Below are 72089 nucleotides of genomic sequence, written 5' to 3'. Positions count from 1 at the left end.
TCAATCCATGCGCATACTCTTTCATCGCTGACAAGGAGTGGTACAACTCCGTAGCTGATCTCTCGGGCTTTGATTTCTATAGAAGAAACGGAGGAATGGTTCCAACCATACTCAACTGGGCAATAGAGAATCACTCCTGCGAAAACATTACCATGAGAAACTCCACTACTTATGCATGTGGCAACAACACGGACTGTTACAAGTCCCCCAACGGTCTCGGGTATCTCTGCGAATGTTTGAAAGGCGACCCAGGCAACCCTTATCTCCAACATGGATGCCAAGGTACATAATAATATCGATAATTTAATTTCATTCTTCTTCATCAAATTTTCCTCTATCAAAATTCTACCTAAAAAACCGAGTCTTCACAAAATTTTGATTCTAGTCCAATAATTTCTAATAAATGGTTCGCAGATATAAATGAGTGCTTGAATTCAACCATGAATGACTGTTTATCATCGGCGATTTGCACAAACATGCCTGGAGGTTATAACTGCTCTTGCCCACTTGGCACAGAGAGTGACGGAAGAAGAAATAGGCGTGGTTGCATCCCTCTTCCACCTTCAAAGACAAAATATTGGGTAATTCTACTCTCCATAGGTAATATAATTTAAATCCACGACAACATATAATTTCTATTTATTCATTCATCAGCATCAGGATTTCTCCGCAAACTCCGTAGTCAGTTCCATTATTTGTCAAAACCCAAGCGATATGGCTTGACAAGAGAATTTGTGAGGGGTATTTTTAGAATACAAGTGTCGGCCGCATTTTTGGAATTCAAAAGCGTCACATTTTTTGAATGAATTTAAGAGATGTTTGGGAGTACTTAAGTGTTTATTTGGGTTGGAATCTTTTCATCAAGCATTTATTGGTGTTTGGGAAATAAGTTCAAAATAAGTGCTTAATTTAAAAATAAGGGTCTATGTTTTGAGCCCAAATTTCTAGTTTTTTTAGGTGTTTATACAATAACCATTTACTCAATTTTTTTCTTTCAAAATTGTTCCTAGTTGAATTTTAAAATACCACTTATAAAATTATCCAGTTGAATCTTATAAAAATGTTTTTGTAAAGGTGCCTTTATAAAGGTGTTTTCAAAAATTTGACCTGGGGGTTCTAAAAAGTTGGAGTGATGTCTAAAAAGTTGCAGAGGGAAAATCATTAATTCTCATAAAATATAACATTATATGCTATATATAGCCCATATGAACACAGTTTGTATAACAAACAAGGGTAAAATACAAAAACCTCCCCTAAAGTTTCTAACAATCATAAAAGCTCCCCTATAGTTTCTTTTTAATAAATACCTCCCTTTGACTTTTGAGTAATTTGGTAATAGCCCCCTTTCATCACCTTCCCAAACACGAAACATTAGACTAATGCACCATTTTTTCCAAATACCCATTATACCATTTAAAATTATTTTATATATAAAGTTATTGAAATTACTCTGTTTTAATTTGACAAAACCTCCTCTAATGATTATCTTCTAAAGTTTTTGTTGAGTGAAAATAGGGTTATTTAAGTAATTTTGTATGTAAAATAGTTTATAAAAGGGTAGAATGGGTATTTGAAAAAATTTGTGCATTTCCATCTAGGAAGGTGATGGAAGGGAGGATTATGTCAAATTTTTTTAAAATTTTTCAAAAAGAATTATTAAAAGTTGTATATAAATAATTATTAATTATTTAAAAAATAAAAAATATAAAACATTTATCTATTCTTACATGCTTCTATTATTTAACTTTCACTTAGGCTGAGTTTGAAAGGAATACAAATGCAAATATGCAGAGTGAAAACTTTATATTTTACATTATTTTGTATGTTTTTAAGCTTTAATAAATCCCATAGGTCCCATGGTCCCCCGCTGGTACTTTTATAAATAATAGACAACAAAGTCATGCAAACATTTCCTTATTTTTAACGTCACTCCAAACAAGGAATAAAAGAGAGGCTACAAATATGAATAAACGAGTAAAGGAGGGGCAAAGGTACATCCCTCGGTGAAGTATAGAAACTTAACCATAATGGTTGTAGCTGGGGTTATGCTGCTGTTTCATCAGCTCCTACTCCTGTTCTTGCTGTTATAGAGAAGGTTTTCAACTACTCTGCAACCCCAATCCCGTTGCCACGAGTCCTATGAACCCCTTGGTCCACAACAAGTGTGGACCCTCCAATCCCGTCTAGCCATGTCAGTTTAAGAAGCTTGAAGACCAAGGGTCTGTTTGGCATGTCTTTCCGTGCAGTCTTTCGGTTGTTTATAAGTCAGGAAGACTGATTTTTGGTCTATTTCCATTTGGCATGCGGAAGATCTAACCGCCAAAAGATGAGATGCCGAAAAGAAGCGAGAAGCCCATTTTGAACTGATTTCGGGAAGCTCCAAATGAAGCTTCTCGCATCTTTCGCATTTTAATTTTGCACGAAAAGACACACAGAAAGATGCAGGTCTGCCAAACGTGCTTCGGGCTGCTTAGATCTTCATGCAAAAACTCAATGCATCTTTTGCATGTGAGAGCTAATAGAAGATCTTCCCAAAATAACGCGCCAAATGGGCCTCAAATTAGCTGAGATTGCCTCTTAATGTTGGTTCCCTTAGATCGACAACCAGCTATCTTCTTCTTTTTCTTTCACAAATAGGGCTTTTGTTCTTTGAACACAGATTGTACATAGAAAACCTAGAAAACCTTTCCAAACAATGAGAAAAAAACCAAACACACATCTATAATCAGTGAACAAGTGATATGCTTATGTGCTTTATATGAATTAACCAAACGCTAACCTTTATATATCTATGATACAAAGAGGAAAGAGGAGAGCTGAGGGATCCTCTCACCACAGAGCTTACAAGACCTTTAATTTTTCAAAATTTAAAAGGGTAAAGACTTAAACATGCCCTGAGTTTTCATAAATTATTTAAATATATCCTGAATTTTCATAGATTATTTTACTTCAAGCACAAATTCATCAAGAATGTCTTCAATGTCAAAAGCTACGTCACGCACTTGTTCCATCCAGGCCTTCACTCCTTTGTCACTCTCTTGCCTTGAATCAGCTTCCTTTAGAAAGGCACGTATAATGTCTAATTCATTCCTGAGTTCTCTAATATCTTCTTTCACTCCTTTGGGTTGTTTCACTTGTTCTCTGAGGAGAGAATCGACCTTATTGAGACAAAATCTGACAAGAGCCTCCACCATAATCTCTGCTCTCAGATCTAAAGCTTTGATAGCAGTATTGTATAATGTGAAGAAGCTTCAGCTTATGAAGCTCCTACCATTTATTAGTAGTTGAGAGGGAGCATATTCATCACCAATTTCAAGCTTTCACTTTCAGCTTCCATAACCAATAACAATTTTGAATAATTTTACAGTAAGATCCCACTATGTCTGAGGGATGGGTCGATAATGGGTTGGTTTATTGATTGGCCTTCTCTACTAACAGTAGCGTGGAAGGTCGAGGAATCCAAAGCGTGCCCCACTTTGTACTAACATTTGTCATTCTATGGTTTCCTGGTTCCATCCCTTATTCACTATAAAATAATTTTTCATCAGCATTCCTCTAGTAGGAATGGGAATAAGATTCCAATTCTGTCTAATCAAGTAGTTGTAATCGGAATCGTCCATTCAAATTCCTATTCCTACAAACCAAACAGGACCTAACATGCTCAAGCTGAATCTAAGTGGCTGGTTGTCAATGATTGATCCATGGTGTAACAGGGGAATAAAAGGCGGATAAATTTAGATTAAAATAAGCTAGCGGATGGATAAGCTAGTAGAGAGGGGGAGGTGGATTAAAATAGGGGACCGGTGTTTGAGGGTATCAATAAAAATGAAGTTAAGTGATGGTTGTGGATTGTAGGTTGTAAACAAAAGAGAAGCAAAAGGAGGGAAAAGGAAAAAGGAGAAGAAGAGAAGGGGAGAGAAATAGCGGGAGAAAGAGAGATAGAGAGAGAAAAGAAGAAATCATCAAGAATCCAATACCTCGCCACAGTGCCACACTAGAATACCTTCAGTTTCATTTGTTAATCTCCTATTATTAATTGTGCAGTGGTACAATTCATAAACTCTACATGTTTCCTTCACCTAGCCAGTCTTATAAACTCTATGTACGAGAAATGAGAGACAATGCGAGAAATAATATGTGGGTTTGTTTGGTTTTTTTTTGTTGAAAATTTAAAGTATGATGAAGAGTAAAAATGCCCTTTTTATAGCCACAAGTATATTTGTTTAAGTCTATTTAATAAACACAGGGTTATGTTTAAGTTAATTTAGGAAAACTTAGGGTATGTTTAAATCTTTTACCCAAATTAAAACCATCTCAGGTTTTAATTATCCCTTAATAAAATCCATCATTACTCAAATAAAGCCCTCTCAAGCATTAATTGTTTCTAATAAAATTCATTATTACTTTTCATGTCATAGTTGTTTCTAATAAAATCCATTATTACTCTCTCTCTCTATATATTTACATATATATTCGTCCCCCCCAATAGTCAATGCTTGTAACATTTTCCCTTCACTATTATCCTAATTTTCTATTAAATTTCTTTGACTCTCTTATCCTTTATTTTCAGTTTGGAAGGAGTACAAATACAAATTTGTAGAGTGTAAAACCTTATATTTTTTTTTATTTTGTATGTATTTACACTCTAAAAATTTACATTTATACTCCTTCCAAACTGAGCCTTAGGCTTTCTCTAATAAAGTAGGGATTTGAAATTGATTGATTGAATTAAGTTAAAGGCCAAAACAAAACCAAACCTAAAATAGACCTTAGCCAAGATTCAACGCGATGTCAAAGTACAAAACCCAAATAGGGGTGCAACTTGGGTTGGGAATTTGATAAATTTTCAATGGTCCCTGAATACCACATTCTTGAAATCAGAGCCTAATCCCGATTGGAGTAAAAAGTGATCACCCCTGTCCTAAAATCAGAACCTAACCAAATTTTTACGAAATCCCAGGCATTGCTTGCATTTAATTAGTTGATAGTTTAGTAAAATCAAACACGAACCCCTAAAACAAATATACCTCGCTGAACCTATTTAGCTGATGTGATTTTTAAAGTGAAACCTAATTTGGAAAAGAGAATATAAAAAAAAATGTGTCCAATTTCTACAAGTCTATTCAAATTATCTGCATCAGAAAAGAAATGTATCTGTCGTTATAGATAAATTGAAAAATAAAATAAAAACCAATTTTAGATGGAGCCCATTCACAGAAAAAGGGAGAAGGATCAAACACCACATTAATACCACTAATATCCTAAGAAAAATAGAGAAAACAAGAATAATATAAGATTAGGTGGTGGTGTTTCAAAAAGATTGGATTTGGTTGGGCTTTACTTGAGCAAGAGAGGAACTTATACTAGTAAGGGAGGTAAGAAAGAGAGAGGAAAACATTGTGCTGTAATGGGTCGGGAGTGGATGGTGAGACTAGGGCTGACAATCTTGGCCCTAACCCATTTGACCCACCCACCTTGGAACCCACCCAATCTATTGGTGGGTCAATATGGGTCGAGTAACCCATTAGGGCCAGTACAAAAAGGTTAGGGTGGGTTGGGTCGAGAGTACCCATTAGGGTCAAGATGGGTTGGGTCAAAGTCAACTATACTCGCCAAATCTCAAAAACAAGAAGTTGTAGTGATTCAAACTCATGCCTCCTACAGTAGCAACATCTCATTAAACTTCCAAACCATTATGCCACATTTCATTTTGAGATTGAAGATAAAATAAAATAGATTTTATTAACTTTCGAGTTCACATGCAATTTTATACAAAAGCAATTTCACAAAAGCAATTTTATGAAAAAGACTTATGAAAGCATTTTTATAAAAGTACTTTTACGAAAATAGTTTTACACGAAAGCACTTTTATAGAAGTACTTTTTTGAAAAACTTTTATGAAAGCATAAAAGTATTTTTATGAAAGCATTTTTGCAAAAAATATTTTACAGAAAGTACTTTTACCAAAGTACTTTGACAAAAATAATTTATAAAAGTACTTTTACAAATATAAAAGTACTTTTATAAAAAGTACAGGAAGCCACCATTTTTTAATGGTGGAGATTACAGGAAGCCACCATTTTTTAATCTGTAGCTGCATTTTACCTATAAAAATGAAAACCCACCATTTTTTGCATTGTTTGGGCATCTATTCTATTGTATAGGAAGTAGTCGGGAAGGAAAAGAAATTCTATCTTGAGGTTTCGTACTTCACTTGAATGATTGAATCATTCTATTGATGTTGGTTTATGTTTGTGGCCTTGTGGGTTATTGGGACTTCTATACCCCTCTGTATTGCTCGTATATTTTTTCTTTCTTTTTAAATGCATCTAGGCGCAGTAATATTTGAGCTATTCTCTCATCCACTTGAAATTTCCAATTTCAAGGTTGATGCATATAACTTTAACACTACAAAAGATGGTCCATTTTATATTTTATTTAGCGTTGCAGTTTGCTTGATTCCTTGGAAATGGCTTTTCAAGTAATAAAACTATATGAACACATTTTGTAGAACAAAAAATACTCAAGATGAGAGTGATTCAGGGTCATAAGTGCAAATAACATGCACAACCAAACCCACAAAGAAAAGAATAGTCTACTGGTGACTCAAAAGTTGTTGCCATGAAGGTTTCATGTTGAGAATAGGTTTAGCTAGGCAAGCAATTGAGGGTAAAAACAACAGACTCAAAGGCATCATACAAGCAGTTTTGCAGAATAGATGCTCTAGCCATCATTGCCAAACCTATCTCAACAATGTTTCAATTCATTCAGCAAAGCCATTTTGTTGGTTAGTATGAAGATAGAATTTACAATGAGTAATATACTAGCTGAATGAAAGGGCCCAAGTAAAGGTTGACGCTTTGTACTACCATTAGTTTAACAAATTTTCAACTTGACTTTTTAAATTGAATAAATAGATTAAGCATTTAAGATTTGCTTTTCATTGGGAAAAATCCAAATGAACTTGGGCTCGATTTGGAAAGAGTACAAATGCAAATATGTAGAGCGCAAAATCTTATATTTTGTATTATTTTGTATAGATTTGTACTATATATATTTGTACAATGCAAATACATAAAAAATAATAAAAATATAAGGTTTTGCACTCTATACATTTGCATTTATACTCCTAGGCTCAGTTTGGAAGGAGTACAAATACAAATATGTGCAAACCTTGTATTTTGAATTATTTTGTATATATTTGTACTGTACATATTTGTATTTGTACTCCTTCCAAACTGAACCTTAGTAAAAAAAATCCACAAAAAGAATGTAATATCTCTAACCTTCAATGTTGACATAAAGAAGAGGGTCCCTAAACATTGAAGTACAATATCCCAAGTGGACAAGTAAAAGAGAATGGAAAGCTATGACTCATGCCAAGAGGGCTTGAACTACAAATAGAGAAATTATTTGAAACTAGTAGCTATTTCTTAGAAAGCACAAAAGATGTCATATGATGGCTAGGATGGCCTAACCATTTCTGCCAAATAGTAATGCCAACACATTTTCTAACCATAGTGGAAGCAAGATTCAATGGCTTACAGTTGATATAAACCTCATTTACGAGGACCTAATTCTCTCTATCACATTGTAACTATAGGGTGTGAAGTAAATGACCATCTCAATAAGTGAATGCGAATGACATAGGCACCCTTCCAAAGTAACTTAGGACCTAATTCTCATAAAATATAACATTATATGCTAATAAATAAATTCATAGGCCCCACTGTGAGAGGTGCAGGACTCATGCATTTTATTATTGGCATGGAAAATTATCACCAATAGCTCATTGAACAACCATCACATTCAGTTAATCCTTCCTCCTTCCAAACACTCTGCTAAATAAAGTCATTTTGAGTTTATTTCATCTCATTCAACAAAAAGGTAGGAAACAAATTTAGTCAGTAAAACCAAAAATGCCCTAGGTAGATAACACTATACTTTTCTGTTATTATTTTAAATGTGAGGAGTGTTAGGATGTAGAGAATATAATTAATTGTTTTCACATGCCTTTCTTATGAAACAAGAAGAAAGTATAAACTACCCACATGCAATAGAAATATAAACAACAAATATTCTGTGATTGATCTAGTGAATAATATCCCTATTTAAATAGTTGATGTGTAATGAGGGTGTTGCACTTGTTAAAATGCTTTTTGTTGGAGGTAGATGCCTTCCTTTTGGAATCTTATGACTTTTGCACCATTTACAAAGGATTCTTAAGTTGTTTTCTCCCAATTCTCTTGATTACCTCTTTTTCTTAGCAGAACTACTCTAATCTATGATGTTGTATCAGCACTTTTCTTACTAGTTCTTTTTAATGATCTAATTGTAATATAAGCATTTATGAATGAAATTTGCTTTTTAGGCTTTATGTAGCAAGGGTCTTCAAGAAAAAGTTGCCTCTTGATATTGCCTTTATAAATTATAGAACCACTTAAGCATTAATAAACAAGATCTTAGCTCACCACTCTATATCTGCACACATACATGACGCGTGCCTGATCAAAGACTTAAACAAAATTAACACATGGGATTTGCTGCATTAAAATCTTCTATTTGTTGGTTTCCTCTTAGTTATTATGTTATTCTTAACCAATTATCTTCCATGGATCATGCAGGTGTATGTTTAGGTATGGTGTTACTTCTATCCAGTTATTGGTTGTACCATGTTTTGAAGAAAAAACAAATAAAGAAACGAAAAGAAAATTTTTATAAAAGAAATGGTGGTTTGCTATTGAAACAACAAATTTCATCAAAAGAAGGCAATGTTGAGAAAATAAAAGTTTTTACAGCGGATGAATTAGCAAAGGCAACTGATCAATATAATGAAAATCGAATTCTTGGTCAAGGGGGACAAGGTACAGTTTATAAAGGTATGCTATCAGATGGAGGAATTGTGGCAATCAAGAAATCCAAGATGGAGGATGAAAGTCAACTTGAACAATTCATCAATGAGGTTGTCATACTTTCTCAAATCAACCATAGGAATGTGGTTAAATTGTTGGGTTGTTGTTTAGAGACAGAAATTCCTCTATTAGTTTATGAATTCATCATTGGTGGAACTCTTTTCTACAATATTCATTATCAAAATGAGGATTTCTTATTAACATGGGACAATCGCTTAAGAATTGCCACAGAAGTTTCAGGAGCAATTGCTTACTTACATTCAGCAGTTTCAATACCAATTTACCACAGAGACATAAAATCTTCAAACATCCTCTTAGATGACAAAGGTAAGGCTAAGGTGTCTGATTTTCGGACTTCAAGATCAATTGCAATTGATAAGACTCACTTAACCACTATGGTACAAGGGACCTTTGGATATTTGGATCCTGAATATTTTCAATCAAGTCAACTCACGGACAAAAGTGATGTTTATAGCTTTGGGGTTGTTCTTGTGAAGCTCCTAACAGGGGAGAAGCCAATTTCTTTTACTAGACCATTAGAAGGGAGAAACATTGTGACTTATTTTATTTCTGCAATAATGGAGAACCATCTTTTTGAAATTCTCGATGCTCAAGTCTTAAAAGATGGTAGAGAGTATGAACTCCAAAAGGTTGCCAACATTGCAGAAAGATGCTTGAGCTTAAATGGAAAGGAAAGGCCAACAATGAAAGAAGTTGCATTGGAGCTCGAGGGATTGAGGAGGTCCGAAGGATATTCTCATGTTGAACGAAAAATTCATGAGGTGGAATGCATCATAGATAAACCAATAGGCCTTTGGGATACAGGTTCAACTTCAACAGGATGCAAGAGTATGGAGAACAGTTTCAAAACACAAGTTGATGAGCAACCACTACTGCATAATCCATCCCTGTAGTCATCTTTAATAAGATATAGATATTAAAGATATTCAACTTCAGTTGTTGTATTCTAAAGAGTATTGCATTTGTGTTGTATGTCCTCTCTCTACTTATCTATACCCATATGTCCTTATTGTTTCACCATAGATGTGTTTTATACCACTTAGTTGTATGATCCATATTTTACTCTTGATATATTTGAGATATGAATAGTTTCTTAAAAGAATAATCTTTTAGCAATTAATTCGCACATCCAAGCTAATGGATTTCTAGTTGGTTAAAGTTGACTATTAGCATTCTTTTCCTAATATATTATTCACTAGGTATGTGTAATTTGCAAATAAACTTTAGGGGGGCATAGAAGGAATAAGATGAATTAGGGGGTTATATGTGAAAAGAAAACGGAGGAAGTAGATCTCTCTCTGATCATTTTACACCACTCCAAATACAGAGACTTTGGATCCAAACCATGGAACTGCAACCTATTTGTGGTATGGCCAGGCAGACCACATGTAAACCCCTGATTCCTCGTTCATATGTACAATCTATATATATAAATTGGTCCTTCCATGTCAAGAGCCCTCTCATTGCTTCAAACCCCCCTTTCTAGTTTTATGTTTTTTTGAATTTTTTATTTTTTTAGTTCCACATAATTATCCATTAAACCAATAAGGAAATCAAATATGCTTAACTATTTCTAATAACCATAAAGAAAGAGGGATTTGTTTTTCTAATGTTTAGCTAACTGGCACCACTTCCCCCTAAATTGTCTCTAATTCCTATTTATCTCCTAAATTATCTCTAACTCCTATTTATCTCATAAATTATCTCTAATTTAGTAGAGAGGTTCTCTCCTAAACTATCTCTAATTTCGATTTATCCTCTCCCCCACTGTTTATCTATATCTATCTAAAGAAAGTTTCACTTAAAAAAATTCAGAACTATTTAAATAATATTCATATTATTGATAATTCTATATTTTTACAAAATTCACCATGAAATTATGTAGTAACAATATAAATAATAATTTTATGAACTATTCAATTTAAATATTATTCAAATAATAACAATTTAACATTAAAAAATAAAACATTATTTAAATATTTCAATACCTAAAAATCTCAAATAAAAAATATTAAAAATAGCTAAATAATATAACAAAATATTTAATATTACATAATAACATTAAAATAAATAAAATTCAAATAACAAAATTTTTTAAACATTTTAAATATTATTTAATTATTTAAATAACAAAATATTTAACTTGACAAAATTAACTAATTTAGATATTTAACATGACAAAATTTTAGTTATTGTTATTATTATAATTAATAACCAAATACAAATGGGGGAACAAAATATTATAATGTTAGAAAATGAAATTAATCATTAATTTATATTGAAAAATAAAAGATAAATTAGTGTATTTTGGTTAGTAAACTGCCAAATAAAAAATATATTTAATAACAATTTAAAAAATTCGATAAATCCCCATAGTTACACAAAATAAATTTTTCAAAAATTTTCATAAAACTACATTTTCGTAAACTAACATATTTGAAATTAAAAGATATAAAGTATTTGAAAGTTTAATTAAAATGCATAAAATAATTATTGAAATTTATTAGAGTATTTTGGAAATTTTAGGAAAATTTATTACATATGGCAGATTTTGGAAAGCCTTTAAAAAATTATGTAATTTTTATTACAAATTATTGAAAATTATTAAAGATAAATGACTATGTGACGTGGAAAACTATAATATGAACAATAAATTACACAAATTATTATGATAAATTAGTTTAATATTAGAAAAAGGAAATTATTGGTTAGTTTATATTAGAAGTTATATGATAAATTAGTATAATTCTATAAGTAAACCATATAAAAAGAAAATACATTATTTAATAAAAAATTAAATAAATTTCAAAATTACACAAGTACAATAAATTTTCCAAAACTTTCATAAAGTTAGATTTTTTAATATTAAAGACAATTTAGTGTAAATTTAGAAATTTACCATGTGGTTAATACTCAATATATCATTTTGATCATTTCTATCATCAAATTGAATATTGGGTTGACGGGGACAATATTTTCAAAACTGGATCAAACCAGATGGTTAGACTTGAAAATTTGAGAATTGGACACCGTTTCACCTCAAAACCACTTTTTCTTCAAAAACCGTTTATTTGTTTAGCGAACCGCTAACCTGGGCGGTCGAACCGTTAACCCGAACAACAATTTTTAGCCTTTTTTTGTTTTTCTAATTTTTTATTTTTTTTGTCAAAGTGGGTCATCCATTTAAACTGAACAGATAGACCGTTTGACCCCAAAACGGTTCCCTATCCGGTCCAATATTAAAAACCTTGGATAGGGAGTGGGTGCCTTTCCTTAAGCTTGGCTTGGTGTGTGGCATGGCCAGGCCCAAGGTCCGACCCATGGAGTAGCCCGACCCTTGGCACGGCATGGCCCGTGCTGGCTTGAGTCATGGGCCGTGCCGAACTGACCCCCGAAACTATCCTAGAGGAGTGAAGCATGGCCCAGGACGCCTCGTGGATCAGCACAGTATGACTCGCACTTTGTGCAAGCCACATAAGGGTCGTGTTGTGCCGACCTAGCATGACCCAATTTACACCTCTACTTGAACCTGCCCAATACTAGGAACGAGGTCGGGAAGTTCAAGGATTCTCCATCCATGATGAGGAATCGGGTGCATTGCCCTTGAACTCGCCCGACATTGAAGAGTGGTTACCTGGGGATGGGGTGGGGATGGGGTAGAATGTCTTGACTATGGGGCAGGGAAAGGGATGGAGTGCCCTGCCTTGAACCCTCCCCGTTGTCATTCCTATATAATTGTTAATTATTAGTGGAATTAATAAAAATGTTAATTTTTGTAATTATTTTTATTTATTTAAAATTAATCAAAATTTTGTTCAAAAATAATAAAAAGAATAAAAATACGTAATGCATATATATTTATATTTATAAAAAAATCTATGATGTAGAAAAGACATGCTCCAAAGAGTTTTGACCAATCAAAACCCATCTATGAATTTTGATAAATAACACCTAATTGCATGTTTTGGTCTGTTCAGTTACCTTCAATCTTTAGTCTTATGGTTTTTATAAGCACCCCCTACTTTTTACTCTATAGTCAGCTAAACAACTCACTTCTTTATTTGGGTAATTAAAAGACTCGTTTGAGATGATGCAATTCACATGCTGGTGGGGTACATTGCATTTGTAAAAACAGAATATTGAAGATAAAGATGGGAAAGAAATGATGGTATTTGTGCAAGCAAATGTTATTTAAGTATTAGTGCAAATGTTATTTGCGTTTAAAAACTTAGTGTTCTTACGAGCATTTTTAACTGCGAATGGAGTCCACATTTTGTGCACCGGTGGGTTCATTCGTCTATGAACACACCAATCTTAATCAACCACATCACTTAGCCCGGTGGGTATAATTAATAACCAAATACAAATGGGGGAACAAAATATTATAATGTTAGAAAATAAAATTATTCATTAATTTAGATTGAAAAATAAAAGATAAATTAGTGTAATTTTGTTAGTAAATTGCCAAATAAAAAATATATTTAATAACAATTTAAAAAATTTGATAAATCCCTATAGTTACACAAATGTAATAAATTTTTCAAAAATTTTCATAAAACTACATTTTCGTAAACTAACATATTTGAAATTAAAAGATATAAAGTATTTGAAAGTTTAATTAAAATGCATTAAATAATTATTGAAATTTATTAGAGTATTTTGGAAATTTTAGGAAAATTTATTACATATGACAGATTTTGGAAAACCATTAAAAAATTATGTAATTTTCATTACAAATTATTGAAAATTATTAAAGATAAATGACTATGTGACGTGGAAAACTATAATATGAACAAATAATTACACAAATTTTTATGATAAATTAGTATAATATTGGAAAAAGGAAATTATTGGTTAGATTATATTAGAAATTATAAGATAAAATAGTATAATTCTATAAGTAAACCATATAAAAAGAAAATGCATTATTTAATAAAAAATTAAATAAATTTCAAAATTACACAAGTACAATAAATTTTGCAAAATTTTCGTAAAGTTAGATTTTTTAATATTAAAGACAATTTAGTGTACACTTAGAAATTTACCATGTGGTTAATACTCAATATATCATTTTGATCATTTCTATCATCAAATTGAATATTGGGTTGACGGGGACAATGTTTTCAAAACTGGATCAAACCAGATGGTTAGACTTGAAAAATTGGGAATTGGACACCGTTTCACCTCAAAACCGCTTTTTCTTCAAAAACCGTTTATTTGTATAGCGAACCGCTAACCTGGGCGGTCGAATCGTCAACCCGGGCAACAATTTTTAGCCTTTTTTTTGTTTTTCTAATTTTTTATTTTTTTGTCAAAGCGGGTCATCCATTTAAACTGAACAGATAGACCGTTCGACTCCAGAACGGTTCCCTATCCGGTCCAATTTTAAAAACCTTGGATAGGGAGTGGGTGCCTTTCCTTAAGCTTGGCTTGGTGTGCGGCATGGCCTGGCCCAAGGTCCGGCCCATGGAGTAGCCCGACCCTTGGCACGGCATGGCCCATGCTGGCTTGAGTCATGGGCCATGCCGAACTGACCCCCCAAATTATCCTAGAGGAGTGAGGCATGGCCCTGGACGTATCGTGGGTTAGCACAGTATGACTCACACTTTGTGCAAGCAACATACAGGTCGTGTTGTGCCAACTCAGCATGACCCAATTTACACCTCTACATAAACCTGCCCAATACTAGGAACGAGGCCGATAAGTTCAAGGATTCTCCATCCTTGATGAGGAGTGGGGTGCATTGCCCTTGAACTCGCCCGACATTGAAGAGTGGTTACCTGGGGATGGGGTAGAATGTCTTGACTATGGGGCAAGGAAAGGGATGGAGTGCCCTGCCTTGAACCCACCCCATTTTCATTCCTATATAATTGTTAATTATTAGTGGAATTAATAAAAATGTTTGTTTTTGTAATTATTTTTATTTATTTAAAATTAACCAAAATTTTATTTAAAAATAATAAAAAGAACAAAAATACATAATGCATATATATATTTATATTTATAGGAAAATCTATGATGTAGGAAAGACATGCTCCAAAAAGTTTTGACCTATCAAAACCCATCTATGAATTTTGATAAATAACACCTAATTGCATGTTTTGGTCAGTTCAGTTACCTTCACTTTTTAGTCTTATGGTTTTTATAAGCACCCCCTACTTTTTACACTATAGTCAGCTAAACAACTCACTTCTTTATTTGAGTAATTAAAAGACTTGTTTGAGATGATGCAATTCACATGCTGGTGGGGTACATTGCATTTGTAAAAACAGAATATTGATGATAAAGATGGGAAAGAAATGATGGTATTTGTGCAAGCAAATGTTATTTAAGTATTAGTGCAAATGTTATTTGCGTTTAAAAACTTAGTGTTCTTACGAGCATTTTTAACTGCAAAAGGAGTCCACATTTTGTGCACCGATGGGTTCATTCGTCTGTAAACACACCAATCTTAATCAACCACATCACTTAGCCTGCTGTTTCATTACATTAACGTGTGAATCTATTGTTAGCATGGGCTAGCCGGTTCAACTGGCCACAAAAAGAGAAAACAAGACTCAAAACAATCAGCCCTTGTTCTTCCTCATTTTCCCTCCATTTTGCAGAGTTTTGCTGTTTTTCCTCCACCAAACCCTACCCATACACCGGCGATCATACTACAGCAAACGGTGACCCATACTAGTGGCCATCGGTGGTGAGAGCTCTGGTGGTACATTTTTTGGCCTCCTCTTCCTCTTCTTCTTCTTCTCCTCCTCCTCTTCTTCTGCACTGCGGTTGTTGGTGGTGGTGGCACTTGATCTCCTTTAATATCTGATGGTGCGTAATCCGGTCACTCCTAACTGGCACTCGCGTGGCTTCCCAAGAGGTACCTGAAATGAGGAAGAAGAAGAATCCCCGGGGGGTTTTCCCGGCGGGGACGCTCCGACGATTAAGTCAGTATTCTGTGCAAGAAGCAAAGAGAGGATAAAGGCTAAGAGTGAGATAGCGCAAGAGATTTTTTTAAGATACCCGTTTTCTGAGAATAGGCTCCTTATAACAAAGTTCTATTGCCCCTGGCCTACTGGCCTCTGACAGGGCAGGTATAACTGCCACTGTCAGCCTGCCACAGCCGTTACAGACAGGGCTGAGGTGGCACACGCGGGATCGTCACTGCAGGGTACGTACCTGTCAGGTACAAGACACCTTCTAGAGGTGGCAGGCACGACACTATCTGACAAGGGACATGGTGGTTGTCCCAGATCTGTCGGGTACAATGGTCGAGTAGGAAGCCTTCCTATGGTATGCTGAGCTACCCTTCCACGAATTACCTCCTGTCGGGCTGTCTCTTGAGCGACGAGTTGCTTGTAGCAAGTTATGCCGAGCTGGCTGACCCGAGGTGTCTATGCCCCGGGGTGTCTAGAGATGGATTGGTGCGTTCCTGTCTGGGAGTGGCCCGAGGTCCATTGGGAGGAGCTCGGGCCTCAAGAGAGGTCAGGGCGCCCCGAACTCGGGGCGCTCCGAAGTGCCTTATCCCTGGGGAGGAGGGGTAGGTAAGGCGGCTTCCGACGAGTAGTTTATCCGCCCAGTTAACGAGCTGAACTCAGTGGGGCCTTCCCTCCGAATTGTGGTTGCATCCGTTGCGCTGTCACGCTGAGTCACAGTTTGGTCAAGGTCACTCCCACATGTACCCATGATGCGAGGTCGGGCCAAATCACCCTCCATCAATTGCCCCCCACTCCCTGCGCTGGCGGCGATGACCCAGTGAGGGGAGGTCATGATGCACCAGGTGGATTTGGCACCGGTACTTATGCCGCTTCGTTGCGCCCTCCGTCCAGCTGGACTGGTCTAGTGCCCGGTTCGATCAAGAGAGACTCGAGTCGCATTCAGTTTACGCGCGGACCTCACGCGATTTGGACTTCGCGGATGTCAAAAATGCGCTAAACCGTTTTTGCCTCGAGGAGCCCGCAGCCATGTCTATAAATAGGGGGGACCCTTGGCCATTTCTTTGCCACAAAGCTTTTGTCGTTAGCGTTTGAGCTCGCGCCAGAGGTCTCTTAGCTCAGGTCTTCCAGTTCGTCCCGTTCTCTCAGTCCGGTTGCATTTCTTTGGTGAGTCCTCCCGAGCTTCCTTTTCCCTTCCAGTTTGTTTCTTTCCTTTCTGCCTGTCATGTCGTCTAGCATAGGTAGCCTAGCCGATGAGCCCGGGGTGGGTACCTCGGCCCAGGGTGGGGCTTCGGCCGCTCCGCCACCCGATGCACAGGTGGCTTCGGGTAATCTGGCATCTACCTCCAACCGATGTCAGGTACCGGACCAGTTCGGCCCTTCCACCATGAACTCGGAGAGGCTCCAGGACCTCATACAAAGGTTCCACCTTCCTGGGGAATACTCATACGGTCTCCCTACCGGAAACATGCCATGGGAGCACGGTCCTGATGAGATCGTGATCTTCAGTGAGCAGTTAGTAGCCGGGCTCCGCCTCCCTCTTCACCGCTTGATTACCGAGGTGCTGGTGCACTTCAACATTACTTTGGACCAACTTCACCCGAATTCCATACGGAATATAGTTGGGACTATTTCTCTTTGTTTTGACAGATCTCTCCCTATCAACCTGGATGTTCTTAGCACCATTTTTCCCATAAAGAAGAGTGCTTCGGGCACTCTCCCTGGGCATAGACGGTCTTATTACCTGTCTCCCCGCCCGGGTTTCAAGCTTATGGACAGACTCCCGAGTAAAGTCCCGACCTGGAAGCGGGACTACTTTGTAGTTTGGAGCAGCACGAGGTGGCCCTTCCCTACTGACTGGAGGGTGGCCATTCAAGACCCCAACATCATGCTAGATTGGAAGACCAAGAAGGAGCTCCAGTCGCTAGCCCAGCTCAGGTTAAATTATAAGGAGTTCACATCCGAGGAGAAGCTCATCCAAGCCGGCTTGAGCTCAAGTAGGTTTTGCCTTACTTCGGCCCTTTGTTTGTATGTTTACTCCGGTATTGCTAACGTTGAGCTCCGCTGTAGGTCCCATGGAGGCAGAGAAGATTGACAACCAAAGACTCTTCCGCCAGATGAAGAGGAAGAAGCGCATGGCCAAGAAGGCACGCGTTGAGTCTCCACAAGCCTCAGCCAAGATTCAACCTCCGCAGGCTTTAGCTCTGGAGCCCGAGCTCCTAGGCATTCCACCTGTCATCGACCTGGAAGGAGACGCGGTGCCTCAGGGGCCCGAGGTGGTAGCGGAAACTTCTACTAAGCCCACAGAACCTGCTGCTGAGAGCGCTACCGAGGCTTGTGATACAGAGGCTGCTACCGGGGCTCATCCTGCCGAAGCTACCGCTGAGGCTTCTGAGGAGTCCACTCATGATGTAGAGATGACGGCGTCCAGCTCGGAGGGTCAGGGAAGCAAAACCGTCTTGAATCCCCAGTACAGCCTGGAGAAGAGCAAGCTGGCTGCATACCCCGGGGAGGTCACCGAGTGGGCTGATCTCACTCCTGGTCAGCTCGGTGCTCGAGCTGCCACCCATACTATGGTGGTGAGTTTTTTTTTTTTTTTAACTGGTTTCCCTTTGGCAGGTGAACTCCATCGTTCGCTCCTTGACCCTTCAATCAAATCGGCATCTGAGGCAGGATCTGGAGGCTGAGAAGTCATCCCGTGCAGCCCATACCAAACTGAGGGCAGTTCGCAGCCAAGTCCACCGCCTGGAGAGTGACACCTTGGCTCAAAAGAGCTTCATCGAGGTGCTAATGGCGGAGAAGGGCGAGCTGGCCCGAGACAAGGATAGGTTTAGGGCCGAGGTGAATGGGCTCAAGGTCGGCCAAGAGGCCTTGGGGCTCGAGGTGGACAGCCTCAAGGCTGAGTGGGACACCCTGAAGCTCGAGATGCAGGGCCTCAAGGAGGCAAAGGGGAAGCTGGAGCGTGAGGTGGAGTACCTCCAAGAATATATTAACGATAAGACTGCGATCTTCGAGGATGCTCTCAAGGAGGCCAAAGCTCAGGCCGTCGTCGACTATGTCAGCTCTTCATGGTTTGACGATGTGATGACCGAGGCCTATCGCAAGGGCTTCAAGCTCAGTCGGTGGCTAATCAGGCACCTCTACCTCGACCTGGATACGAGCGCCATCACCACTTTGCGGATCACTGATGATATCATGCGTTAGTCAAAGGATGATCCAGATTCTGAGGATGAAGGTGCTGAAGATGAAGCAGGGGATGCTAGCCTAGTTAGTTCCCCCAATGAGGTCTCTGGCAAAGACAGCGAGCCTACAAAATAGCTCGGGCTCTGTACTTACGTAATAACAACTTTACTTTCTTGTAACAGACTTTTGTAACGACATTTACGTAATAACAACTTTACTTTGTTGAGTATCTGAGCAAGTCTTTCATTTATTTTCCGAAGTGATCGCTTTGTTCTGAACCGTTTAGGCTATTAGGCTAATTATGCGAAGCGGGAGTTTCTCAACCGCTGTGTTCCCGAACTGTACTCCATTACTTAGTAGGGGTAGCCTTGTGTACACCGAGGTGAGTGACATAGTAGGGTATATGCCCGACCTGTCTGCACCCAGGGTAGGTTGCCATCAGTTGTCCTTAACGAGTTGAACTCATTGCGTGCTAGGGCGGGCTATTCACTACAAGGCTCGTGCCCGAGCTGCCCGCACCTTGGGTGTTGCAAGTACTTAGTTCATGCTGATGGAGTGACTAAGTCTTGTATGCTGCCGAGGTTTCTTTATTAGCTCGGCGTTTCAGCCCTTAGGCTGGAGGAGTGTCTCGTGGCCCACTCTCGGAGTCTGCCCATGTCATAAAGGCGACTAGGTCCTGTTGTGCCGAGGTCATGTTAGCTCGGTATTCTGGCCCTTAGGCTTTGGGGGTGGCTCGTGGCCTACCCGATTCTTACAGTTAGTATTGTCTTAAGTTGACAATATTCAATGCCCGAGGTACTTGTTTCCCTTCAAGGGTCTCTAGCTCATACGTTCCTTCCCCGAGCACTCGTTTCACTCGGTAAAGACCTTCCTAGTTGGACCCGAGCTTGCCAGCACCGGGCTCCGGTACCATAACTTTACCAAGGACCAAGTCGCCCACGCGGAAGTTCCGCTTCTTGACCCTGGCATTATAGTACCGAGCTATTCTCTGCTGGTAGGTTGCGGTCCTAACATACGCGAGGTCCCTTACTTCGTCGAGTAGATCGAGGTTGGTACGTAGCTCATCTTCGTTTGTCTGATCACTGTATGCTTCTAGTCACAGCGTAGGTACTTCGATCTCTGCAGGGATCACTGCTTCGGTGCCGTAGGTGAGATTGAAGGGTGTTTCTCCCGTGGCGGTCTTTTTCGTGGTCCGGAAGGCCTATAGAACACTAGGTAGTTCATCTGCCCATAATCCTTTAGCTCGGTTCAGCCGTACCTTTAGTCCTCGGAGGATGGCTCTGTTCGTGACTTCTGCCTGGCCGTTTGCTTGAGGGTGTGCGACTGAAATAAAATTCTGTCAGATTCCCATGTCTTGGCACCAGTCTTGAAATTTGATGTCCTCGAACTGCTTGCCGTTGTCAGAAATCAATACCCGAGGTAATCCGAAGCGGCACACGATGTTCTTCCAAAAGAAGTTTTGAACATTTCAGGCTGTGATCATTACAAGGGGTTCGGCTTCTACCCACTTGGTAAAGTAGTCGACTGCTACTACTAAGAACTTTCGGCGGGAATGGCTCGAGTAGATCGATGCCCCACTGTGCAAAGGGCCACGGGCTAGTGAGATACTTGAGGTCAGCAGCGGGTTGGTGGTGAATATTGGCATGTCTCTAGCATTTGTCACATTTTCTAACGAGCTCAATAGCGTCTGTCTTCATTGTTGGCCAATAATATCCCTGTCGGAGTGCCTTCTGGGCGAGGGCCCTGCCCCCCAAGTGCCCGCCGCACAACCCCTCATGAGTGTCGCGGAGTACGAGCTCAGCTTCGGTAGGTCACAAGCAACGCAGGTAGGAGAGCATGTAGGATCTCCGGTATAGTTGTTCGTCTATCATGACGTATTTGGCTACATGGCGCTGCACCCTTCTGGCTGCATTGCGATCTACAGGAAGGGTCTCGTGTAGCAAGAAGCTCGCGAGCGGGTCAATCCAGCTCGGCTCTGCTTGAACGACGGGAGTGACCTCCTCTGCCCCCCAGAGAATACTAGGCCGAGACAAGTCCTCTATGTACACGGTTCTCATGGTGATGTCGCTGGCGCTGGCTAATTTGGACAGAGCGTCGGCCTCAGCGTTCTCTGACCTTGGGATTTGCCTGATAAAGTGTGACTGGAAGTTGAGCAGGGCCTCTTTGACTTTGGCTAAGTAGGTGATCATGGTTGGCTCGCGAGCTTCGTACTCTCTGGTGACCTGGTTGACCATGAGCTGGGAGTCGCTGTAGATAACGATGTGCTTGGCTTTTACTTCTCTGGCTAGAGCTAGTCCAGCTATCAACGCTTCGTACTCCGCTTCATTGTTAGATGCCGCAAACTCGAAATGTAGCGCGTACTCCAGTTTCGTGCCACTTGGGACGTGCAGAACTATTCCGGCTCCGCTGCCCTGTTGGTTCGAGGAGCCATCTACATGAAGGATCCAGGGTTCCTCATCCCAGCTCGTGTTAGACAGTTTTGTATGCCCTTAGCTTCAATCAGAATGATGTACTTTATGAGTTTATTGTACATGAATAAAGGTGCATATTTGATTCATGTTCCCTTGGTATGTTTCTGTGTAATACCCTTAAACTGGACACTTAATGAGACTCGTGTTAGTTTAGAATGTTCACAGCCAGTGGGTCGGTCTAGGGAGACCTATCCTGACAAGGCTGACACTGTGGTGCCACCAAGTCGGTTGGGGTGGCCTGTCTCAGCTGCCAGGGTGAGACCCTAGGCACATACAGTGTAGGATTAATTGAATCTTTGAACTGGACCAGATTTCCAGTATTGCCCTGGACCTTGGAGATTGATGGGCAAAACTGGAAGGTTACACCCGACCCCTAGACTCGATTATGATACTACACTAGGTGTCGGATTGGGCTATCTTTGATGTACCAATCAGTGAGATCCTTAGCGGGGGTCAAAACCTGGGTATGTTGGGACAGTCTGAGAATTCATCTGAGTGGGTGATCATAGTGACAGGATCAGCCCCTTTGTCGGACAAAGGTAATGATCGGGGATGCACTCTCACTGATGGAAACCAAGACTGTCGGCAACCGATTTCAACAGTTGAGATTTGTTTTGCAAAATACATTTTATATAAGATATAAAAGTATATATATTATGGTTTCTAAAATGTTTGCAAGAAGGTTTTAATTCCCGGGATCCATATGAGTGGAGAGTGCAACACTGTTCCTTGCAGCTGAGGGAGAGGTCCTCTCTTGTCGGGCAGTGTATGATCATTATGGGCTGAGAGGTTAAGTGTAAGACCATTGAGGATAATACCTGATGGGCTAATCTTGCAACTGCCCACAGTCCCTGGGTGTTACAAGGTGGCTTGGCCCAGGGACCTCTTAGGGTAAGTGTTGGGCCCGTAGAGCCCATTTGATGGGTTTCAGGGGGTGCACTGTCTTTAACAGTGTATTCGGCCAGGCCTTGTAACAAAGGCTGGGCCGAACTCATGTAGCTGATGTGTAGATCAATGCTTGGGTCCCACGCCATACAAGGAAGCCCAACTGGGTAGCAGTTAAGAGGGTTAAAGGAGCACATAAGCTTAATGGGCCTAAAGCCCAATTCGAACTGGGCTGTTTATTTAATTAATAAAGGGGCGAATTCTGAAGTGGATCAGCTAATAGGATTGGGCTTAGACCCTATCCACTTAGAGAGTCCAAGATCTGAATAAGATTTAGATCTGGAAACCTCCTAATTAGATTAGGAGATGACTGATCTGATCTCCAGATAAGATAAGGATTATCCCTTATCACTTAAAGGGACTTCTAACCCAAATGTGATTTGGATTAGCAACTCCTAAACTGATTAGGAGCTGATCCCTTTAAAATTATAAAAGAAGAAGGGGGCGGCAGCCTTTAAAAATAGATTATCAGGTTTTCTTTAGTGCTGAAAAGAAGAGAGAATTCTACTCCCTGCAAATACTCTCTTGCCGCCTCCCTGTTCTTGCTGCCCTGTTTGCCAGTTCGATCTCCAGTTGTGGAGAAGTCAAGATTGGATCTTGACATCAGTTCTTTGAGAAAGGATTGAAAAGAAGCTGTGCTCACGTACCATCTTGTTTATTCTTGCGAAGGACAGAGTTCTTGGAGAAGAACACTGCTGATTCTGCTCCACCTGCACTGCGCCATCTTCAGTGGGAGCAATCTTTGGATCCTTCCTTGGGCGTGAACACCTTCGTTGGGAGATTCTACTTCTCTGTATCAGGTATAATTCTCTCCTACTCCTTTTGGTTCAGATCTGGTTCAGTTTAAGGTTCAAGAATGATCATTGGAAATATGATTTTCTAAATAGGGAATATGATTCCCAGTTGAAAGGAGAGAAAAATTTTTTAAATTCACCCCTTATTCTGCAATCTTTGGGCGTCCATGGGATGGATCTCTCATCCCTTCAGCTCGTGCTTGGCCGAACTAGGAGAGATGCCACACTGGCTGCTACCTCATGGGGCTCGGACTCTATTGGCCTGGGAGCTTCGGGCTCAGCCGAGCTGGGAGCCTTGTGCTCAACTGGCCTGGGGACTTCAGAGTTGAATGTGCACTTGGCGACGAAATCTGCTAAGGCTTGGGCCTTAATGGCAGTTCATGGCTTGTACTAGAGGTCGTACTCGCTCAGCTCCACGACCCACTTCGTCAACCGGCCAAAGACCTCGGGCTTAAGTAAGACTTGCCTCAGAGGTTTGTCAGTGAGGACGATAAAGGTGTGAGCCTGGAAGTACGGGCAGAGCTTCCGAGCTGCAATTACCAGGGCATATGCTAGCTTTTCTATCTCCGGATATCTCGTCTCTGCTCCCTACAATATTTTACTAATATAACAGATGGGTTGTTGGACCCGATCTACTTCCTTTACTAGTACCGAACTGACCACTTCGTCGCTCGCCGAGAGGTACAGTTCCAAAACATCACCCTCCTCGGGCCGGGTTAAGATCGGTACACTAGCGAGGTATTTTTTGAGCTCGTCAAATGCGAGTTGGTAGTCTTGGGTCCACTCGAACCCTTTGCTCTTAATTGCCTTAAAGAATGGCAGACATCGGTCCGCCAATTTGGACATGAAGTGGCTCAGGGCGGCTATGTGGCCATTCCACTTCTGAACCTCCTTCAACTTCCAGGGTGGTCTCATATCTAAGATGGCCTTATTCTTATCCGGGTTGGCCTCGATGCCGCACCGGTTAACGATGTATCCTAGGAACTTGCCCGAGGTCACACCGAAGGCACACTTGTTTGGGTTCAGCCTCATATTAAAGTTACGTAAAATTTCAAAAACAGAATGCAAATCTTGTATTAATTCGTGTGAAAATTGAGTTTTGACAACCATGTCGTCTACATAGCATTCTACTTTTCTGCCGATTAATGGCGCAAACAACTTATTCACAAGTCTTTGGAAGGTTGCCCCTGCGTTTTTCTACCCGAAGGGCATAACCTTGTAACAGTATAGATCGAACTCCGTGATGAAGGCAGCCTTTTCTTCGTCCTCCATGTCCATCTTGATTTGGTTATAGCCCGAATAGGCGTCTAAGAAACTTAGCAACTTGTGCTTCGAGGTCGCGTCCACCAAGTGGTCAATTCTGGGAAGCGGGAAGCAGTCTTTTGGGCAAGCCCGGTTCAGATCGGTGTAGTCGACGCACATGCGCCACTTTCTGTTGACCTTCTTTACCAGGACGGGGTTGACCACCCAGCTAGGGTAGTGGACTTCTCTTATGAAGTTAGCTGCGAGGAGCTTCTCGACCTCCTCGTCGACCGCTTTCCACCACTCCGGGGCTAGGTTGCGTTTCTTCTGTCTAACGGGCCTAACTACAGGATCAGTATTCAGCTTGTGAGTTATAAGGTCGGGGTCTATACCGAGCATCTATTTCGCGGACCATGCAAAAATATCTAAATTTTGAACTAAGAAGCTTAACAGTTCGGATTGTAGAGGTTCCTGGATGGAGGCACTGATCTGAAGTGTCCGAGCTGGGTCGACTGCCGAGGTTGGGACTGCGATTGTTTCTTCTGTGGGCGCGGCTCGTTCTTTGCCTTGCTCCATAGGCCGCTCCAATTCGAGGTCATTGGCCACCTTGGTCTTTCCCTTCAGGGCGGCAACATAGCACTTGTGGGACTCGAGCAGGTTGCCCCGCGCTACTTCCACACCGAAGTCTGTTGGGAACTTCATAGCCAAATGATAGGTGGAAACCACCGCCTGTAGGACATGGGTGATCGGCCGGCCTATTATGGCATTATATGGGGAGGGGGTCGCGACCACCAGGAAGTCATGGTTGAATCTGGCTATGCAAGGCAATGTGCCGACTGCCACAAGTACTTTTATTTTCCCAAGGAGCCGGACTTCTTCTCCGCTGAAGCCCACCAAAGGAGTGTCTGCGGGTTTCAAGTCACTTCTCTACAATTGAAGCTGGTCGAATGCAGCTTTGAAGAGGATGTCGGTCGAACTGCCCGAGTCAACGAGTACGCGCCTGACCTCGAAGTCGTGTATTCTCAGCTTTACCACGAGTGCATCATCGTGGGGGTAGTGGACCCCTCACGCATCGTCTTTTGTGAAGAAAATCAGCTCCTCTGTCCTCGGCCGCTTTGGAGGGTTCTGTTCTTCCCGGGCAGCCCCATGAACTGACATCCGAGTTGCTGCTGAAGTACAACACGCAACGATCGAACCTCCCACTATCATGTGGATGGTTCCCCAAACCGGCCTCTCCTCCGAAGGCTGCCTCTGCGGCTATACGGCCGACCTGCTACTGGACTCGGGAACATCCCTACCGTGTTCCCCTTGCCGACCTATTTTATTACTATAATATTATTATTTTGTACAAAGTTTCTCAAATATCCGTGACGGATGAGCTCCTCTATCTCGTCGTGGAGGTTTTTACAACTCTCGGTACTATGACCGTGATCTCTGTGAAAACTGCAATACAGATTCTTATTTCTCTCATTGGGATTCCCCCTCAGACAGAGTGGCCACTTCACGTATGGGGCATCCTTGATCGCCATCAGGATTTCGGCCCGCTTCGCGTTCAGTGGGGTGTAATCAACTCAGTATGCTACAAGAGCTCGGAATGATTGACCCGGCTTTGCCCCCTGAGCTGCATCTTTTTTCTTTCGATTGTCCCCTTGGTTGGAAGGCTCTCCTTCCCTTTTCCTCTTCTCGGGCATGCCCTTGCCCTTCTGGTTAATCTCTTCCTCCATGGCTATAAACCTGTCTGCGAGCTTAAGAAACTCAGTTATGGTCGCCGATTGGTTGACGACCATGTGCCATTTGAACTCTTTATGCGTCACGCCTTTCTTGGCTGCTGCGAGGCACACGGTGGGTCCAGGCGCGGTATCTGCATGAACGCATCATTGAACCGCTTGATATAGCCCCGGATGGACTCTCCCTCATTCTGCACTATGTTGATGAGGCTTTTTCAATTCGCGGGCACCGCTTGCTAGTGACGAAGTGGGACGTGAAGGCTTGCGCGAACTGCGCCCAACTTCTTATCGATCCAGGTGCCAAGTTTCGGTACCATGTACGGGCTGCTCCTCTGAAAGTGGTGGAGAAGGCCACGCACATGCACGACTCACTGACTCTCACCAGGTGCATCTGTGAGTGGAAGGCATCTACATGATCATTCGGGTCAAATGACCCATCATACTTGTCAAGAGGGGGGAGCTTGAAGTCTTTAGGCATTGGGACTGCCAGGAGTTCGGAAGACAGGGGGGATGGAACTGAGAGGAGGGGAGCTTTGACTTCGGTCGAGCTTACCTCTTCTTTGCTCCCGAGCTCGGGCAAATCACGGGCGACAAATCAGCGAGCACGGCGGTGGCATCTTTGCTTCTTGGTGGGCTCGGCATTTGCGTTGCTCACCTCTGTGTTGTCCGGGATGGTTTGTGTAGGAAGTAGCTCGGGCCACTGGTGATGGCTGCGGACAGAGGGATCCTGCTCGGAGTCTACAGCCAGGATCTCGAACCGGTTCTCAAGGAGCAGGGTTTCAAACTTCGACTGCCGAGGTGATGTAGACCTGGTGAGCTGGGGTCCTCCCGACCTGACCGCCTGCGGCGAGACCGGGGTAGCCGGTCTCTCTTGTCTGCCATAGGAGGACGCCTAGCTTTTAGGAGGGTTTTGGGGGGCTTCCCCTTGGCAAGAGGGTCATTCGTCTTGGTGGCGAGACATAGCTCGCTGTGAGGCTGGGTGCCGAGTCGGGAGTTGCGACTGAAGCTGAGGTTGAGGCAACTAGGGGAATTGCTGCTGGTAATGGTACTGGGAGACGTTGTGCAACACTTGCTACTGATATTGCTGGAGCTGCTGCACTTGGGCTTGCATGGCCCGCATGCATTGCATCAGGTCATCGAGCTGGCTCTGGCCGGTCGTTTCTACAGAGGAAGGAAGGGGAACACCCACAGGCGCCGTGGGAACCTGGGGTTGTTCCCTGGAGTTATCTATCTCTATGCTTCGTCCAACGTTACTTGAGGAAGCCATGAGTGTTGAGTTTTTTCAAGGAAGAAAGAACTGTGAAGATTTAGAGAAAGGCCTTTTGAAGCGTTTCCCACAGACGGCGCCAAATGATGGTGCGCAATCCGGTCACTCCTAGCTGGCACTCACGTGGCTTCCCAAGAGGTACCTGAAATGAGGAAGAAGAAGAATCCCCAGGGGGTTTGCTCGGCGGGAATGCTCCGATGATTAAGTCAGTATTCTATGAAAGAAGCAAAGAGAGGATAAAGGCTAAGAGTGAGGTAGCGCAAGAGATTTTTTTAAGATACCCATTTTCTGAGAATAGGCTCCTTATAACAGAGTTCTGTTGCCCCAGGCCTACTGGCCTCTGACAGGGCAGGTATAACTGCCACTGTCAGCCTGCCACAGCCGTTACAGACAAGGCTGAGGTGGCATGCGCGGGATTGTCACTGCAGGGTACGTACCTGTCAGGTACAAGACACCTTCTAGAGGTGGCAGGCATGACACTATCTAACAAGGGACATGGTGGTTGTCCCAGATCTGTCGGGTACGATGGTCGAGCAGGAAGCCTTCCTGTGGTATGCTGAGCTACCCTTCCATGAATTACCTCCCGTCGGGCTGTCTCTTGAGCGACGAGTTGCTTGTAGCAAGTTATGCCGAGCTGGCTGACCTGAGGTGTCTATGCCTCAGGGTGTCTAGAGATGGATCAGTGCGTTCCTGTCTGGGAGTGGCTCGAGGTCCATTGGGAGGAGCTCGGGCCTCAAGAGAGGTTAGGGTGCCCCGAACTCGGGGCCCCCCGAAGTGCCTTAACCCTGGGAGGAGGTGCAGGTAAGGCGGCTTCCGGCAAGTAGTTTATCCGCCCAGTTGCCGAGCTGAACTTGGTGGGGCCTTCCCTCCGAGTTGTGGTTGCATCCGTTGCACTGTCACGCTGAGTCACTGTTTGGGCAAGGTCACGCCCACGTGTACCCGTGCTGCAAGGTCGGGCCAAATCACCCTCCATCAATATCATTTTCATTCTAAAGCATCTCCCCATTGTTCTAGCTATGCACTTAAGTCACAACAGATCTGCTGAGTTCTTGTATCCTTTGTTAATCTTTTTGCTTTCTATTAAATAAATTGAAGATAATACCAAACCTTTTCTTCCCTCTTCCCTTGCACATGACCACCTCTTCTTTTTTCCCTCTCACAATGAGAGTGTCTCTACATTCCTGAAATGGAAGTTATGTAGACACTTGGAATTTATAACCTTAAAAGAAAAAGACATGTAATGAGGTTCAATGCAAACCAAAAGAGATATTGATAAAAGAAAAAAACTCTATATAATAAAAAAGTAAATTGGGGAATAGGTTAAGTAGTGGATAGCTCTTTCAATCACAGGTTTCCCTAGATATTTTGATAATAACCCATAAGTCCTTGTTTGCTTTTTGGTAAGTTACTTACTCGAGTAAATGCAATTATCTAGGTATGTTTTTCCTAGGAAACACTTACCCGAGTAAGTGCATTTACCCATGTTCTTTTATTTCTCAGATAAATAAGGTAATGACCATTTTAGTCATAATGGTGTTGTTTGGACATGATGGTGCGTAATCTGGTTGCTCCTAATTAGGTGGCAGTTTGGACATCGGTTGTTTAATTGGCTAGTCGAATTGCGTGATCTGGTTGCTCCTAAATCTGTGTTACTACTTATTTCAGCTGGTTTTTCTTTATTTATAACGCAAATGTAAAGAATTAGATGCATGTGAGCTGCTTTTTAAGCAGAAAAACAAATGCCTTGCACTTGCTTCTCTTTCCTGTGTCAACGCCACTCTTTTACTTATAGTTGAAAGAATGGTAGGATCCATCTAATGGACGCCATGAAGGTTGCCGAATGGGTGGGCGAATTTCAAAGATTTTCTTACCTTCTTCCAACTGGGAATCATATTCCCTAAATTTAGAATACAATATTCAAGGATCCTACTTGAATCATAATCAAACCTGATCTGAACCAAAAGGAAAGGGAGGAATTATACCTGATCCAGAGAAGCAGTATCTCCCAAAGTTGGTGTTCACACCCAAAGAGGACACCAAGATCCACTCCTGTTGAAGATGACACAGCTGTAAGTGGAATGGAGCCAGCAGAGTGCGTCCTACACACTGGATCCTTCGCAAGAATCCTCTGGAAACTCTGAGCACCAAATCTTTTTTAGTCTTTTTTGCAAAGTTGATGTCAAGAAACAGTTTCTTGATTTCTTTCTTCTTCAAAGATCGAATCTTGTAAGAAAAGATGGCGGCGGTTGGAGGAGAACTCCTAGGACGAGGATGGCTGAATAGCTTCTCTTCTCTCTGGAGTCTGTATGAGATCCAATTTCTATTCGCAGGATGCTCTCTTGCTTTCACAAAAACCCTTGTTCGAAATCTGATATTGATCTCTCTTAGAGTTTCTCCTCTTTTCTTCTTAATTAAGAAACCTCCTAATTAGGATTTATCCCAATCCAAATCAGTATTTGGATAGGGGATGATCTTAATCCTATCTGCAGATTAAATTAGCTTACTTCTGATCTTATCAGGAGGTTACCATATTCAAATCTGATTTGAATTTGGTCTCCCAGAGTGGATAAGGTTAAAAGGCCCAATCCTTTTCTAACTTTAATCCCAGATACGCCCTATAGATGGGTGATCATATCAGCCCAGCTCGAAATGGGCTTTTGGCCCATTTAAGTGTTCAGTGCTTAACTAGTTTCCAATCTGCTGCCCAGTTGGGCTTCTTTGTATGGCGTGGAACCCAAGCATTGATCTACACACCAGCCACATGGGTTCAGCCCAGCCTTTATTACAAGGCCCAGCCGAATTCACTGAAAAGCTCAATAAACCCCTGAGCCCATCACATGGACCCTATGGGTCCAACACTTACATTAAGTGGTCCCTGGGCCAAGCCATCTTATAAAAAACCCAGGGACTATGGGCAGGTGCAAGATTAGCCCATCAGATACTATCCTAAATGGTCTTACACTTAACCTCTCAGCCCTTAATGATCAAGCACTGCCCGACAAGAGAGGACCTCTCCCTCGACTGCAAGGAACATTGTCGCACTCTCCACTCACATGGATCCCGGGAATTAAAACCATTTGAAAACATTTTGAAACCGTACAAATATATATATATATATATATATTAATTTTGCAAAACAAAATTCCAACGATTGAAATCAACTGCCAGCAGTTTGGTTTCCATCAGAGAGAGTGCATTCCCGATCATTACCTTTGTCCGACAAAGGGGCTGATCCTGTCACTATGATCACCCACTCAGATGAATTCTCAGACTGCCCCAACATGCCCAGGTTTTGACCCCCGCTAAGGATCTCACTGATTGGCATATCAAAGATAGCCCGATCCGACACCTAGTGAAGTGTCATAATCGAGTCTAGGGGTTAGGTGTAACTTTCCAGTTTTGCCCATCTGTCTCCAAGGTCCAGGGCAATACTAGAAATCTGATCCGGTTCAAGGATTCGAGTAATCCCATACTGCATGTGCCTTGGGTCTTACCCTGGTGGTCGAGACAGGCCATCCCAACACTTGGTGGCACACCAGTATCAGCCTTGGCAGGATAAATCTCCCCAGACTTATCCAATGGCTGTGAACATTTAAAACTAACACGAGCCTCAATAAGTGTCCAGTTTTAGGGTCTTACACAAAATTATACCAAACAACATGAATCAAACATGCACTTTATTTATTTACACTAAATATCAAAAGTACATCAAATCATATTGAAGCTAAGGGCATACAAAATTGTCTAACAATAGTGGCAGCCGAATTAGAATTAGCGGCAGTACGACTGCCATTAATAGCCTTTTTAGTGGCAGTTGAGCATTTATACCGGCAGCCATTATAACTGCCGCTAGAACATTTTAATGACAGTTCTTTGAGTGGCAGTTTGCCGACTGTCGGTAAAAACTTTAACGGCAGTTTTAGGGACTTTTAGTGGCAATTTTGACTGCCGCTAAAAGTCATTTTTCTTGTAGTGTTTGCACTGCAATCATTTAGGCTAGCATAAATAAGTATATTGCAAATTTTGATATATTTTTTGCTTCAGGTTTCACTTTATTTGTATTGAATTGAAACTGCTTTATAAGTAATGACTTATGAAAATCTGCTTTATAGATGGAAATCCAAAATCTGGAATCAGGAGTACCCTTCTTCGGAACCACCATGGCCATCATATTTTTTTCTTATGCAAGGACCCAGTTCAAGACCCCTCTATCCCCCATAACAACCAGGATCCAATCTATGTTCACGAGAACATCATTAATAGAGACCCACTCCCTCCTTCATTCATCTTCAGTTCAAGCATGGTTTCCAAAACTGGACCGGACCATATGGTCGGATTGGAAAATTGGTAATTGGTCAACCCTCGGGTCCAATTATACTGTAAATCATTATTTATTAAATAACCATTGAAAAGGTCAAAAAATCATTGATCCGGGCAATCGAACCACTAAACCATTTGACCAGGCAGCAGTTTGGGTAGCGTAATTCATTTTCGTTCGATTTAAAAAAAAAAAAAAGAAACAAAAAAATGTCATTCATGTCCCTCGATTCCAGCCATACGAGTTAGGGTTAGAATGAAAGTTCATTTTTGTTCTAACCATTCCAAGTTCCAGCCTTCCTTCCTCTCAAACCTCATACTCCGACAGCGCGACCGATGACTTGCAGCAGCCATGACCGACGACTACGATGGATTTCCTTCCTCCAAAGAGCTTCATCTACGATAGTGAGCAACAAGGAGCAGCGGCGAATTTCCTTCATCTTGTAATCAGCAGCAACAAGGAGCAACAAGGAGCAACGACAACCAATGATTTTGCAGCAATGGCCGACGATTTTGCAGTGGTGGGTTTCCTTTTGTAATCAGCAGCAACAAGGAGTAGCGGCGACCGATAGTGAGCTTTGATTTTTTTGCTTAATTTTTATTAGAAAACTCAATATGATAAAAATTTTCATATGAAAATTATCATATTGGTTTTCATATGATAAACCAACACCATATTGATTTCCATATGCAGATTATCATGATTCATGAAAATTGCTTAATTTTTTGCTTAATTTTTATTGGAAAACTCAATATGATAAAACAACACCATCATGATTGATTTTCATATGTAGACTATCATGATTCATGAAAATTGCTTAATTTTTATTGGAAAACTCAATACAATAAAAATTTTCATATGTAGATTATCATATTGGTTTTCATACGATAAACCAACACCATATTGGTAAATTGGACTTGATTCACCCCTGCATTGTTAGGTTAGGGTTAGGCCTATTAGGGTGTAGGTTCATATTAGAGTTTTGATTATTTAATCCAAATTCGGTGCATGCTTAGTTAACTTGGCCCATCAATCATAATGTCCTTATCCATATAAAGGGTATTCTTGTAATTTGGTTTAACTTCTATGCCCTAACCTTAATGTTTGTTTTTAACCCAAACCGAGTGTAGGGTGGGTTAGGTTTTGATTATTTAACCCAAACCGCATTAAATTTTGGGTAAACCAGCCCATCGGGTCATAATACCCCTACACATATAAACGATATTCTTGTAATTTGATCTAACTACTTCTAACCCCTAACCTTAAGGTATATGATTTATTTCACTATTTGTTTTTGTTTCTTTTTTTTACTTAGAGAAGTGATACCTTGGAACTCATCTGATGAATGTATTTCCTAAGATAAAGGTATTTTTCCAAGTAATTGAATCCCTTAGAATCAGCACTATTAATCTCATTCAACCTCTTCACACGATGAATTAGTGGTGGAAATTTGGTTTCTCCTTGGTACAATCTCTTCTCCCATTCTTTCTTTCTTTCTCTCTCTCACTCTCTCTTTCTCTTCTTCCCCTTCTTCCCTTTCTTCTCCTTCCCGGTACCTCCTCTATTTTTCCTAATCACCGGTGCAACTCTTAAAGTGGCAATCTACTCTCTCCTCCATCCATTTCTCTTCTCCTTTCTTTCTTTCTTTTCTCTATTTTCCTCTTCCTCTCATCCTCTCTTTCTCACTCGTCTAAACTAATGAGGGGTGATTTGGCTTGACCTGCCCATAAGCGGACATGTGGATGCTATCTTCTAATTGGATATCTACTTGGCACTTTGTGCCACCTTAGTAGGCCAGGTCACCTCGGGCACCTTGGCCTAGACTAAGGACCGAGCAGCTTGTGGTAAACCGACTTGCCGAGGTGACACGTAACCTACTTCTAGAAGCTACCTAACTATCACCGAACTTCACGGGATCATGTTGCGTATCTTTGGGCCTTATCCACATACCTCTCGGATCAGACAGACTCGATTAGCCTTATCGGCTAGAATGATGTCCACCTCCTAGTGTGAAACGGACTCTTAACGGAGTGGGCCAAAGATCTTGGAGGTGTTTTGTAAGACCTACAACGGCTCACCTATATAAAGGCATCTAACCCATTAACATATGGTAAGCGTAATTTACTGCTAACTAACACTATTGCATTCAAGATTACTAGCTCACACAACTAGATACTAACTTAAGCAACAAAGTGACCACGCCTGGTGAGCCACCCTAGGTTCTCTAAGCTATCTTGTCTTGTAGTTCGATCGATTAAAATTAGTAAAATGAATAAAATTTTATTTAACTAATAAAATCATTAAAAATATAAAAATTAATTATATTATAAATAATAAAATACTATTAAAAAATAATTTTATTAATAATTTTGTTTTTAAAATTACGAAAGTAAAATTAAAACCAATTTATGCTACAAGTTATGGTCACCTTGGAATGGGAAGCCTACTAAAACAACTTTTTGAGCTTTTATTACAAAGAATAGAGCACAAAATTAAATGGATCATTCTCACTGGAGTAGGAACTTGGATTGCAGTTGGGCCAATTAGACATAACTCAAAATATAATATTTTAATTTAACTTGGACCAAGTTCGCTTAGAGACCCATCTATCCCAGCAATAGGTTAATATAATATTATATTAACTTCTAACAAGTCCTAATTAATTCCTAATTATAAAACTTTTTCCTGAAAATACTGTTTTATAAATACAAATACACATTAAAATAATATAAATAAATGTATTTATAAATGAATTTTATAATATATTTTATTTAATATTAATTTATCTATAATTTTTTAATATATTTTTATTTTTAATATCATTAATATTGATTTATTTATAATTTTTAATATTAATTTATTTATAATCATCTCAAGCCGAGTTAATCTCAAGTAGTCCGTGAGTATCAACTCAAATCAAATTCAATCTAAACACATAAAATTCGAGTTGAGTTTCGAAGTGTACTTTTGTGTTGAGCTCAAACTTGAACTCAAGCGAACAGCCTAATACTCGGCTTGACTTGACTTGATTACACTCCTAATTGTTCTTAATTTACATTTGTATTTGTAGTATAAATAGAGAAAAACGAATTGTAGCAACACAAACTACAAGTAGATTAGTATTGGTCTATGCATGAATCTTTGCGTCATTAATTAATAATGGGACAATTACAGATCTGGATACACCACACCAGCTTTGTATAGTGGTCATTGGACCAGTATTGCTGGTGGAAATACTCTCTCTCTCTCTCACTCTCTATTCTTTCTCTTCTCCTCTCTTCCCTTTCTCTTCTCTTCTTCTTCCCTTCATTGTATGACCAGATTTTGAAAACAAAGACTTTTCCAAATATTTATCAAGAAAAAAAAAATGACTTGCTTTATAAACGCCCTTATCTATACAAATGGAAAGGAACCCCTTTAAATGGTCAAGTCTCTCAAAGTTTCTTCTGGACTTTTTGTTTATAAACACTAAAATGACAAGAAAAGAAAATTTACAAACGATTCCATAGATATTACCATAACATCATGTATTCTTAATTCATCAAACATAATACTTACATACTCAAAAATAAAAATATCACAATCACAAGTAATAAAAAGATTACAAACCAAGTGCGGCATATGAAAACCAATATGGTGTTGGTTTATCGTATGAAAATCAATATGATAATCTACATATGAAAATTTTTATTGTATTGAGTTTTCCAATAAAAATTAAGCAATTTTCATGAATCATGATGTCTGCATATGAAAATCAATCATGATGGTGTTGCTTTATCATATTGAGTTTTCCAATAAAAATTAATCAAAAAATTAAGCAATTTTCATGAATCATGATAATCTGCATACGGAAATCAATATGGTGTTGGTTTATCATATGAAAACCAATATGATAATTTGCATATGAAAATTTTTATCATATTGAGTTTTCTAATAAAAATTAAGCAAAATATTCAAAGCTCACTGTCGGTCGCCACTGCTCCTTGTTGCTACTGATTACAAGAGGAAGGAAACCCGTCGTTGCAAAATTGTCGGCCACTGCTGCAAAATCGTCGACTGCCATTGCTCCTTGTTGCTCCTTATTGCTGCTGATTACAAGAGGAAGGAAATCTGCCGCTGCTCCTTGTTGCCTATGCCTCAGCCGTAGGGAGCATCATGTATGCCATGCTGTGCACTCATCTTGACATTACTCAGGCAGTGAGTGTGGTAAGCAGATTTCAGGCCAACCAAAGGTAGGAGCACTGGACTACTGTGAAAAACATACTTAAGTACTTTCGAAGGACAAAAGAGTTTTGTCTGGTATTCGATGGTAGCTCACTACAGATCCAGGGGTATATTGATGCCAATTTCCAGTCGGATCCAGATGATAGAAAGTCTACATCTGGGTATGTTTTCACGATAGGATCGTGTGCTGTTTGCTGAAAAAGCAGCAAATCTTGCATCTGCCCACAGTCCTTGGGTTTTCACAAGATGGCTCAACCCAAGGACCATTTAGTATAATTGTTGGGCCCATTAAGAGCTCATGGTGTTTGACTTAGGGGTTTACTGTGACCTACAGTGAATTCGGCCAGGCCTTGTAACAGGCTAGGCTGAACCCATGTGGCTGTTGTGTAGATCAATGTTAGGGTTCCACGCCATACAAAGAGAACCAAACTAGCCAGCACTTAATGGGTAAAGTAAGCAATATGACTTAATGGACCTAAGCCCATTTCGAACTAGGCTTAAAAGGTTTAATTAAATTAGGCCATTCTGGGTTTATAATCTGATTGGGATTAGTAGTTGGATAAGATAAGTCTTATCAACTTGAGAGTATAAATCTAAATACAAGATTTAAATTAGGAAATCTCATTCATAATCAGATTAGGAAGCTGATCATAAAGGGATTATAAATAGGGGGCGAATTCCACAAAAGGAACACAATTCTCTCTGCATTATTTTCGCTCCCTTAGTTCTTGGCGCCATCCCAGTTCGATCTCCACCAATTGGAAGTGATCAAGAAGTGTTATTGATATTGTTTCTTGGTGAAGAAACAATCAGAAGTCGTGCTCACACCACCCTACTCGATTCTTGGTGAAGAATCCCAAGTTCTTGTTGATCTTGCCTCAACATTCGCTATGTCATCTTCAGTGGAGGCGGATTTGGTATACTCTTTGAGCGTGAACACCTATGTTGGGAGTTCCTTTTAATTCCGTATCAAGTATTTCCCTTTCCCTTCTTTTGGTTTCGGATCTGGTCTAGTTTTGTTTCAAGAACGAACTTTGAAAATGCATTTTTCTAAATTAGGGAATACGATTCCCGGATTGGAGAGAAAGAAATTTTTGAAAATTTTCCCAACCTTCTTGCAAGGTTCGGCCATCCATATGATGGATTTCCCATCCCTTCATTGAAAACTAAAATTAGAAAACAAGTAAAATTTTGTGAGGAAAAGTAAAGTGAAGATTTCTTTCTCTCTCTCTCTCTCTATTTATATATATATATATATACACATTTAAATAATTTACTTAAAAGACATGGCATATTTCCCTAAAAAGGCAGTAACATTCTTCCAAAATGACGAGGCATGCGATATCTATAGACGATGGCAAGGAATCCAGAACTTTTATTAGTGCCCGAACTCTTCCATTTCCACACAGAAAAAACACCAGAAGTGGTTTTGGTACCAGCCGTCGAGAACGACAGGTTTCTTCTTCTTTAGTTGGGGCAATTTTGGTAAGCTTTTCAAGGGTATCAACACTAAGGGCACAACCCTCAAGGATGGAATCAAGGATCTCTTGGCGAGAAATGGCAAGAGATCTAAGCACTGTCGCTGTGTTTTGGGATTTCTGTGGGTCGAGGATGAAGGTGCGCGCAGGCTGGATGGAGTTGGAGCTACTTGGATCCGTTGACGTCCTGGTTCTTTCAGGGGATTTCTGGTTGGTGGCAACATAACCGAACAGGGATTCTGATGAAGGATGATTTGACCCGACCTATGAAACGGCGACACGTGGATGCTGACTCAGCATAAGCGACAACTCAACATCGTATTCCGGTATGGCTAAGTGATAGGCTCATAAAGCAGCCCGCTACGCGGTGGCAAGGTAAAGGAGAGGCTCGCTACAACGCGAGCTCCAGGTTCCCCGAGCTACCAACAAGGGAATACTCCAAGAATGCTCTAGCACCGGGGCAGAAGACTGCCCCAAAGACCAACCTTGATGAGGGTCACCTCGAAGTACCCCAAAGAGCTTGTTGCAAAGTAGCTCGCGCCAAGGATAGCTCGCTACGAGGTAACTTGCGACTGAGTGATGCGACGCTCTCAGGAAGCTTCCATCTAACAAGACCGTACCGAATAGACTGCGCAGCGTCTCTCGACTGGTGGCGCAGTCCTTGTTCTTTCGAGAGTCTGTGCCCACGTCTCTCGACAGATGGAGGCGTGCCTGCCCCTTTGGGACATGTCACTCGACCAAGCGGATAGTACACTGTAACAATCACCTGCGCAGACCTGGCAGGTAACGGCTGCGGCAGGAGCCCAGTGGCGGTTATGCCTGATCTCGCAAGAGCGCGACCTCCACTCTTAGCTTTCATTTTGCCCTCTTTACTTCCACTCTTAGCTTTCATTTTGCCCTCTTTACTTCCACTCTTAGCTTTCATTTTGCCCTCTTTACTTCCATACACAGTACTAACTTAAGCATCCGAGTATTCCCACCGAGCAAACCCCCGGGAATCCTTCCTTTCGTCTTCTCAGGTGCAGCTCATTGCCAGCAAGGAGCCTGTCAGCCACCAGCTAGGAGTGCCCAGATCGCGCCGCATCATTTGGCGCCGTCTGTGGGATACGCTTCAAAATGCCTTTCCCTCCAAACTCTATCAGTTCCTTCTTCTTCCTTGAAACAATCCAACGCTCATGGCTTCTTCTAGCAACGTCGGACGAAGCACGGAAATGGATAACTCCAGGGAACAGCCCCAGTCTCCTACTGTCTGTATCGGACAATTCACCGTCCCCCTCTCAGCGGATGGAATCCCCAGCTTGAACGTGCCTCTCACAATGGCACCTGTCATCGCCCCACTCCCCGCTACAGTCGGAACGATGTTCACCGAACCCTCGGTTGTGCCCCCAGCGGCCAACCCGAACCAGCTGGAAGATCTGATGTAGTGCATGAAGGCCATGCAGGCCCAAATGCAACAGTTCCAACAACTTCAGCTCTATCAACAGCACGTGCTGCACTAGGTCTCCCAGTACCAGTATCAGCAACAGTTCCCCCAGCTACCCCAACCCCAGCTTCAACAGCCTCATCACCTGGCTTCGCAGCAAGCCAAATCTCGCCGCCAGAGCGAGCACTCCGGCCGAGGAGAGGCCCCCCAAAATCTCCCGAAAAACCAGGCCTCCCCCCACGGTAGACAGGAGAAACCGGCTACCCCGATCTCGCGCGAGTGGACAGGTCGGGAGGGCCCCAGCCCGGCAGGTCAACGTCGCCTCGACAGTCGAAGTTCGGAACCCCGATCCTTAAAACCGGTTTGAGATCCTGGCAACAAACTCTAGGCAAGTCCCTTCTGTCCACAGCCATCACCAGCAGACCGGGCTACTCCCGGCCCAAACCATTCTAGACAGCGCGGAGGTGAGCAGCACGAACGCCGAGCCCACCAAGAAGCAGAGACGTCGCCACCGAGCTCGCCGATTTTTCACCCGCGATTTGCCCGAGACCATGGGCGAAGAAGAGGTAAGATCGGTCGAAGCTAAGGCTACCTTCCTCTCAGTTCCGTCCCCCCTGTCTTCCAAACTCTTGGCAGTCCCGATGCCCAAGGTTTTCAAGCTTCCCCCTCTTGACAAGTATGACGGGTCGTTTGACCCGAATGATCATGTAGATGCCTTTCAGTCACAGATGCACCTGGCGCGAGCCAGTGAGTCATGCATTTGTGTGGCCTTCTCCACTACTTTCAGGGGAGCAACCCGCACGTGGTACCCGCACTTTGTCACCAGCAAGCGGTGCCTGCGGACTGAAGAAAGCATCTTCAACATAGCCCAAAGAGAGGGAGAGTCCATCCGAAGTTATATCAAGCGGTTCAACAACGCTTGTATGCAGATACCGCGCCTGGACCCCGCCGTACACCTAGCAGCGGCCAAGAAGGGCGTAAAGCACAAAGAGTTCAAGTGGCACATGGTCGTCAACCAACCCGCAACCATAACCGACTTTCTAAAGCTCGCGGATAAGTTCATAGCCACTGAAGAGGAGATCAACCAGAAGGGTGAGGGCGCACCCGAAAAAAGAAAGAGAGAAGGGGAACCTTCCAATCAAGAGGACATCCGAAGAAAAAAGGAGGTAGTTTGGGGAGCAAAGCCAGGTCAGTTGTTCCGAGCTCCTACACCAGACTGAGTTGACTACACCCCATTGAACGCAAAGCGGGCTGAAATCCTGATGGCAATCAAGGATGCCCTGTACGTGAAGTGGCCACCCCGTCTGAGGGGGAATCCCAGTGAAGGAAATAAGAGTCTTTATTGCAGTTTTCATAAAGACCACGGGCACAGCACCGAGAGTTGTAAAAACCTCCGCGACGAGATAGAAGAGCTCATTCGTTGCGGATATTTGAGAAACTTTGTACAAAATAATAATAACAATAATAATAGTAACAGAACAGGTCGGCAAGGGGAGCACGGTAAAGATGCTCCCGAGTCCAGTAGCAGGCCGGCCGAACAACCACAGAGACAACCTCCAGAGGAGAGGCCAGTTCGCGGAACCATCCACATGATAGTGGGAGGTTCGGTCGTTGCAGGGTGCACCTCAGCGGCAGCTCGGACGTCGGTTCGCGAGGTCGCCCGGGAGGAGCAGAACCCCCCAAAGCGGCCAAGAATGGAAGAGCCAATTTTCTTCACAGAAGACGATGTGCGAGGGGTCCATTACCCCCACGACGACGCGCTCGTAATAAAGTTGAGAATCAACGACTTCGAGGTTAGGTGCATACTCGTCGACTCGGGCAGTTCGGCCGACATACTCTTCAAAGCCACGTTTGACAAGCTCCAGTTGCAGAAAAGCGACCTGAAGCCCGCAGACACTCCTTTGGTAGGCTTCAGCGGAGAGGAAGTCCGGCCCCTTGGGAAAATAACAGTACCTGTAGAGATCGGCACATGGCCTTGTGTAGTCAGATTCGAACACAACTTTCTAGTGGTAGCGACCCCCTCTCCCTACAATGCCATAGTAGGTCGGCCGATCACCCATGTCTTACGGGCGGTGATCTCCACTTACCACTTGGCTATGAAGTTCCCAACAGACTTCGGTGTGGGAGTGGCGCGGGGCGACCATCTCGAGTCCTGCAAGTGCTATGTTGCCGCCCTAAAGGGGAAAACCAAGGTGACCGATTACCTTGAACTGGAACGACCCACGGAGCAAGGCGAAGAATGAGCCACGCCCACGGAAGAAACAGTCACGGTCCCGACCTCAATAGCAGACCCAGCTCAGACGCTCCAGACCGGCGTCTCCGTCCAGGAGCCCCTACAATCCGAACTGGTAAGTTTTTTACTTCAAAATTTAGATATTTTTGCATGGTCCGTGGCAGAAATGCCCGGTATAGACCCCGAACTCATAACTCACAAGCTGAACACTGATCCTGTAGTTAGGCCCGTTAGACAGAAGAAACGCAACCTAGCCCTGAAACGGTGGAAAGAGGTCAATGAGGAAGTCGAGAAGCTCCTTGTAGCGGACTTCATAAGAGAAGTCCACTACCCAAGCTGGGTAGCCAACCCCGTCCTAGTAAAGAAGGCCAACGGCAAGTGGCGCATGTGCGTCGACTACACCGACCTGAACCGGGCTTGCCCAAAAGACTACTTCCCGCTCCCCAGAATTGACCGTTTGGTGGACGCGACCTCAGGGCATGAGTTGCTAAGTTTCTTGGACGCCTACTCGGGCTATAACCAGATCAAGATGGACCCAGCAGACGAAGAAAAGACTGCCTTCATCACTGAATTCGGTCTGTACTGTTACAAGGTTATGCCCTTCGGGTTGAAAAACGCAGGGGCAACCTTTCAAAGGCTTGTAAATAAATTGTTTAAGCCATTAATCGGCAGAAAAGTAGAATGCTATGTAGATGATATGGTCGTCAAAACCCAATTCTCACATTAATTAATACAAGACTTGCATTCTATTTTTGGAATTTTGCGTAAGTTCAATATGAAATTGAATCCAAACAAGTGTGTGTTCGGTGTAACCTCGGGTAAGTTCCTAGGACACATCGTTAACCGGCGAGGCATTGAAGCCAACCCGGATAAGGTTAAGGCCATCTTAGACATGAAACCGCCCCGGAAGCCGAAGAAGGTTCAGAGGTTGAATGGCCTCATAGCCGCCCTAAGCCGTTTCATGTCTAAGTCGGCAGACCGCTATTTGCCGTTCTTTAAGGCAATAAAGAGCAAAGGGTTCGAATGGACCCAAGATTGCCAGCTCACGTTCGACGAGCTCAAGGAATACCTTACTAGCGTGCCGACCCTAACCCGGCCCGATGAGGGCGATGTTTTAGAACTCTACCTCTCGGCAAGCGATGAGGTTGTCAGTTCGGTACTAATAAAGGAAATAGATTGGGTCCAACGACCCATCTATTATGTTAGTAAAGTATTGCAGGAAGCAGAAACGAGATACCCAGAGATGGAAAAGCTGGCATACGCATTGATAATTGCAGCTCAGAAGCTCCACCCGTACTTCCGAGCTCATACTTTTATCGTTCTTACCGACAAACCTCTGAGGCAAGTATTGCTTAAGCCCGAGGTCTCCGGTCGGTTGACGAAGTGGGCCATTGAGCTCAACGAGTACGACCTCCAGTACAAGCCGCGAACTGCCATTAAGGCCCAAGCCCTAGCAGATTTCATAGCCGAATGCACATTCAGCTCCGAAGTTCCCAGGCCGGTTGAGCGCGAGGCTCCCACCTCGGGTGAGCCCGAAGCTTCCAGGTCGGTCGAGTCCGAACCCCGTGAAGTAGTAGCCAGTGTGGCACCTCTCCTAGCTCGGCCAGTCGCGAGCTGGGATGAGGAGCCCTGGATCCTTCACGTAGATGGCTCCTCGAACCAACAGGGCAGCGGTGTCGGAATAGTTTTGCACGGCCCGAGCGGCATGAAACTGGAATACGCACTAGGCTTTGAGTTCGAGCCGTCTAACAATGAAGCAGAATACAAGGCATTGATAGCCGGACTAGCCTTAGCCAGAGAAGTAAAAGCCAAGCACATTGTTATCTACAAGGACTCCCAGCTCGTGGTCAACCAGGTCACGGGCGAGTATGAAGCTCACAAGCCGACCATGGTCGCCTATTTAGCCAAAGTCAGAGAGGCCCTGCTCAACTTCCAGTCACACTTCATCAGATAGATCCCTAGGTCAGAGAACGCCGAGGCCGATATCTTTTCCAAGTTACCCAGCACTAGCGACATCACCATGAGAACCGTGTACATAGAGGACCTGTCTTGACCTAGCATTCTCGGGGGGCAGAGGAGGTCGCTCCCGTCGTTCAAGCAGAGCCGAGCTGGATTGACCCACTCATGAGCTTCTTGTTACACGGGACCCTCCTTGCAGAGCACAATGCAGCTAGAAGGGTGCAACGTCAAGCAGCTAAATACATCATGATAGACGAGCGGCTATACAGGAGATCCTACACACTCCCCTACCTGCGTTGCTTGCGACCTTCCGAAGCCGAACTTGTACTCCGCGACACCCATGAGGGTCTGTGTGGCGGACACTTGGGGGGCAGGGCCCTCGCCCAGAAAGCGCTTCGACAAGGGTACTATTGGCCAATGATGAAGGAAAATGTCATCGAACTCGTTAGAAAATGTGATAAATGCCAGAGACTTGCCAATGTTCACCACCAACCCGCTGCCGACCTCAAATACCTCACCAGTCCGTGGCCCTTTGCACAGTGGGGCATTGATCTACTTGGACCATTCCCACCAGCAACGGGTGGAAGGAAGTTCTTAGTGGTAGTAGTGGACTATTTTACCAAGTGGGTAGAAGTCGAACCCCCCGTAACAATAACAGCCCAAAATGTCCATAACTTCTTTTGGAAGAACATCATATGCCGCTTCAGATTACCTTGAGTATTGATCTCCGACAACGGCAAACAGTTCAAGGACATCAAATTTCAAGACTGGTGCCGAGACATGGGGATCCAACAGAACTTTACTTCAATCGCGCACGCTCAGGCAAATGGCCAAGCAGAAGTCACGAATACAGCCATCCTCCGCGAACTAAAGGCACGGCTGGATCGAGCTAAAGGATTGTGGGCAGATGAACTACCCAGTGTCCTATGGGCCTACCGGACCACGGAGAAAACCGTCACGGGAGAAACACCCTTCAATCTCACCTACGGCACCGAAGTAGTGATCCCCGCAGAGATCAAAGTACCTACGTTGCGCCTAGAAGCATACAATGATCAAACAAACGAGGATGAGCTACGCACCAACCTCGACCTACTCGACGAAGTAAGGGATCTCGCGTAAATTAGGATCGTAGCCTACTAGCAGAGAGTAGCTCGGTACTACAACGCCAGGGTCAAGAAGCGGAACCTCCGCGTTGGCGACCTGGCCCTTCGTAAAGTTATGGTACCTGAACCCGGCACTGGCAAACTCGGGTCCAGTTGGGAAGGTCCTTACCGAGTGAAACGAGTGATCGGGGAAGGAACATACGAGCTCGAGACCCTCGAAGGGAAACAAGTACCTCGAGCGTGGAATATTGTCAATTTGAGGCAATATTATCTGTAAGAAGCGAAGTAGGCCATGTGCTACTCCCAAAGCCTAAGGTACAGAATACCGAGCTAACATGACCTTGGCGCAAGAAGACCCCAATCGCCACTTTGACTTGGGAGAATCCAAGAGCGGACTACGTGTCCCTCCCTAAGCCTAAGGGCCAAAACACCGAGCTAACAAAGACCCCGGCGTGAAGAAAGATAGCTACCTCAATAGCGAAGGCAAAGTATCAAATATTAAAGGCGTAAGCAGCTCGGGTTTAAACCCCACGAAGCATAGCTCGTCTTGATACGTCGGTCGACCTAAGGGATAACCAACCAATGCTTAGCTTGGGCGTACGTAGTAATCACTTCGTGGTATGCTGCGGAGGCCCTAAACGTGACCAATAGGGAGAACACCTACCGAAGAGCCCTACTTTGGGTAGGTAACCTCAATAGCCCAAATGATGAGATCGCTTTAGCAAAATAAAAGGAGTTCATCATACTCAGAAGAGGGGAGAGACTTTCATTGTCAAAAAATAAAAATAAAAAAACAACAACAAACAAATGCGGTAAAGGAAAATAACAAATGCAGCAACCGAGCTAAACAGCTCGGGAAAGGTTTGATCATCATGGGGCACAATCGCCCAACCGAAAAAACTAGTGAAAGACCGGGTTTACAGCACCCAGAAGCCACAAAAGCCTAGAGAAACACCACCTCAAGGATCCGCCTCCTCGTCCTCCGGAGAGTCAGGCTCCTCTTCATCCGCTTGGTCTGCTGTCTCGGGGGACAGGCCCTTCATAGTAATGCCGTCGAGGTTAAGCCCGGAGAACTTCTTCCGAACCAGCCACCGGAAAAGCTTGAACCCAGAGCGGTACGAACCCGAGCCATACTCCGCCTGGAGGTCATGAAATTCCTGGGAGTCCTTAAAATCCCAAACTGCTCTCCCTCTCCCCTGCCATCCTCGACGATTCCTCCCTATAGCGTGCGCTCTCTTCAGTAAGCCAAGCGATTTGAGCCTCTTGGTCGTGGACGAGCAGCTCCTGAGACTCGCTCCCCTTGTGGGTGTGATGGAGCTCACCCCGGATCCGGTCGAGCTCGACCTAGAGCTTCTGGTTGGCAGCACGCTGGTCGAGGGCGTCGATGCGATGGATGCACGTCTGGAGAGCCATGGCATGGATGGCAGAATTTACCTATCGGCGAAAAAGAAAGATTAGAAGACAGGGCAAAACAAGAGAGGAAGAGGGAAAAAGGTCACTCACCACCATGCAGTGGGCAGAAGCGAACGCAGAGAGATCCCCGGGCTCCATGTTTCCCCACTGAGCTATCTCGTCATTACTGATCGCCTTCCGACTCCTCCGGCGAGCTACCAGATAATCGTTTACCCCTTCCCAGTTTCCCACTGGGAACCGGGGGTAAGGACGGGGCTGAAGGGGGTTAAAGGGGGCCTCCCCCAGTAGAGAGGGCTCGCTTCCCCCAGGGTTGACCCCGCTAGTCCCCTGAGGAGGGGGTATCGGAACCTCAGGCGGAGGAGGGGGCATCGGAACCTCGGGCGGAGGAGAGGGCAGGACCGACTCCGCAGACCTGAACTCAATGCTTCCCGAAGGAGGGGTCCGGTCGGGGTGCGTCCTCTTCACCTGGCGTCTCTGGCTGCCTGAGAGAAGGCGGCGCGAATCGGCACTAGACATGATGGCTGCCAAAAGACCACAAGATATCAGTCCAATAGGAAGCAAAATGCATGTGTACACAAGTCACAAGACGCTATGCGACCGAAAAGGCCAACCTACCCGGGCTCAAGCCTGCCTGCACAAGCTTCTCCTCGGCCAAGTAGTCCAAGCAAAGGAAGCCAACCGACGCCCAAGACAAAATCATTTTCCGAGTCTCAGGGTCCAGCTCGGCCCCGGGGTCCTGGATGGCGCCCCTCCAAGCGGTGGGAAAGGGCCACCCCTCAGGGTTACGGACCACAAAGTAGTCCCGCTTCCAGGTGGGGATCCTATTCGGCAGCTCGTACAAGAGCTTGTAGCCGCGATAGGGAGAGAGGTAGTAAAAGCGCCTCTCCGGAGGAACCCCAGGAGCAGCATTCTTTATACAAAGGATAGAGGCGAAAATGTAAAGGTCTAAAGGGAGGCAGTACTCGTGACATAAGGATATAGTCCCAACCATGTTTCGAACAACGTTTGGGTGAAGCTGGTCTATAGTAACGTTGAAGTGGTTCAGCACCACCACTATCAAGGGGTGCAGGGGAAGACACAGGCCAGCCTCGAGCTGTTCCTCAAAGATCACTATCTCATTGAGACCATGCTCCCAAGGGAAGTTTCCAGTGGGGAGGCTGTAAACCAGGTCCCCGGGAAGGCGAAAGTAGCGGATCAGAGACCTGAGCCTCTCCGCTGTCATCAAGGAAGGGCCAAAGGTATCAGGCTCCCTCCCCCTAGAAGTGGACGCCATGTCGCGAGAGGCCTCCCGAGCCTCCGGGATATGCTCCCAGGCTCCCCCCGAGCTCGAGGGAGCATCATCATCATTCTGACCATCGCCCCTGTTGTAGGTATGGCGTGGGTACCCAGACATGGCTGACGGCGATCGGGACTCACCAGAGTAGATGGAACGAGGTGGACTGAGAAACTCGAGTAGACCAGGCGAAGTACGCAACCTCAGAATCCAAAGAAAGATGGCGTGGATGGAGGTAGGGCCGAGGGGGGCTCCCCATTTATAGCCCTTGCCCTCTCAAACCGACGGCCCGGATCGAAACAGATCCAGTGGCCCACGGGCGCCCTGACCGCATGCCTTCTGAAAACCGAAGGCGATTGGTGGCACATCTTCCACGATTAAGGTAGTCGCAGCCGCACGATATTCGGAATTAAAGGCCACCTCAGCACGTTTTCGGAATCCGAGAAGTCGGAGGAGTCAGGAGATCTCTTGATTCCTGCCAATGCATTTATTACGGTCAATCAAGTTTGAATTTCGGTCAAATCAGTCCATCGCGCTTCATAAACTCCCCGCGCTAAGGTGGCACTCTTAGCCCGAGGAGTGGGGGGCAATTGATGAAGGATGATTTGACCTGACCTATGAAACGGTGACACGTGGACACTGACTCAGCGTAAGCGACAACTCAACATCCTATTCCGGTACGGCTAAGTGATAGGCTCGGCACATAAAGCAGCCCGCTACGCGGTGGCAAGGTAAAGGAGAGGCTCGCTACAACGCGAGCTCCAGGTTCCCCGAGCTACCAATAAGGGATTACTCCAAGAATATTTCAGCTCGCGAGCTAGGGAAACCAGCTCGCTCTAGCACCTGGGCAGAAGACTGCCCCAAAGACCAACCTTGATGAGGGTCACCTCGAAGTACCCCAAAGAGCTTGCTGCGAAGTAGCTCGCGCCAAGGATAGCTCGCTACAAGGTAACTTGCGACTAAGTGATGCGACGCTCTCAAGAAGCTTGCATCTGACAAGACCGTACCGAACAGACTGCGCTGCGTCTCTCGACTGGCGACGCAGTCCTTGTTCTTTCGACAGTCTGTGCCAACGTCTCTCGACAGATGGAGGCGTGCCTGCCCCTTTGGGACGTGTCACTCGACCAAGTGGATAGTACACTGTAATAATCACCTGCGCAGACCTGGCAGGTAACGGCTGCGGCAGGAGCCCAATGGCAGTTATGCCTGATCTCGCAAGAGCGCTCCTATAAAAGCCCCCAGGGCAGAGGAGAAACTCTGGGGAGACCTCCAACCTCTTGAATATAGTGATAAGCGCGACCTCTACTCTTAGCTTTCATTTTGCCCTCTTTACTTCCATACACAGTACTAACTTAAGCATCGGAGTATTCCCACCGGGCAAACCCCCGGGAATCCTTCCTTTCGTCTTCTCAGGTGCCGCTCGTTGCCAGCAAGGAGCCTATCAGCCGCCATCTAGGAGTGCCCAGATTGCGCCGCATCACATAGGTTTAATTTTTTTAATTTTTTGATGCCTTAACAAGGCAAATTCATTCAACTATACAATTATGAGTGATGATATTTATAGCAAATCAGGAAACTGAGACAAGTAATAGTACGACAGAAAATTTGGGTAATGTGTGAGATGCCCTGTTCCCGTCTGTGTAAGTATGAATTACTGAAATGAGCAAATTAGACTCACATCTTTAAACCCATTTAATATGACTTCTAATGATAAGGAGAATCTACCGGGTAACAAAAGGGTGGGTACTGGGTAGGGAAGTCGCATCTCCCCCTCACAAATGTATCCTTAAAACGTTTCACTACACATCCCAATCACGCATTTGGAACATCTCCCAATGACAAATATAGAGATATTCTTAATGCATACTAAGATGTGCATGTGGGGTATTTTTGGGGTGCGGTATGTGGAGGGGGGGATGTGATAACTTTTATTTATTTATTTATTTTTTCTGCTGATACTTGGTGCTTCTCCAAATACAACCAAATTGTTAATGTAAGTTGACCCTGCATGGGCTCATGTGGGAAAGAGAAGCATGTCAGAGGGTTGAATACTGCTGATACTAGTGAGCATTGATGCATAGAGTGTGGATTGTTGACATTTTGAATGTTTATAGCTCGGTAGTGAAAATTTGCATTGGACCTCTACTTTTTGGTTATTTATTTTCTATCCAGATAGCGGTTGAATCTATATATTAATTTAATAAATTGTTATAAAACTGACTTGCCCCGCAATGATTTTGTTTTTTCTGAAAAAAGTTGGACAAGTGCTTTAACCTCTTATATTTTGACTTTTTTATGAGAAAATTTACTATAGTAAAAACCAGAGAAAAAACATTATTATATTAAGAATCAGATCAGGGGTAAAATGGAATCAGTTGTCTGAATGGTTTTTGGACCAAATGGTCTGATCACCCAGGTCAATAATGGTTTGAAAACCATCTCTTCAAGTATTCAGATTCAGTTTTCTATCTTATTTAAATAATTAAATTTGGTTTAATATGTAAATAAATAATTTACTTTATTTGAAAAAAAAAGGACCTATATCCACACCCATATAATGTTTTAATTTAATGAATTTTCATTTAGAAAATAAAATTAGATTTGATTTGTTATTCAGTTTGGAAAAAGTACAAATACAATTATGTACAGAATAAATACATACAAATTAATACAAAATGCAAGATTTAAAAGGCTCAATTTAGAAAGAATACAAATACAAATATATAGAATGCAAATATATAAAATGCGAAAAAAGTGAAGCTGGAAGCTGTAATTTAAGTAAAACTTGAAGTATAAATAGATCAGAATTTGTTAACAAGGATGAAAATGCAAAGATATAATACAGCCCCAACGTGCAAATTTTGTAGCAAATAAGAGTGGTTTTGCAGTACGCCAGTACCTACTACACTATGGACGAAATTGTGTGCCATAGAAATGCTTTTTAATGTCTAAGTAATTATTGTAGTCAAAATAAAACGTAGATAAATTTTAATTAATAAACATGTAGAAAAGATAAGATTGATTAAATATGAAAATAATGACAATACTTAAAAAAAAAAAAAAAAAAAAAATCTTTCCCAGTTGACTTAGCCTAACTGATGGATCGATCTGGAGATGAATTCGGATATGTTCCTCACTGAAACGCGTCTCACATCAACCTCACGGCATGTTTCGAATATGCATCTAAAACATCTCGTACTTGTTTGTGAGATCAGAGTGAGACACACTGTACGAGGAGGAGCAGATCCGATCTGAATCTGACAATACGTCTCGGGATACCTTTCAGGGCCTCTTTAATTAACATGTTTAAAGTCGTGTGTGCATTGGGATACCTTTCTGGGCCTTTAATTAAAAATGCCCTCAAAGACGCTTCTCACATCAACCTCGCAACACATCTCAACAATGTATTGGGAATATCTCCGAAATGATCGCATACAAGAATGGGAGATGTTCTCAACGTGCGGTTGCAAGTGCTGTGAGGGGTCGGCACACTGTCGAGATGCAAATCCAGATATATACGGGTGGACTGTGTAGGAGGGGGAAAGGAACATCCCCCCATCAAGTATAGAAGGTTAACAATGGCTGTAGCTGGGGTTATGCTGCTGTTTCATTAGCTCCTACTCCTGTGGTTGCCGTTATTGTGGAGTCTCGGCATAGCAACTGCAATCTCATCACCAATCATGGCAAAGCCAGGCTGCCCAGACGAATGCGGGAACATCACCGTTCCCTACCCGTTCGGCTTTGGAGACGACTCAAGCTGTTACAGAGACGATGGTTTCCGGCTGATATGCAACCACAGTTTCACCCCTCCCAAATTGTTTTTGCAAAAGAATATGATTGGGGAAGGCACAGGTGACCCAAACAAAGGTTATAACAAGTGTGATAAAGTAGTGGAAGTTAAAGAAATAACATTGCAAATCTGGATATATACGGGTGGACTGTGGAGGAGGGGGAAAAGGAACATCCCCCCAGCAAGTATAGAAGGTTAACAATGGCTGTAGCTGGGGTTATGCTGCTATTTCATCAACGATCCAACCATGAATGACTGCTTCTCGTCAACGATTTGCATAAATACGCCTGGGAGTTACAATTGTTCTTGCCCATCTGGTACAGATGGGGGCGTAAGAAGAAACGGTGGTTGCGTTCCTCTTCCACATTCACGGACAAAACTTCGGTTGATTCAAGTAACTCGGAAATGTAACTCGGAATGTATATTGTCTTCAATGTAACTCGGAAATCGCCACATCCACCAGTCCCCCACACTCAGTTGTCAATTTCATTGTTTGCCCAATCTCAAATAACTAATCATCAATTCCAATCCCCTCAAGATTCTACTGTTGTCGGCCCATAAAAAACAGCTTGAAAAGAAATAGAAAAAGAATCCAAGGAGACTGACAGCGATAGGGGAAACCAGTTTCCGGATCGTAATTGGGTTGAAACCAGTTTTTGCCGTTCCGAACTAATAATTAAGTAATCAAAATTATATAGAAGCCCCATGGTTTTCTTGTAATTCTTCTTCATGTATTAAAGGGTTATATTTTGTAGACAGTATATACGATAATTTTAGTTGAAAAATACTTGTTCTATCAACCTATAAACAGATTATAATTTACTGTATTTTTATTATATTTATTAGTGTAACTGTGTAATTACATGAATAAATTTATACAATATATACTTTGATTTAACTTTTATAACCTGCATTACAACCTAGAGTTACAAATTACTTAGATCAGATCCCATTTAAATCTGAATTCGATCCCGTATGAGCCAGAAGCAAATACCTCCCGGGATCCTAACAAATTGGGTCAGATCAGAAAAGTTGATCCAATTAGTTAACAGATTGAATTCAGAAGTAGCCCAATCCAATCCGATTGTTAGTTATGAAATATTATATATTATATATTATTTACATATTATATTATATATGTATATTTTATATAATATTTATATAATATATGTTATATATAATATATTATATAAATAGTATAATGTATTATTTATATTATATTATCAAGATTTTTAACTACACGTTTAATCAAATCAGATCAAATAAGATATTCGAATTCGAATCCAAATCATGCTCTTAAAAGTTTGGATATACCCTTGATCTAATCCATTTGCAAATCTATTACAAGCAAGGCAATAGTATCTATATATACAATATAAATATAGATATTATCAAAAATAAAATTTTAAGTTGTTATGTTTCAGGTAATTATAAATTTCGAGTATAGTGGGTCTAATCAAGCCACATCGGACACAATTATTGAGATTAATAATTCGTTTGGTTGTGTCTGATTTTACAGAACTAATAGAGTTTGGTTCTGAACTGGTTTCACCCTATTCTAGGCCAGACCTGACCTAATCACAGCTATAGGAAGAAGTGATAAAAATCAATGAATTGACTGCCATTTATCATCAAACCCCTCCTCTTTATCACTACTTAATATTACAACAAGACATAACCTTTAGAAATCTTTTGGCTTTTATCTATCACACCTTTAGTTCATTATGTCTTCTACAGTATTATCTTCCTTGGATGGAATGTATGGAGCCCAAATTCTGAATAACATTTCCTTTGGGATTTACTTTGACTCATGAAACTATTATAATCAAAGCTTAAAATGAAGACCCAAATTCGATATTTATAATCAGGACTCAGTGTTCAGACCAAGAACCTCTGTAATAGAGTCGGGTAGGTCCTATAGGATTGGACTGCATGATTAACAGATTTAATTAGATAGGGGGCAATTGGATTGGAAGCAGTTTCCCAATTTATGCCAATTATATGTCCCACCTTGTATTAATATTTTTTGCAATTATTATTAAGCATTTAAAATTTCAACTTTTACTTTTGTAATATAATACTTAACCAATTCAATCAACAAGAACAGAATTGAAAAATGACAGATAGGGTGTGAGTTATAGGGAGACTCCTTTATGGTCATTAGAAAGCAAAAAACAAAAAAAAAAATCAAAACTTATGTAGCTTTTTATTTATTTAGTATTTACCATTTGCATTTATTTTTATTTTTCTGTTTTTACTCAGACTAAAGTTCCATTACTATGCAGGTATAGCTTTAGGTATGGTGTTACTTTTTGCTAGTTATTGGTTGTATCATTAGAAAGTTAAAAAGATTAAAAGTTATATAGCTTTTATTTATTTACTATTTATCATTTGCATTTATTTTTATTTTTCTGTTTTAACTCAGACTAAAGTTTTGTTACTATGCAGGTATAGCTTTAGGTATGGTGTTGCTTTTTGCTAGTTATTGGTTGTATCAAATTTGGAAGAAAATACAAATCAAAATGCGCAAAGAAAAATTCTTCAAAAGAAATGGTGGTTTGTTATTACAACAAGTCTCATCAAAAGAAAGTATTGTGGAGAAAATAAAAGTTTTTACTGCAGAAGAGTTAGCAAAGGTTACTGATCAATATAATGAGAATAGAATTCTTGGTCAAGGGGGACAAGGTACAGTTTATAAAGGCATGTTATCAGATGGAAGGATTATGGCAATTAAGAAATCCAAAATAGTGGATAAAAGTCAACTTAAACCATTCATTAATGAGGTTGTCATACTTTCCCAAATCAATCATAGGAATGTGGTTAAACTATTGGGTTGTTGTTTAGAGACAGAAATTCCTCTATTAATTTATGAGTTCATCTCTAGTGGAACACTTTACCATAATATTCATCATGAAAATGAAGATTTTCCATTGTCATGGGATGACCGCTTAAGAATTGCTACAGAAGCTACAGGAGCAATTGCTTACTTACATTCAGCATTTTCCATGCCAATCATAGAGACATAAAATCTTCAAACATTCTCTTGGATGATAAGCGTAGAGCTAAAATATCAGGTTTTGGGATTTCAAGGTCAATTACAATTGATAAAACCCACATAACTACATTGGTGCAAGGGACTTTAGGATACCTAGACCCTGAGTATTTTCAATCAAGCCAATTCACTGAGAAAGGTGATGTTTATAGCTTTGGTGTTGTTCTTGTGGAGCTCTTAACAGGGGAGAAACCAGTTTCATCTACTAGACCAGTAGAGGAAAGAAGCTTAATCATATATTTTGTTTCTTAAATAAATAAGAACCGGCTTTTTGAATTCCTGATGCTAAAGTCATAAAAGAGGGTAGGAAAGAGGAGCTACAAGAGGTTGCTAACCTTGCAACAAGATGTTTGAGGTTAAATGGGAAGGAAAGGCCAACAATGAAAGAAGTTGCATTGGAACTTGAGGGATTGAGGAGATACAAAAGATCTTTCATTCAAAAGACCATTCAAGAGGACTTCGTAACAGATGAACCAATAGGTTTATGGGATACAGGTTCAACATCAACTGTAGGTAAAAATTTGGAGAGCTATGTTACATTCCAAGTAGATGAACAACCACTATTGCCTAATCCAGCCTCTCAGTCATCTTAAATAAGATATTGATATAAATAGGATTGGTGTTGAGGGTTTCCTAGCTAGATTGTGTGGACCAGAAAATAACAGCTCCGATGTCACAAACAGGTCAGAATGCCTGCTGCTTTAGAATGCCTGTATTGTATGTAAATGGATTATGTAGTCTTTCTTGCTCATATATCCTTATTGATTTAGAATGCCTGCTGCTTTAAGACTAGAAATTCCCTTCCAACCCTAGGAAAGACCGCAATTGCCTTCAGAGCTGCCATTGAAAAAGAAGATGATCTGCCCTCCCAGAACAGGCATCAGAAGTGAAGCATCACAAAGAGTTATCTCCTTTAAGATCAAAGATTTTAGATTCAAGATACAGAGTTCATTTCAATGTGACTTCTTCTACAGAGTGATTCCTTTAGGCTATGTTTGGTTTGAAGGAAAAGGCAAGGAAAGGAAGAGAAAAGTTGGAAAACTTATACAAGGTTTGTAAAGGTTTCCCTATCTTTCCCTTCCTTTCCCTATTTTTTCCTTCATACCAAACACAACCTTAAAATCTCAACCCAAACAGGTTATATATGTAAGCATGACATTCTTCTACTTCTCATACAGCTTCAGATGATTTTTGGACCATTGCTTATTTGCAGATGAGCACGCAATGGAGATCAATGTGATCAAGATTACCCAGCTTTAGAGGTACAATATACCATTTCTTCTAGAGAGCTTTTCTTTTATTCTTGTTCTTGCAATGGGGCTAACAGGTACACGTGTATATACAAGGGGAAGGTGGGAGAGCATGGTTTTTAAATTTATTTGATGAGGGCAGATTTGACCCTCCACTGACATCATGACACATGGCATTTCGGAACAATTGGGTGACACCCCAGAACCACCGGTGACAACTTGCCTTAGGCAAAATGATGGAGCCCCAACTAGTGACTTGGTGACCTAGCGACTTGACGACCTACCTCTATTGCCGACCTGGCGACCTGGTGACCTGGTGACCTGGCAACCTACCTTTGGCGCCGACCTGCCGACCTGACAACCTGTCTCTGCCACCAACTTGGCGACCTACCTCCACCGCTGACCTGACAACCTGCTTCTGTTGCTGACCTGGTGGAAACCTATCTGGCGACCTCATCCATAACTCAAGGTGACTAGCAACACTTCGTCCAGGGCCGACCTGTGGTACCTCGTCAGTACCGGCCAAAGCGACCTCCCTCGAGGGCTTGCTGACCTGATTGAGGTCCAAGTAGCGACCTGCAAGACGTGCTCGCCGACAAATTTTGCATGCATCCCATCACTCCCGAGTCTCTCAGAAGTCAACTCTTACACCGAATGTTTTGGAGGAAACTGAGTAAGGCACAAAGATTGGCCTACGTGCACAACTACCTCCGAGGACTTCGGAGCAGTTAGGCACGTCTTCCCGAAGACCCGAACGCATTGCGTGATGCCCGCGCCAAACAATGCCTATATAAAGGCCTTACCTCCAACATCAGAAGTGACATGCGCAATTTAGTTCTTGCATCATTCTAGCTCTCTGACTTTCAGCTTTCTCACAATATACTCATTTTGAATATTTAGGGTTTGGACTAAATTAATGGTTTTTAGGTTTTCAAAATATGTTAGAAAATAAAATTAAAAGGTTGTGGTTGGATCGGGTCAAAATTAGGTTGAGCCATATTGAGTTGGGTAAGGTTAAAAAATGCATGTTATTGAGTTGGTTTGAGTCAAGTTACATGAAAACATTGGAAATAGTCCGATAAGCCTTCAGGCAAACCCAGACCGAACTCGGCCTATAATGGCATCCTAACTACAATAGTAGTCCTTCAAGGTTAATTAATTAGTTAACTAATAATAATTAAAAGTTTTAGTTAATAAAAACATTTTAAATATTTAATCATTTAAAATATTCATCAATATAAATATTTTATAAAGTATAATTATTTTTAAATTAACTAAAACTTAACTTTACAATTAATTAATTTCATAACTAATTGATAAAAGTTTTAAAATTAAATAAAAATTAAAGAAATAATAATAATAATAATAATAATAACAGTAATAATTTTAGAGATAGTAGACAGCGTTTAACATAAATGTCATTAAAAGTTACGCTTTTGGTGGGAAAGACTTTAGTGACGTTTGCTGTAAACGTCGTCAAAACGTAAATGAAATGATGCAAGAAACGTCATTTAGCAACAGTTATTGTTAACCGTTGCATAAACGTTTTTTTGCCACAATTACTATTCACGTCACGAAAAAGTGTTCTTCAGCAACGTTTTATTTAAACGTCGTAAAACAAACGTCGTAATTTCTGCATTTTTTTAGTGATAAATGTGAAATAAATTCTTTGATTAATAATCACACTTGGAATTATGATACTAGACTGTAAATGAATATTTAAGAAGAAATTAAAGTAAGATAGTACAATAAATAAATTCAAGACTAGATTAATTATCAAATATTATAGACAAAATAAAAATATAGGCTTCTTTTATATATATTCCCTAGTTACAAGGTTAACTTTAATTAAAGTTCTATTTGCAATAGCATCCATATACAAACTCATGATTTCAAGAAGGGAGCCTTAATTTCGGTAGATCCCTAGCCCAAACCATTAAATTTTGAGCCCTCGATAGAAGGAGGTTTTATTTATCATTCCAATTAACATTTTCTTTTTCTTTAACTACATGAATGGACAATGTTCAGGGTCTTAGGTAGATATTACCTTTCATCATTCACTAACAAATGTTCCATTATAAAGCATTGACCTATGTGAAATAGAATCAGTCCAATTACTTATATATAAACTTAAATAGGGTTATGGATATCACCAGTTCACCACTAGGTTTCTAGGTCCACTATACCACAGGAATGGATTTGCATTTCCATGGCCAATTCAGTGTTAGAATTTCCATAGTGGAATCCACAACTCAACCCATGGAAAGATTAACCACATAGTGAATCACCAACATATCACAAACACAACACACCAAAAAAAAAAAAGCTATACACAATATAGTTCTACGAATGAGCTGGATATAAGACTACTCATACTTAAAAACACTTAAAAACTTGGAATAGATCTAGTCCTAAATTTCCTTCCAATGACTGCTTGTTAACAAATATGCACAAGCAACAACATGTTCACTTTTGGCAAAGACTACTAGGTATTTGGCTATGATTTTCAATCCTATGTTTACTTTTGGCTTAGGGTTCTACTTACTTGAATCATGTGGAATTGAAACCATCAGGTCCAAAATTTTTGTGGAATTGATACCCTAAATCCCTCAAGTTTCTAAGTTAAGAAAAGTACCATTCCTTGGAGCTAAGCCATGAAATCCATCTACTTGAGGAATTTGATGCAACCAACATCATTTCCATCTCAAATTCCATTGATGTAGCTTAAAATCAGTATGTTATAGTTGGGAATATCTTAATATGTAGTAGTAGTAATATCACACAACTATCATTATGTGATATGATCTTATTCTCTTGTAGAGGCTAGTGGTTCCAACTCTAGACCCAACCTGCCATCCCACCCAAAGCCATCAAATTTTGTCCTTTGTGGCTTAATTTAGTCTATAGGACAATTCAACATTTTAATAATAATGGGTGCACAAAACAACAATAAGTTAAATAAAAACAGAAAAGAAGAAATAATGAAATTAAACGAACAAAATGTTGGAAGGGTTAGAAATCAGGTTTGCCATGGCTGAACCAAGTTTGGTGGTTGGACAAATTTTTAAAAATTTTCTAACCAACCCGAGAATCGATTTTCCCATTGATTTTAAATTTTGAAATTTCGGGATCGATCTTACATTGAACCAAACCATATTTGAAACTCAAACTAAAATTGACCATTCCTGGTATGAATACCACAATGTGCAGCTCCTAGAGTGGTAGAGTCACAAAATCAGCCTTGAACTGAAAATGGCACAATGTGTGTGTGAAGCTGATTCAGCAACATCGCTTTAGCAAAAACTAGTCTCTAACTTGCTTGGATCAAAGTGGGTATGTGAATCTGATATGCTCTAATGTTTTTCTTGCAAAAACACAATAGAGGACCGGTGAAAATTGGCCCTTATCAAAGCTAGGTCTAATTAAGGTTTCTAGGAGACAAGGGAGAAGATGAAAGACCAAGAGAATGGGGATCCAAAGTCAAATTTAGATCAAGAGTTTATTTTTAGTTGATAAGAAATATCTTCTTAAGATGATAGGTGTTCCATGCCCATTTTCAACCTAGGTCACATGACAACTTAACTAATCATATTAGTAATGGACCTAAGGGTGATTTTCTCTAATGGTTCACGTCCCAAGGTGTTGCATGAACGCTTTGGGCCATAGTATTATTTGGCATGGAACCCACAAAGGTGTCACATAATTCTATAAGGGTTCGACCTTACCTTTGGAAGAGGTTAGGCTAAATTCATTGCTCAGGGCAGTGAACCCTTGACCCAATCAGATTGGGCTTAGTTTGGACCCGATATTTACACATACATGATCATTGGATTCTACCACCCTATTAAAACCCAAGGATAATGGACTAATATAAGATAAAATCCGTTAGGTAATCAAACATGTAATGAGTTTTTATTCTTACACCTAACCTCGACTCATAATCATTAGAACACTGCCTATAGGAAAGGACCTCTTCCATGACTACAAAATGCACTGTCACACTCTTTGCTCGCATGGATCTTATAATTAAAACATTTTGCAAACAATTTTCATAAAATAATAATATAGCATATAAATATATTTTTGGAATCAAATTTCAAATACAGTTGAAGTCCATTAACGATTGTATAGGTTTTTATCAGAGAGAGTGTAAACCCTGACATTCACAACCTTTGACAAAGGGGCCAATTCTATCACTATGATCATTCACTCAAGTAACTCCCCAAACTATCCTAACATGCCCAAATATTTGAGTCTTGATGGATCTCACTAATTGGTACATCAAATGTACCTTAGTCCAATACATTGTATAGTATCATAATCATGTCTAGGGTCAAACATAACCTTTTAGTTTTGCCAATCTATCTCCAAGGTCTAGGGCATAATTGGAAATCGGTCTGCATTTTAGTATTTCATTTAAACATCCACTGGCTATGTTTAGGGTCGAACCCTAACAGTTGAAACAAGCTGCTCCATCAGTTTAGCAACACACTAATGTCAGCCTTGTTAGGATAAACTCCCTAAGACTATCTAATGGTTAAGAACATTTTAAGCTAACATGAGACTTTTAAGTGTCCAATTTAAGGAGTAATTCATAGAAGCATACAAATTTAACATAAAATAATGATGTACTTTATTTATTTACTAATAAATGTTTGTGTACAACAATCTGATTGGAGCTAAGGACATACACTGTCTAACACAAAAGATAGTTTCAATGTGTTAATTACAAGTAAAACAAACAATAATTAAGTGGCTACGGGGACTTTGTATATGGGTCCATTTAGGTTCCTAACACATACTAAGTCCCGATGGAGGCAAAGAGAAAGTAGACCAGCTATATGCCACCCCACTAGAGGTGTTACTTAAGCGGGACTAACCCAACCCACAATTTTACACATTCTGGGCTTCAATTTTTGGTCCTTAAGGCTAGATCTGGTCTGAAAGTTCAAGCTTCTTTATTTTTTGGTAGCCCAAAGCTAGCCCGAGGTCGACCCTATCTTATTCTAACCCAAGCATAACCCACCTATGTGCATAGATATATGTATATACAAACACATATATGCACTTACGCTTTTGATAAATCATACACACATACATATGCTCACATTAAATTTTAGTGTGAGCTGATTGACCAACCGGAGCCCAATTGGCTTGAGCCCAACCCAAGAGCATCAAATTTCAGTTTTAATTATGTCCATGTTGAACAATTTGGGCTTGACCTCAGACTTGAGCCTTAGGCCCAATGAGTCCATTGCTTCTACGAGGGAGCATTGGGCACTTGAGCAATGCGTGTGTCAACTGCATATTCAGCTGTCGAGTCAACGGTTAATTTATAGGAGACATTTGATATCAGTTGAATTCGCAGAACTGAAAAACTTATTAATTTGTCTTTTACTGAATAAGTTTTGAAGGAGGTTATGAGTTTTTTAAAGGCTGAACTTGAAGTTGGGCAAATAACCAGGATATCCTTCAATATTTTCTTGTTTAATCATTTACTTATCCATTAATTAAGTTGAATAAATAATTTTATTTAATAAACTTGTTAATAACTTTCCAAAGAAAATGAAAGAGAAAGGAATCAAAACCGAACCTGTCTTCAAACAGTCACATTCTTATTCACCACAATAATCGTGTTTTTCTTATCCTTCTCCCAACAAAGTTTATGCCATAAACATTAACACATGATCAACTGAAATATTATTCATTGATATAAACAACCATTTATAAACCTTTCTGTTTTAAGAATCCCATAGAGTGGAAATGTAGTAATAAGTACATCAACCATTTAATTAACAAGTTAGTTCAACAGCTGTCTTTATCGAAAGGAATTAATTATTCCAAAAAAGTTTGTCATATAGTCAGCTCACCAAACCCAATAGTAAAATGGCCTTATTATCACCTGAATTGATAAGAGTTGGGAATCTAATTTCACATGCCCTTTATGCGTGGAGAAAAAAGAAAAAGCAACCATATGGGATAAAATAATATTTTTTCTTTTATATACAAAATAACAATAATAAATAATAATAATAATAATTGATGAGAACAGATTTGACCCTCCACTAACATCATGACACATGGCATCTCGGAACAATTGGGTGATACCTAGAATTACCTAGACGACAACTTACCTTAACCAAAACAGAATAAATAAATTCTGAGCTAAAAGAGTAATATTTCCATGATACTGAATCATTGATGCTTAATTGATTCTCATTATCTGTAATTCATGACCCACCAAAAGCAAGTCAATGGTTCAACTAAGTCAATGATTTTCAAACAAAAACTGGGTTTTGAATTAAAATTGGACCAGAATCATGATCCGATCTAACGCTTTGATGTAGGCTTGAAACCAGGCCCAGTCCAACCTTGGCCCATGTAAGCCTGGACCCAGGCTTATATTTTGGCATGGGGTCTGAGTTGGGCTTAGACTTCCGGTGGGGCCCAATTATTACTCCACTTTGGCCCCCTTAAACATGGAGAGATTGCTCTATAAACGGTGGGTATCAAAGGCACTCTGCCCATGGGATTACAGTTCACGAACATTAAAAAAAAAAAATGTCGGATTGATATTTTCCTCGCTTTAGAAAAAATCTGTGCCATCATACTCTGTCACCACTCACCACGTTATTGTAAAGGAGACTTCTCAGTTTTCATAGTTTTCATAGGTGATTAAAGATATGAAATGTGATGACAAGTTAGCATGGCATGCTTAAATCATGTCCCTCGTCAATGAAATAGAGTGGCTCACAAGTTAGCATCGTACCTAGGTTATGTTTGGTTTTAAGAAAAATTAAGGTAGGGAAAGGAAGGGCAAGAGGTAGGGGTGTCAATTGGACTGGATTTGTATTAGACAGTTTTGTATGCCCTTAACTTCAATCAGAATGATGTATATTATGAGTTTATTGTAAATGAATAAAAGTACATATTTGATTCATGTTCCCTTTATATGTTTCTGTATAATACCCTTCAACTGGACACTTAATGAGACTCGTGTTAGTTTAGAATGTTCACAGCCAGTGGGTCGGTTTAGGGAGACCTATCCTGATAAGGCTGACACTGATGTGCCACCAAGTCGGTTGGGGTGGCCTGTCTCAGCCTCCAGGGTGAGACCCAAGGCACATGCAGTGTAGGATTAATTGAATCTTTGAACAGGACCAGATTTCTAGTATTGCCCTAGACCTTGGAGATTAATGGGCAAAACTGGAAAGTTACACCCAACCCCTAGACTCGATTATGATACTGCACTAGGTGTCGGATTGGGCGGTCTTTGATGTACCAATCAGTGAGATCCTTAGCGGGGGTCAAAACCTGGGTATGTTGGGACAGTCTGAGAATTCATCTGAGTGGGTGATCATAATGACAGGATCATCCCCTTTGTCGGACAAAGGTAATGATCGGGGATGCACTCTTTCTGATGGAAACCAAGACTACCGGCAGCCGATTTCAATCGTTGAGATTTGCTTTGAAAAATATATTTTATATGAGATATAAAAGTATATATTATGGTTTCCAAAATGTTTGCAAAAGGTTTTAATTCCCGGGATCCATATAAGCAGAGAGTGCAACACTGTTCCTTGCAGCCGAGGGAGAGGTCCTCTCTTGTCGGGCAGTGTTTGATCATTATGGGCTGAGAGGTTAAGTGTAAGACCATTGAGGATAATACCTGATGGGCTAATCTTGTATCTGCCCACAGTCCCTGGGTGTTACAAGGTGGCTTGGCCCAGGGACCACTTGGGGCAAGTGTTGGGCCCATAGAGCCCATATGATGGGTTTCAGGGGGTGCACTGTCTATAACAGTGTATTCGGCTAGGCCTTGTAATAGAGGTTGGGCTGAACCCATGTGGTTGATGTGTAGATCAATGCTTGGGTCCCACGCCATACAGGGAAGCCCAACTGGGTAGCAGTTAGGAAGGCTAAGTGAGCACATAACCCTAATGGGCCTTAAACCCATTTCGAACTGGGCTAATTTAAGCAGTTAAATTAAAGGGGTGAATTCTAGGATTGGATTAGCATATAAGATTGGGTCTTAACCCTATCCACTCAGAGAGGCCAGATCTAAATGAGATTCAGATCTAGAAACCTCCTATTGAAATTAGGAGAAGGCTAATCCAATCTGAAGAGAGGATAAGAGTTTACCCTTATCACTTAAAGGAAAGTCTGATCCAAATATGATTTGGATCAGCAACTCCTAATGAGATTAGGGTGATCCCTTTAAGGTTATAAAAGGAAAAGGGGGCGGCAGCCTTTAGACACTACAGCATCACTGCAAGTCTTTCTTTAGAGCTGAAATCACAGAAGAGAGAATTCAGCATACCTACGAGAATTCCCTCTTGCCGCCTCCTTCCTGCCGCCGCCTCACCTGCCAGTTCGACTTCCATTCAGTGGGAGAAATCAAGATTCGATCTTGATATCAGTTCCTTGTGAAGGGACTGATAGGAAGCTATGCTCATGTGCCATCCTACTATTTCTTGCGAAGGACTAGGTTCTTGGAGAAGAACACTGCTGATTCTGCTCCATCCTACACTGCGCTAGATTCAGTGGGAGTAGTCTTTGGATCCTTCCTTGGGCGTGAACACCTTCGTTGGGAGATATTACTTCTCCGTATCAGGTATAATATTCTCCTACTGCTTTTGTTTAGATGTGGTTCAGTTTATGGCTCAAGATTGATCATTGAAAATATGATTTTCTAAATAGGGAATGCGATTCCCAATTGAAAGGGAGAGAAATTTTTGAAATTCGCCCACCTTATTCCACAAGATTTGGGCATCCATACGATGGATCTCTCATCCCTTCAGTGGTATCAGAGCCATGGTTCAATTCTTGAACCGAATTGGATCAAATCTGAACCTGCGCAAATGGGCAGAAGGTGTTCTACTCGATTTGCGCAAATTGGATGTTTCTCTAGAAAATTTGTTTCCAGTTAATGGGTGATTAATCTAAAATTAATTTTATAAATCTGATTATTATTTAGAACTGTTCTTTATGATTTTCTTGATTTATGGGCTGTTCGTACACATGGAGATCGAAAACTTGATTGGCGCAGGGAACTTATTATTATTATTATTATTATTATTATTATTATTATTATTATATGTATATAACTATTCAATCTCGATTCGCAAGCCTCGTGAGCTGAGCTTTATTAAACTTGAAATAAGCTTGAAGCTCGATTGAAACCGATTTAAGCCAAACTTTTCATAAGCCAAACTCGAATAATTCGTGAAAAACTTGATTCATGACAACCCCTTATCATAAACAGTAATCTGAACCCATATGTATCTTTTATTAACTATTCTATAGACACTGTGAGACGTCTCGTTTTACCCTATAGGTCAACCATTTAACAAGTTAGCTCAACAGCTATATAAAGGAATTATTCGAGAAAAGTTTATCACATACTCATGCATGTACCCCAACCCAAGAAAAATGGCCTTATTAGTTGACTTGATAATATAATTTCATATGACCCTTGTTCCTTGAGAATAAGCCCCTTATAATTGAAACTATGAAAACATGGATACATATACAAATACGCTTGGGAAATACATGGATACAAATAAAAACTATGAAAATAGTTGGATACTTTAGGGAAATGCATACAAATTCCATAAATATATCAATAACATTAAGTTTAATTGTCAAAATGGCTATAAATACATAGAAATTGATTATTTTAATGGTATACATGAAGAAATATATTACAATTAATATGGTGGGTTGCATACGTATTATACAATTTTATTGGTAATGCATCAATTAAGAGTCCAAAACACATATTATATAGATTTTTACAAATTAATACATGCACAAAGCTATTATTATTTTATTCTTTATTAAAGTCCAAGGCACAAAACATATGCAACTATAATATCTGAATTATTATATCAATTTTTTTTATTTTTTATTTTTATTTTTAACATTAACAAAAAGTCAACTAAAAAATTAATTCTCAAATGTTTGATAGATAAACAATATTTTCATTTTTGTAAACAATAAATATGTTATTTTAAAATATAAAATATATAATCTTAACTTAAAATATATCAAATCTATTAAAATTTTGAAGATGCATATCATATGAAAATTCATAAATTTTAATTACTAAAATAATTATTCCATTATTAACATTTTTTTTTATAAATTTTTAAAATAGTAAAATAATTTTTTATATAAATTTTGATTAGTGGATTTAATAGATCCAATTTATATTGTATTCTTAAATATTTTGTAAACAATATTTTATTTTTGTAAATAATAAATACATTGTTATTTAATGCAAATTAAACTATTTATTAATAATTTATAAAAATTTTAAGATACATATCATGTGCAAATTTATAAATCTTAAGTATTAAAATAATTATTCTATTATTAATATTTTTATTTGTATACATTTCTTGAAATTAAAAATCATTTTTTGATATATGTATGTGTGAAAAAATGATTTTTAGAGTTGAGCTTCTAGGGGCGGTACAAGGTATTCAGATTGCAAACCAGTTAGGAGTTTAAAATTTATTTATTGAAGGAGACTCCAAAGTTGTTGTGGGTTGGTTAAAAAGTCCAGCTTCAGCTATTTGGTGCTACAGGGGTATTATGAGGAAAGCTAATTGGTTTTCAAGGAACATGACTGTTAATTATCAGTGGGTGGGTAGAACAACTAATACCACAGTGGATGGGTTATTTAGGCAAGGGGTATCAAGCGAACATTTATTCTGGGCAGCTCTGTAAACTCTCATTTCCTAGTCTGATGTAGTACATTGTTGTTGTTGAGGAGAGGTACCAGCTCGTGCCTCTCCTTGGGCAGTCTGTTTTGTAATATCATTATGCTTTTTTTGAATAAAATATCAATCATTTAATTTTTCAAAATATTCCATTGGTTTTTTTGATTGGAAAATGTCCCCATTGGTTTATAAAATACTAATTTAGAATATTGTTCCTGTTAATTTGTAGTTGGATTTGTTGGACATAAGTGTATCCTGTTTGTTTCGAGTGCATGTAGACATTAAGCCCCTTATAATTGAATTTCGTTGCTTCAGGCCCTCTGCTTCTGACAGGGCAGGTATAACCGCCACTATCAGTCTGCCACAGCCGTTACTGGCAAGGATGAGGTGGCACGCGCGGGGCTGTCGTTGCAGGGTACGTGCCTGTCAGGTGCGGGACAGCTTTCTGAAGGTGACAGGCGCGGTGCTTTCTGACGAGGGACATGTCTGCTGTCCACAGATTTGTCGGGTACGACGGTTGAGCAGAAAGCCTTCTTGCGGTATGCCGAGCTACCCTTTCGCGAATTACCCGGAGTCGGGCTGTCTTTTGAGTGACGAGCTGCCCGTAGCAAGTTATGCTGAGCTGGCTGACCCGAGGTGTCCATGCCTCGGGGTGTCTAGAGATGGATCGGTGCGTTCCTGTCTGGGAGTGGCCCGAGGTGCATTGGGGGGATCTCGGGCCTTTAGAGAAGTCAGGGTGCCCCAAACTCGGGAGCCCCCGAAGTGCCTTAACCCTGGGGAGGAGGTGTGGTCACGTCCGTTGCGCTGTCATGCTGAGTCACTGTTTGAGCAAGGTCACGCCCACATGTACCCGTACTGCGAGGTCAGGCCAAATCACCCTCCATCAATAATCAAGTTTGGGGTCAAGCATAACATTTTAGTTTTGCCCATCTATCTCCAAGGTCTAGGGCATAATTGAAAATTGGTCTACATTTTAGTGTTTCATTTAAACATCCACTGGCTATGCTTAGGGTCGAACCCTAGCAGTTGAAACAAGCTGCTCCATCAGTTTAGCAACACACTAATGTCAGCCTTGTTAGGATAAACTCCCTAAGTCTATCAAATGATTAAGAACATTTTAAACTAACATGAGACTTATAAGTGTCCAATTTAAGGAGTAATTCATTGAAGTATACAAATTTAACATAAAATAACGATGTACTTTATTTATTTACTAATAAATGTTTGTGTGCAACAATCTAATTGGAGCTAAGAGCATACATTGTCTAACACAAAAGATAGTTTCAATGTGTTAATTATAAGTAAAACAAACAATAATTAGGTGGCTACGGGGACTTTGTCTATGGGTCCATTTAGGTTCCTAACACATACTAAGTCCCAAAAGATGGAGGCAAAAAGAAAGTAGACCAGCTATATGCCACCCCACTAGGGGTGTTACTTAAGCGGGACCAACCCAACCCACAATTTTAAACATTCTGGGCTTCCATTTTTGGTCCTTAAGGCTAGATCGGGTCCGAAAGTTCAAGCTTCTTTATTTTTTGGTAGCCCAAAGCTAGCCCTAGGTTGATCCTATCTTATTCTAACCCAAGCATAACCCATCTATGTGCATACATATATGTATATATAAACACATATGCACTTACGTTTTGATAAATCATACACACATGCATTAAATTTTAGTATGGGCTGATTGACCAACCGGAGCCCAATAGGCTCGAGCCCAACCCAAGACCATCAAATTTCAGTTTTAATTATGTCTATGTTGAACAATTTGGGCTTGACCTCAGGCTTGAGCCTTAGGCCTAATGAGCATTGGGCACTTGAGCAATGCGTGTGTCAACCGCATATTCAGCTGTTTTAAGAATCCCATAGAGTGGAAATGTAATAATAAGTACATCAACCATTTAATTAACAAATTAGTTCAACAGCTGTCTTTATCGAAAGGAATTAATTATTCCAAAAAAATTTGTCATATAGTCAGCTCACCAAACCCAATAGTAAAATGGCCTTATTATCAGCTGAATTGATAAGAGTTGGGAATCTAATTTCACATGCCCCTTATGCGTCGAGAAAAAAGAAAAAGCAACCATATGGGATAAAATAATATTTTTTCTTTTATATACAAAATAATAACAATAAATAATAATAATAATAATAATAATAATAATAATAATAATTGATGAGAGCAGATTTGATCCTCCACTAACATCATGATATATAGCATCTCAGAATAACTGAGTAACACCTAGAATTACCTAGGCGACAACTTGCCTTAACCAAAACAAAATGAATAGATTCTGAGCTAAAAGAGTAATATTTCCATGATACTGAATCATTGATGCTTAATTGATTCTCATTATCTGTAATTCATGACCCACCGAAAGCAAGTCAATCGTTCAACTATCTGAATTAATTAATTGTTGACTAAGTGAATGATTTTCAAACAAAAATTGGGTTTTGAATTAAAATTGGACCAAAATCATGATCCGATCTAACGCTTTGATGTAGGCTTGAAATCAGGCCCAGTCCAACATGTAAGCCTGGACCCAGGCTTATATTTTGGAATGGGGTCTGAGTTGGGCTTAGACTTCCGGTGGGGCCCAATTATTACTCCACTTTGGCCCCCTTAAACATGGAGAGAATGCTCTATAAAAGGTGGGTATCAAAGGCACTCTGGCCATGGGATTACAGTTCACGAACATTAAAAAAAAAAAAAAAATGTCGGATTGATATTTTCCTCGCTTTAGAAAAAATCTGTGCCATCATACTCTGTCACCACTCACCAGGTTATTGTAAAGGAGACTTCTCAGTTTTCATAGTTTTCATAGGTGATTAAAGATATGAAATGTGATGACAAGTTAGCATGGTATGCTTAAATCATGTCCCTCGTCAATGAAATAGAGTGGCTCACAAGTTAGCATGGTACCTAGGTTATGTTTGGTTTTAAGGAAAATTAAGATAGGGAAAGGAAGGGCAAGAGGTAGGGGTTTTAAGGATGATTGCCTGATTTGCTACCCATCATCTCAATAGAGAAGGAAACCAGAGTAAAGCAAAATTGACATTCCATCATCATACATTCCAATCAGGACTAGAATTTAGATAGGAGTCTCACATGGACATTCCATTTCAGTGGGAAAAATTTAGTAGGAACAACTATCATAAGCATTATTTTGTATGAAACTGAGTTAGTGTGATAGGAATCCTACCTTGGATGTGGCCTTCAACTGATTAGGCTTATGCTACTAAGTTGGATATTGAAGGATGACTAGATTAGAAAATTATGAATGGAGCAATGCATTTTATATCAGAGATCAGGGAAAATAGAGTTTGTTCATAGATGAAGGAATCTATAAAAGCAGTAGCGGTGGTCTTCTTCAATTATTGGTCCAAACATACTATGGTCATGAGAGTTCACATCTTACAATGCAAGTTTGGCTAAATAATGGGTTTGGTGGTGATAGTGAAAATGTAGGGGAGGGAGAGGAGGAAGGAGGAGGAGGAGAAGAACAAAGTGCAAGAAGAGAGATAATGATGAAAAAATGAGAGAAAGAGAAAGACAAATGTACCACTACTACCGGGAGATGTAGCAGTGGTCATGTGATTTCAAATGGAGCAAAAAAACTAGGAGGTCATGATGATGCGTAATCTGGTTGCTCCTAATTAGGTGGCAGTTTGGACATCGGTCGTTTAATTGGCCAGTCGAATTGAGTGATCTGGTTGCTCTTAAATCTGTGTTACAACTTATTTCAACTGGTTTTTCTTTATTTATAACGCAAATGGAAAGAATTAGATGCATGTGAGCTGCTTTTTAAGCAAAAAAACAAATGCCTTGCACTTGCTTCTCTTTCCTGTGTCAATGCCACACTCTTCGTAACTGAATTGAAATTGTACCATATTCATCTCAAGGGAGCTATTTGCGTTTGGCTTGCTAATTTCTCAAAGTCAGCTCACAGTAATTTAGTTTGAGTTGAGTAGTTGGTCAATTCAAATTTGAGTTTGGAAATACCAGACTCAAGTGGCTCGGAAGAATAATGGAGCTCATAATAAAATACTGTTTTATAAATACAAATACACATTAAAATAATATAAATAAATATATCCATGGTTATATCATTCGATTTTGGTTGGTTTACAAATGGACAAAGTGAAACTGATCCAACTTGGTCGAATTGGGAAATTTTTGAACCAAATATGACCTAAAATACTAGAAAATTGACCAACTCTGGTCGAGTTGATCGGGTTGATCGGTTTCATCAGTTTGATGAATAAACCTAATTGAAATAGATTATTGTTATTTTTGTATTTTAAAAAATTTATTAAAAGCAATATATAAAATATGAATAATTATTAATTATTTAAAAAGTTGAAAATATAAAATAATTGTATACTCTTATGTGTTTCTATTAGGCTACATTTGGATGTGATGTAAACAAAGAACCAATGTAAATTTTACATTGGTTCAGTTTTATATGCATTTGGAAAGAGGGTGTGATTATTGTTGACGTAAAACTACACTTGAGTTTAGTTTAGCGTGTGTTTGGATGGAGTATAGTTTTATGTCGATAATAGATGTAAACCTCATCACCTCTAAAGTTTTACACCAATAATCGATGTAAAACTTTACACTCTTCCACCCATCACTATTAAAAAAAAAAAAACAACATTCGTAATTGGATAGGACCAAAGTCACCAAACCAAGTGCAACCCTTGCATTTATTATTCTTATGTTTCTTTTAAATAGTTTTTGATAATATTGAAGCCAAAGGAACTATGAGGAATGAGCCACCCACATTGTGTAGTCGGATGAACCAAAAAATTAAAAATTTCAGGCTAAATTTTGATAATGTATTAGCAACTTTTAAGATTGTTTGGCCTAGCCTATCCCACACCTTAAGTGTAATAATATTTGTATAGGCTTACAGGATTGCCCATGTTAATTATAAAACTATGATTTTTTTATAAATTAAAATTTTTATTTAATTCTAGTATATTATAAAAATATATATTAATATCCAATTTATTATATAAATATTATATAACAATATTTACCATATATGCATATAACTTCCAAGTTGAGCTTATTAGGGATTTTTTAGCTTGAGCCCTCTCTACTAAAGCCATCATTGGACTCTAAAAGTTTGTTGCTCAATTCGATTTCGAATATGATTATCCCTGATAATGTATGGGCTTGGTGCATATCTTAGCTAGACCTAATTCAAAAGAAAATAGTTGCTTGAGCCTAGAAATTTATAGATCTAATTGGGTTATGTTAAGTTATAAATGATTTGTTACTTTTTTATTATTAATTTTAATTATCCTATCAATACTAATTTTTAATTGTTGCTAGATAAAACCTAGGGGTGAGAATTCGGTTTATTCGATTAAAAATCAAACGAAATAAATCAAACTTTTAAAAACTGAACTAAAAAATAAAAGCCAAAACTGAAACTGAAATATTTGGTTCGGTTTTTGGTTATTTCAGTTAAAACTGAATTTTATTAATATATACTCTATTACACGTATTATAGCATATAATATATATTATGAAATCAACTTTAATTATATTATATATTATATGCTACATATTATATATTATATCTTACATATTATATATCATATATTATAGATAATAATAGAAAGTTCGATTAATTTGGTTAACCAAATTTTAATTCTAAAAGCTAAAACTGAAAATTGATTTAACCAAAAAATTTTAAAAAATAGAAACCCAAATTTTTTGTTTGGTTTTTGGTTTTAATTGAATGGTGCTCACCCCTAATAAACCTATTAAAGTTTAATTATCCTATCAATAATTTATACCTGGGTTTGGTGTAGATATGAATTAGACAAGCTTAGAAGAAAATATTTGCTTGACCCCAAGGTTGAGCTAAGTTATAAATAATCATCCCTAAGTAGAAGGAGTCTTATGACATTATGCAAATGGTTTAATTTTTATTTTTCATAATCTTTTACTTTTTATATTTATTTTATTTATCCTATTAAATTATATCTCTATTTTTATAATTTATGAACTACTAATTATTTTTTATTAATTTCATAACTTTTAATAATTGCTAGAAAAAACTTTTTAAATTTTAATATCTTTATTAACTTTAGTAGTTTTATTAATTGTAGTTATTAGGCTTTAAATTATATATAAATTGCATGCTATAGGTTTTTAAACGATATGGGACCGTTTTAATGTTGTACTTATTAATAAATAAAATATTTTAATAAATCAAATTAATTATTTAAAAATACTATAATTATTATTGATACTATAATAAAATACTATTTTGAATAAATAATGTATTTATTAAAATACTATAAGTATTAAAAATACTATATTTATTGAATATATCACTAA

General features: G+C 40.5%; 2 pseudogenes; both read left to right on the top strand.

Moving 5' to 3' along the window:
• Positions 1–8533: 8533 nt before the first annotated feature.
• On the top strand, positions 8534–9826 carry LOC148872160 (wall-associated receptor kinase-like 1 pseudogene; annotated as a pseudogene).
• Positions 9827–50586: 40760 nt separating this feature from the next.
• LOC148872159 (wall-associated receptor kinase-like 1 pseudogene) lies at positions 50587–54341 on the top strand (annotated as a pseudogene).
• Positions 54342–72089: the final 17748 nt, after the last annotated feature.

This window comes from Nelumbo lutea, chromosome 2 (assembly GCF_056320005.1).
Source record: "Nelumbo lutea isolate HS-2025 chromosome 2, American lotus-T2T, whole genome shotgun sequence".
Taxonomy (NCBI): Eukaryota; Viridiplantae; Streptophyta; class Magnoliopsida; order Proteales; family Nelumbonaceae; genus Nelumbo; species Nelumbo lutea.
This window is presented reverse-complemented; position numbering and strand designations above follow the sequence as displayed.